At 45.3% G+C, this 72,089-nt stretch overlaps 2 protein-coding genes across 3 annotated transcripts; both read left to right on the top strand.

Moving 5' to 3' along the window:
• Positions 1-3,265: 3,265 nt before the first annotated feature.
• On the top strand, positions 3,266-39,994 carry LOC122945772 (sterol 26-hydroxylase, mitochondrial-like). The gene is made up of 9 exons (XM_044304950.1): positions 3,266-3,562; positions 27,558-27,748; positions 28,318-28,517; positions 29,037-29,234; positions 32,983-33,146; positions 35,148-35,314; positions 38,479-38,560; positions 38,651-38,851; positions 39,368-39,994. Exons 1-9 carry the CDS (start codon positions 3,329-3,331, stop codon positions 39,488-39,490), a joined length of 1,560 nt encoding a protein of 519 aa, XP_044160885.1. The 5' UTR covers positions 3,266-3,328; the 3' UTR covers positions 39,491-39,994.
• Positions 39,995-43,362: 3,368 nt separating this feature from the next.
• LOC122944805 (sterol 26-hydroxylase, mitochondrial-like) lies at positions 43,363-58,196 on the top strand. Of its 2 annotated transcripts, XM_044303460.1 has the most exons (9): positions 43,364-43,970; positions 45,124-45,311; positions 47,153-47,352; positions 48,359-48,556; positions 53,995-54,158; positions 54,723-54,889; positions 56,044-56,125; positions 56,981-57,181; positions 57,968-58,196. In XM_044303460.1, exons 1-9 carry the CDS (start codon positions 43,743-43,745, stop codon positions 58,079-58,081), a joined length of 1,542 nt encoding a protein of 513 aa, XP_044159395.1. In that variant the 5' UTR covers positions 43,364-43,742; the 3' UTR covers positions 58,082-58,196. The 2 variants fall into 2 exon arrangements, with proteins under 2 accessions (XP_044159396.1, XP_044159395.1); XM_044303461.1 differs by lacking the exons at positions 56,981-57,181; positions 57,968-58,196 and adding an exon at positions 56,214-56,971 and having other exon boundaries at positions 43,363-43,970.
• The last annotated feature ends 13,893 nt before the right edge of the window (positions 58,197-72,089 follow it).

A 72,089-nucleotide genomic window follows, 5' to 3' on the forward strand; every position in this document is an offset into this window, starting at 1 on the left:
GGTGGGAGTGGTCTTGTGACGTTTGTCGGCCGCCGCCTGATGATGTATGCTGCCCAGCGTGGACTTTGTGTTTGGATTCATCTGGGTACGTCACACGTGCGCTGCCTAGCAGTCGCGCATGTGATGACGTAAGCGGACATGCGCATTACCGGCCATGGGACGCTAGATGGATGGAGAAATTCTCTGGGTGATGGCCTCAAGTGGGTATGTTCTGTGACAGCTGGTTCATGTGTTTGAGTATGTTGATTACCTATACAGGTGTATTATATATAAATCTTTAATCTTATTGGTTGCTTAGCGGTGTGGGCGGATTTACTATGTGCTATTTATAGGCTGTGGTTTTAACTGATTAATATGCTTGACAAAGGCTATGCTTAGCCGAAACGTTGCTGCAAACTGCTCTGTATGACCTGTTATGAGGAGTGTTCCTAAATAAAGAAGCTTTTTGGTGAGACGCTGCTGTCGCCTTCCATTTCTACAGCACACGGAGTGCTGTCCACATTTTTTGCGGACCCATTGAAATGAATGAGTCTGCATCCTATCCGCAAAAAAAACGGAACAGACACAGAAACAAAGTCATTGGTGCCGGATCTTTCTCGGACACGAAAGAAAACTGATCCAGCGTCCATTGACTTATAATGGTTTGACGCTGGGTTCAGACCTGAGCGTTCGCGATGGAGCGCTCTGTATGCACGATTGTACCGGCGTTTGCAATCGCGCATACAGAGACAAGCGAACGTCTATGTAACGCGCGACAAGATGCCCCAAAGAAACTCATGTACTTCTTGGGGCGTCGGGCGTTTTACAGCGCGATCGTACGCGCTGTAAAACGCCCAGGTGAGAACCATGCCGATAGGGAAGCATTGGTTTCTCCTTGTTGAGCGTTTTACAGCGCGTAGGAACGTGCTGTAAAACGCTCAGGTGTGAACCCAGCGTGAGTGTTGGATCAGTTCAGAACGGAAGCTGCCGGTTGTATTATCCTAACAGAAACGCTTTTGCCGATCCCTGCCGGATCAGTCAAAAACGCAGACGTGAAAGTAGCCTAAGACTGGGAGTTGTAGTCCCACAGCAGCTGGAGAGTGTCATGTTGGAGACCAGGCTCCTGTAATACTTATTGTACCTGCTCTGCAAGAGAAGGCTAAAAGCTCTGCAACTTTCTAATATGATTTCAATTCAGATCTCTGCTTGCTGTCAGGGAATGTGAACATTCTTGCTTACATCTAGAGGCTAAAACCCTTTAAAAACCAAGAGGTGTTGGGTGGACTTGCTGCATGCTTTCCACATGGAAGGTCACAGACTGGCCTCCTGCAGCACAGAGTATTTCAGGAAAGGAGTGTGCTGATGTTGAAGAAGGTCAGGGATAGAGAGTCACCTAGTGGAAGGAACAGAATTCCCAGCAGCACAGTGTATTTCAGGAAAGGAGTGTGCTGATGTTGAAGAAGGTCAGGGATAGAGAGTCACCTAGTGGAAGGAACAGAATTCCCAGCAGCACAGTGTATTTCAGGAAAGGAGTGTGCTGATGTTGAAGAAAGTCAGGGATAGAGAGTGACCTAGTGGAAGAAGCAGAGTTCACAGCAGCACAGAGGATTTCAGGAGAGCAGTGTGCTGATCTTGTGGAAGGTCACACACTAAGGGCTCATTCACACGAACGCGTGCTGCCCGTTGCCGTATTGCGGACCGCATTTGCGGATCCGCAATACACGGGCACCGTTCCATGTGCATTCCGCATCACGGACGCGGACCCATTCACTTCACTGGGTCCGCAAATCTGGAGATACGGAACAGTGCGGAACGGAAGCACGGAACTGGACACTATTGAAGCACTATGGAGTGCTTTCTGGGGTTCCGTTCCGTGGGAGGATCAAGGATCCATTCAAGTGAATGGGTCTGCGATCCCCATGCGCCTGACCCACGGACGGTGCCCGTGCATTGCGGACCGCAATTTGTGGTTCACAGCACGGGCTTCACACGGTCGCGTGAACAAGCCCTAAGAGTAGCAGGGCCTCAAGAGGTGCAGAGTATTTCAGGAGATAAGTGTATCTGATGGTGAGGTTAGCTATTATCCAGTAGGCACTTCTCTGTCCTAAATACTAATGGCGCAGACACATGCCTAGAATGAAATTGCAGTGTCTCACTATGTGCCAAACGTGGGCACTTTACACTTCTGTAGAGGTCACGTCAATGTACGGCTGTGTAAAGTGTAAATTCCTTATAACAGGCTGTTAGTGTCATTACCTATATTCACCCCTAGGTGGAGCTGACACCACATAGACATATCTGAGGGTCTGCCTGTGCAGGTGAGAACAGAAGGGAGGAACCTAATGGAGGTGAACGGGCAAAGTCCAGGATGCAGCTGCCACTTTAGCCCCTCGGCCCTGATCGCCGGCAGATCTCTTCCAGCTACCGAGCACAGACCAGAGAGTCAATGTCTGGATATAGAGTCTAGTGGAGATAGGAGCAGCATTAGCTCATGGACTCCACAGCACCAGTGATCGGGAGAAGCCTAGAAGCGCCAGGACACAGCCGGACGACTAGGCGCCAAGACGTCTATTACCACCTGCCTCTATGGACATTGTGGACCTGAGTTTATGGAAGCGTCCTGCACAAAGAATGGAGCAGAGGAGTTTGCCTGCCGTTAGGGAGACCGCCCCGGGGGTTGCTGATTACAAGCAAGACGTTATTATATCCAGCACCTGAGTGTGGACAAAGTCTAGACAGATATACAGAGAGGAAACTCCTCAAATTACAATTGCCGAGCCTGTTACTAGGATTACAGCTGAGCTAATGTTTGGATTCTTACTTTTGCTATCTACATGAACTGTACTGACTGCCCTGAGACTATTGATCAAGTAAAAGTTCAACCATTGACTCCTCATCCTTTCTACCACCTACTTTTGCACCTAATGGTGCTGGCGTCACAAACACCAGGGGCCCGGCCTCCAAGGCACCTAAAAAACTACCCTTTCCACCAAGGGCACCTCAACCACCATCCGGCGGGAATCCCTGGACAACAGAGTGCGGCCCGAAGGAACTGGTGCCGTCCTTCCCTTCACTGCACGCTGGCCCAGGGAGCGCTGCTAACCGTGAGTAAAACTACTACTACCCCCATCGGTCCACCGTGTTGCCCCTGCGGCCCGGTCGCTGCACAATGCCTTAATAAAATCTGTAAAGTCAGCATATAGAGATCCTGGGAGTGGACTTTGCTGGGCTGATCAGCGGCGCCCCCTCCGGCCTCTTCTCCGCCTGCTGCAGCTGTCTCCTCTTGACTTCACCAGTGGGAGGTCTCTGAGGTTTCTACTCACTGGAGATAGCAGCTCTCACTTCAGACATGATCTCCACTTCTCTGAGACGCTGCCTCCTCCCTGGCAGGATCAGTCCAGCGCTGCAGACATGCAGGGTCAGGACCTCCCCGGCCAGAGCCTTACATGGGGCTGCAGCTGCTGGAACAGCAGAGGGGGACAAGAAAGTGAAGACACTCAATGATTTGCCTGGACCTTCCCTGCTCGCCAACCTCTACTGGTTCTTCATCAGGGGCTACCTGCTCCACACTCATGAGCTGCAGGTTAGACTGAGTCAGTGTCTGTCTGTCTGTCTTCTATTCGTAGCCTTTCTATCTAGCTCATATCACATATACTTTCTCGCTCATTACTCAGTATTTTATGTGTTTTTTTTATAATTAAAACTTAATCTCTGTATTAATTATAGAAAAAAAAAGTTCTACAACTTCTAATACACTTTTTATGCTTTGATTTCTCACCATTTTCGAGATCTCAGTTTTTGGTCAGTGAGGAGCTTCTGGTTCCATTCCCTGGCAGTGACCCTACGCACAGCTTGTCCTGCTCCCAGCTGGGGCTCATGCACACAAACCCCTTTTTTTTTCTCCGTTCTGTTCTTTTTTGCAGCCCGTATGCGGAACCATTCTCTTCAATCGGGCAGCGCAAAAAAAAAATAAAAAAAGAAATGACATGACTGTGTCCGTATGTCCAAATGTCCGTTCTGCAAAAATACTAAAACATGTCCTATTATTGTCTGTATTATGGACAGGGATAGTACTGCTCTATTATGGGCCACAAAATGCGGAAGCACGCGGCCGGTATGCGTGATTTGTGGACCGGAAAACAACGATCCTGTGCAGGAGGCCTTTAGGACTGGAAACACGTTAGTAGCGGCTGAACACATCTTTATGTAATCTGCTACAATGTATCAGATTGGCGCTCGGGCTGCAGGTCACTGATTGGGATACGTAAAGAATGAGAATAGAAAGAATTGCAAAAGTGTGAAAAGGGAATAACTAGATATTTGTATCTACACTGAAGTCAGAAGGGATCACAAGGAGAGGGAGGGAGAGACAGGGAGAGGGAGAGATATTAGATAGATAGATAGATGATAGATAGATGATAGATAGATGATAGATAGATGATAGATAGATGATAGATAGATGATAGATAGATGATAGATAGATGATAGATAGATGATAGATAGATGATAGATAGATAGATTAGATGGATGATAGATAGATAGATAGATAGATAGATAGATAGATAGATAGATAGATAGATGATAGATTAGATAGGTTATATGAAGAAAGGCTTGTTCCCAGTACTTGCCTGTATGAAGGAGCCTCATGTGGAGGGGCTGCACTTATCTGCGGGGTCCTGAGCTCTTATTAGTCCTGTGCACCAGTTTTTACGCCTCTAATTCCTTGGCGGCAACACTGTCCAGTTATTGTGGAGACTGTATAAGGTGCAGTATGGCATCACCAGGGTCAGACAACGCATATAACTAATAACTGGTCCTCCCCGTGCTTTACACTGAAGCTGTTCTTCTCCAGATTGGCCGCTGTAAACAAGTTCATCACAAACTGCATGTCGGTGTGCTGTAAGTCCTAGCAGTTATGCCCCTGGCTCAAGGTATTCATCAGGAGATTGCAGGCGCTGTATTCAGGAACCACAGGGGTTCATTCACACCTAGAGGGGTTTTCCTGTTTTATCTACATACAGCTCAGTCGGCCATCTTCTTTTTCCTTTTCAACATTTTTTATTTTATTTCACTACTTAGAGCAAAGCAAACACACAAGGCAGAATACAATGTGACTCTGGTGTCACACGGATCTCATCAAACAGGGGGACAGAGGTTTACAAAGAAGATCCAGAAGAGATGAGGTTCAGTTGCTCCGGCTCATCCGATCTCTATCATCCAAATGCTCGTTTGGTCACCATCACCAGCTATCTCACCCAACCCTCCATACTTATACACTCTTCTTGACCAAGCATGTATGTGTTCTTAATGGAGAGAGGGGCAGCAGCTTATTTCCCTGAGAACAAAAAGATCGGGCATGTTGCAATCCAACAGACTAACCTATAGGGCTCATGCACACGGCCATTGCCCGGCCGTGCCTGTATTGGGGGTCCGCACCAGCCATGTGCTCACCGCTTCACTTGAATGGGTCTACAATCCGGAAGCAGTGGTGTGGAATGGAGGCACGGAAGCAATACGCAGTGCTTCAGTGGAGATTCTCGCCATGCCTCCGCACCGCAAAAAAATAGCACATGTTCTACAGATCACGGAGTAAGTAACGACAACGGTAATGGCACCGTCTCTACAAGACCCAGCATGACCGCCAGGCGCTGGACCCAGGTCAGCTCTACCAGTGAGTAATATCTCCACTGGCCGCTTGGAGGTTCTTATGGATGCCCCATGAGGTGTTTTACGACCTCCTGGGGGACATTGTATCTTCAAAATAGATATGAAAACAATGGAAAAAAAAAAAAAACTCCCATCTGCCCCGTCACAATGGCTGCCTTGTTCACCCAAGACTGTAAATATTGTGCATAAAAATGAACAAAACAAATTATTTAACCCATTCTACCGTGTGATCACTCAGTGTCAATTTATAAAAATAAAGCTAAAGGAATTTATTTTTCACTTGCTGCAGACAAAAAAAAAAAAAAACATAACTTTTTTTTTTTTCTAGAACAGCTCCATGTGTAATGACAAAATGGCTAGCTGAAGACGGGTCCCTAGTGAGGACAGACAGTGCTCGTCTGAGGGGGTCCTAGACCCCACCAATCACCAATCTTGTATCACTATGGCATGTCAAAAGTTTTTTTATTTATTTATTATTTTTATAAAAGTTACTTTTTAAGCAAAGTTTTGAAATTATAAAACTATTCGACACTGTAGGGGGAGGTAGGCGAGAGAAGGGTAGGAGGGAGGGGTTAAAGTGCTGTAGACTAAAGATGTAAAATTTGCCATTGAAACGTGAGTGACGTATAGCAGTGTGATGGTCATATGCCGTCTGTTAAAGGGGTACTATTAGATTGATGGTAGTCCTACCATTGGGACCACCACCGAGCACAAGAATGGAGACCCTGTACCCTTCTGGCCCCCAAATGAACAGAGCGTCAGGTTCCCGGCAGCAGGACCACCACCGTTCTAAAAGTTATCATCCTGTGGATGGGGCACAACTTGCCACAACCGGAATACCCCTTTAAGTTGGTAATATATATTTGATACATTTCTTTCAAACTTGCCAATTTCAGCAGTAGTGTTGAGCGCGAATATTCGAATATTGCCCCTGCCGCTCATCACTATTCAGCAGGACCAGCTGACCTTCTAATATGTAAGGGGGCCTTCCGACTCTCTCACACTGGCAGATGTCAAGGGAGATAAAGATCGGGCTGTTGGATTTCAACATGCTCGTTCCAGAGGAATCAGGCGGCAGATTTCTTCCCTCCACATTTGTAAAACATGCAAGCTCCGATGACCCTTATGGGGTATCGGGGGAGATAGCTGTTGACCTCAAAGGGCATTTAGCCGACTAACAGCCTACGTGTATGGCCGGCCTTAGGGGTCTGTGAGTAAAGGTCCATTTACCTGCACGGTGGAGCAGGCAATTATAGGGACTGTTCCTTCCCGATTATTGCCTGCTCGACAGTGGAGGAAAAAACTGCATTTACTGTACATGCAGAAATCACCTCTATTGTATGGGGATAAGCGCTTTCTACTGCCATGGCTGGCCTCCATACAGATTCATTGTTTCTAGGTAGCAGATCACTGCACTGTACCATCTGCTGCCCAGAAACGATGAGCATCTGTCAGCATGCTCAACCCTATTAAACCAGGCCTGCTGGCTGCTAGGATTGAACGTGCTGAATAAATGATGCTTTTGGCCTAGATAATCAAGCAGGGATGGGGAGTGCCCAAAGCAGAAATGTGTTACAAAAGCAGTGCTACAAGGGCTCGGACGGATCCTTGGTGCTCAAACCAGCTCATGTGCATATTTCTAAAAAAGCCGATATCCCAGCAACGGTTCTACCTACAGACTTAACAAAGGCATCGTTTTTGTCAGCATGATCAACCCTACCAGGCAGCAGGCCTGGTTTAATAGGGTTGAGCATGCTGACCGATGTTCTTTAATGCATCATAGATCATTTCATGGGCAGATTATAAATAAGCTCTTGTAGTAACGTCCGTTTCGAATAGTTCTGCGGTGTAAATCCGCCTTAAGTAAGTGCGATGTAAGTCTTAGGTCCTAATAGTTATGTACCTGACTCTGATGTCCGATGGTGTCCATATGCACAATGTAACCATTAGGAGATTGAAGTCGCTATATATTCAGTAACCATGGGGGGTTTATTTATACTTAAAGGAGTTTTTATGGTTTTGTATATGTTCAGTGCCCGGGTTTGAGGTGGCTCCAATGCTATGCTGGGTCCCCCGGACATTGTCTAGGTGTCATCAAGTGTTGCTGCACTCTTTCGGGGATAGTAAGGAGTAGAGCATCCTAGTGGGAAATAAGTCCAGAGAGTGCGGGTCTGCAGTAAACCAGTGCGCTTCTTTACTGGAGGAATTCAGGTGCAAAACAATACAGGAAATGCACTAAACTGGATTCTAAAGTCTACCCTCTGGTAGAAGATGTTTACTTGCTGAGGAAAGGCCTCTCTGTCTCTCTCCTCCCCCAAAGTCTGGTGGCCCAGGGTATGTGGCTCAGTCATCTAGCGGGCTCCCTGACCAAAGGACTGGTGACTCAGAGTCTGTGGCTTAGTATTTCTGTCTCGGCTGTGTCTTCTGGTCACTCGTGCAGTCTGGAAGAATCTCTTCTACTAAGCACTGGTCCCTATCTGCAGACAACAAGGGGCTCTGGCTGCTCCCTAGTGGGAGGGGTGGAGTGGAGAATCACAGCCTAACAGAGACAACGTTACAATTTCAGTCTGCCATAGACTTGTGTTGAGCCTCAATACAAGACAATGGGAATGAGTAAGCAGTTTTCAGAAATAAAGAGCTTATTCAGCCAGGCAAAAGTTCACTATGTCCATTTTTTATCTCTCCAAAACTTAGCTCTCTACCCTCTCTTATCGTAGCTGTGGAAAATAACAAGCTTCTCAGTGCATAGGCTATAGAGTCCCAAAGTCTCTCAGTATAAGCTGGCTGTGTATTATGCCTTTCTGCAGTGCTGATATAGTGCCATAACAGGATATATTACAATAAACATGCAAAATGCAGTTCAACAATATAAAAAAGTAGAAGTAGCAGTATAAATCATAGTGCAAGTTAACCCTTCAAAGTGCAGTAAAATTGGGATTTGATGACTTTTTGTAGTAACAATAGAGGATATGTCCACAAACATCCAAGTACCCTTGCTCCAGAGCACCACATATATGTAAAGCTTAGTATATAAATGAAAACTTTTTATTTTTTTTATTTGGACGCTTAGAGCAAAAACAAACACATAAGGCAGAATACAATGTGACTCTGGTGTAAGTCACACGGGATCTCATCAAAGAGGGGGACAGAGAGATTTACTCAGACAAGATAAACACCCTGGAAGGGTTCAGAAGAGACGAGGAGTAATGTGAGCTCTAGTCAGACACTTCAGACATATTTTATTTAACTGACGCGCCTAAGGGATGATTTCAGCCTGGAACAACTGACGATATAACAAGTCTATTGGCGCTAATTTAAAGGACCTTTTGCATGGACAGATATTTGCTGAATGGAAGGGGTGCCCGATAGACCAATCATTCCCGTTACTGTCAGCTGCACACCCCATTTACATCCGGCAATGTGCTGCGGACAAATGATTTATGTGAGAAAAAAAAGTTTGATTTGAAATTCTCCTTTGACATTATATAACTATTTATAAATATAGAGGGAGCTAAAGAGTAGGGGGAGGGGGAGGTAGATCGAAGATGTGCTATAAGTGAAAGTTTAGTGAGATTATTATAAACCGTCTGTTGGGGATTTATACATTTCTCTTTCTTAGGCCTCTTGCACACGAGCGTATTTTCATTCAGTTTCTGTAACTTTTTTTTTTTTTGCGGAACATATCCGGGACCATTCATTTCAATGGGTCCTCCAAAAAAAAAACACTACTCCGTGTGCATTCCGTTTTCTGTATTTCCGTTGCACAAAAAAATAGAACATGTCCTATTATTGTAGGCATTACGGACAAGGATATATATATGTCATCCTCAGATCCCCCCCCCCCCCTTTCACAGCAGTATTCATATGTAATCTGTAATCCTTGTCCCAGTTAGTTAGGCCTATGGCCTCTCTTAGTTGGCTAAATTTAGCTTTTTTGAAGTTTGGCATTTTTGTTCCTCCCTGAAAAAACTCTTTTGAATGATAATTGGAAGGTTATTACCGTATTTTTACCCCATAAGACGCATTCCTCCCCCCCCCCCCAAAAAAAAAAGTGGGGGGAAAATGTTCAGTGGCTGCGCACAGCGAGAGGGCGCTCTGTGACCTCACGCTGTGCGCGCCGGTTCACAGCACAGCCGACGGAGGAGGAAGACAGAGCCCGGGCAGTAAGGAGCGGTAGCGTCCAGGGGCAGGAGAGGTAAGTGGTTTCTTTATTTTATTAAACATGGGGCTGATCTGAGAGAATGGGGGCTAACACGACAGGCAATGGGGGTCAAAATGAGAGGTAATGGGAGCTACAGAGGGAAGATATAAAGCAATGGGGGCTAATTTGAGGTCTGATGTCTGATTGGGGGTCATTCACATTGGGGTCGGAGCTGAGGTCTGGTCTGAGGTCTTGTTGGGGTCTTATTAACATTGGGGGTCTTATTGGGGCTGTTAGCTAAGGTCTGATCTGAGGTCTAATTAAAAATATTTTTTTCTTATTGTCCTCCTCTAAAACCTAGGTGCGTCTCATAGGGTGAAAAATATGGTACTTTATGGTCACTATTTCCCAGGTGTCCCCCCAACCTGCACGTCTGTTGTTCTGTCAGGTCTATTGGTTAATACTAAGTCCAGTATGGCCGTCCCTCTAGTCGGGTCCTGAACCAGTTGGGAAAGGTAATTGTCTTTGGTTATTGCCAAGAACCTGTTTCCTTTATGAGATGTACAGGTCTCAGTTTCCCAGTCTACATCTGCGGAGTTCCCCCATAATAACCACCTTGTTATATTTTGCCACCTCGTGTATCTCGTTTAGTAGCAGATTTTCTGTGGACTCCGGTATATTAGGTGGTTTATAGTAAACTCCTATTAGTAATTTATTATTGTTTTTGCCTCAATGTATCTCTACCCACAGAGACTCCACATGTTCATGTCCCTCACTTATATCTTCTCGGACTGTGGGCTTTAGACAGGACTTTACATAGAGGAGACCCCCCCTCCCCCCTCTTTGGTTTTGGCGATCCTTTCTAAACAGACTGTAACCCTGTACATTAACCGCCCAGTCATAGCTATCATCCAGCCGTGTCTCAGTGATTCCCACTGTCATAGCTATCATCCAGCCGTGTCTCAGTTATTCCCACTGTCATAGCTATCATCCAGCCGTGTCTCAGTTATTTCCACTGTCATAGCTATCATCCAGCCCTGTCTCAGTTATTCCCACTGTCATAGCCATCATCCAGCCCTGTCTGTTATTCCCACTGTCATAGCCATCATCCAGCCCTGTCTCAGTTATTCCCACTGTCATAGCTATCATCCAGCCCTGTCTCAGTTATTCCCACTGTCATAGCCATCATCCAGCCGTGTCTCAGTTATTCCCACTGTCATAGCTATCCTCCAGCCGTGTCTCAGTTATTCCCACTGTCATAGCTATCATCCAGCCGTGTCTCAGTTATTCCCACTGTCATAGCCATCATCCAGCCCTGTCTCAGTTATTTCCACTGTCATAGCTATCATCCAGCCGTGTCTCAGTTATTCCCACTGTCATAGCCATCATCCAGCCCTGTCTCAGTTATTCCCACTGTCATAGCTATCATCCAGCCCTGTCTCAGTTATTCCCACTGTCATAGCCATCATCCAGCCGTGTCTCAGTTATTCCCACTGTCATAGCTATCATCCAGCCATGTCTCAGTTATTCCCACTGTCATAGCTATCATCCAGCCGTGTCTCAGTTATTCCCACTGTCATAGCCATCATCCAGCCCTGTCTCAGTTATTCCACTGTCATAGCTATCATCCAGCCCTGTCTCAGTTATTCCCACTGTCATAGCCATCATCCAGCCGTGTCTCAGTTATTCCCACTGTCATAGCTATCATCCAGCCTGTCTCAGTATTCCCACTGTCATAGCTATCATCCAGCCGTGTCTCAGTTATTCCCACTGTCATAGCTATCATCCAGCCGTGTCTCAGTTATTCCCACTGTCATAGCTATCATCCAGCCCTGTCTCAGTTATTCCCACTGTCATAGCTATCATCCAGCCCTGTCTCAGTTATTCCCACTGTCATAGCTATCATCCAGCCGTGTCTCAGTTATTCCCACTGTCATAGCTATCATCCAGCCGTGTCTCAGTTATTCCCACTGTCATAGCTATCATCCAGCCGTGTCTCAGTTATTCCCACTGTCATAGCCTATCATCCAGCCCTGTCTCAGTTATTCCCACTGTCATAGCTATCATCCAGCCGTGTCTCAGTTATTCCCACTGTCATAGCTATCATCCAGCCGTGTCTCAGTTATTCCCACTGTCATAGCTATCATCCAGCCGTGTCTCAGTTATTCCCACTGTCATAGCTATCATCCAGCCGTGTCTCAGTTATTCCCACTGTCATAGCCATCATCCAGCCATGTCTCAGTTATTCCCACTGTCATAGCTATCATCCAGCCATGTCTCAGTTATTCCCACTGTCATAGCTATCATCCAGCCAGTGTCTCAGTTATTCCCACTGTCATAGCCATCATCCAGCCGTGTCTCAGTTATTCCCACTGTCATAGCTATCATCCAGCCGTGTCTCAGTTATTCCCACTGTCATAGCTATCATCCAGCCGTGTCTCAGTTATTCCCACTGTCATAGCTATCATCCAGCCGTGTCTCAGTTATTCCCACTGTCATAGCTATCATCCAGCCATGTCTCAGTTATTCCTACTGTCATAGCTATCATCCAGCCATGTCTCAGTTATTCCCACTGTCATAGCTATCATCCAGCCGTGTCTCAGTTATTCCCACTGTCATAGCTATCATCCAGCCGTGTCTCAGTTATTCCCACTGTCATAGCTATCATCCAGCCGGGTCTCAGTTATTCCCACTATGTCATAGTCCTCCTCACACATCACTAATTCCAGTTCCCGGTTTATTAGTCAGGCTTCTGGCATTAGTATACATACATTTGAGAGGTTTATGTATATTTTTACCCTACACCTTTCCTTCTGAACTGTTCTAGTCCCTCCTTCCATTCCTCCCCCAGTCCCACTACCTCGGTCCCGGTCTCTATCTTCCCCTCCTATATAGTAATTCCCCCCCCCCCCCCAGTCCCTAGTGTACTCCTCCGACCTTCTAGTCATCTTCTCCCCTAACACAGCTGCCCACAACTTTGTCATTGGTTCCGATATGGACCATGACCGCTGGATCTTCTCCAGCCCCTCCCAGTAATCTGTCAACCTGATCCGCGATGTGTCGAACTCGAGCGCCAGGAAGACAACACAGCGTTCGACGATCCCGGTCTTTGTGACAGATCGCCCTATCTGTTCCCCTAATAATGGAGTCTCCCACTACCAGCACCCGTCTGCCCGGCTCTCCTGGTCCCCTGCCAACTGGAGCTGACATCCCCCTGACTGGCCGAGGAAGGGCCCGGCTGCAGCAGTGCTGTCCCTGGACTGACATCCCCCTCATCTGCCAACCCCGTGTCAGATCATCCCTGGCACTCTTCCCTCTACCCCACTAGCTACCTCTCCTGAGCCTCCTCGCTACCACCCTCCCCACATCTACCCCATAGAGCGCCTGCTCAGTGAGCAGCAAACTCTTTTCCAAATTGTCAAAGCTTCTCAGTGTGCAATTCCAAAATGGCAATTTGCTTACATTTTGAACAAAGTTATGCCCCTCAAACGGCTGTTCCAGGACTGCAGACATCAGACAAGATGCGCACCGGACGGCGCTGTCAATAATGGAACACATACTACATGGGGATTACGCAAGAAAAGAGAAAAAAATACAATATAGTGCAGTGATAAGAATCTAACTTACTGTCGTCCCCTCCTAAAGTCCCTGAATCTAAAGTCACGCACTTAATACAAACACACACTGGACATCAAACACGTGAACGCTCACAAACTCGCGTTATTTGCCTGCTCATATAAATGCAGATCTCAAACCTGCCTGATTTTATTAATTTTTTTCCTCTGGATTTATTCTCATCCATATTTTTTGCGGACTGCAAAATACATACGGTCGTGTGCAATAGGCTTTAATCATATGTGATATGTCTATAGGCGGCTTTCTAGGGACATGTTAAAATTAAAAAAACTGTACTCACCGCCACCAATCCCTCACTCTGGTCCCTGCTGCTCTGCACTTCTTCTCCTGGCTTAAAATGCCAGAGAAATTAGTAAAAGCCCACCAGGGTTCTTAAAAGGGTTTCCCAAGACTAAGATATTGATGCCCTATCCATAGGGTAAGGGTACTTTCACACCAGCGTTTTTCTTTTCCGGTATTGAGTTCCGTCCTAGGGGCTCTATACCGGAAAAGAACTGATCAGTTTTATCCCCGTGCATTCTGAATGGAGAGCAATCCGTTTAGGATGCATCAGGATGTCTTCAGTTCAGTCACTGAACGGCGTTTTGGACAGAGGAAATACCACAGCATGCTGCGGTATTATCTCTGGCCAAAATTACGGATCAGTTGGCGTTTACACTGAAATGTATTAGTGCCAGATTCGGCATTAAAAATGCTGGATCTGTCAAATATGAAAAAAAACATAACGGATCTGTTTCTCCAGATGACATCCGGAGAGACAGATCCGTTCTTGCAATCCGCATCCGGATCTGTCTACAAATGCTGTCCGTTTGCATGCAGATTGCTAGATCCGGCAGGCAGTTCCGGCGACGGAACTGCTTGCCGGATCACTCTGCCGCAAGTGTGAAAGTAGCCTAAGGCCTCTTTCACATGGGCGAGATTTCCGCGCGGGTGCAATGCGTGACTGCACCTGCACTGAATCCGGACCCATTCATTTCTATGGGGCTGTGCACATGAGCGGTGATTTTTCACGCATCACTTGTGCTTTGCGTGAAAATCGCAGCATGCTCTATTTTGTGCGTTTTTCAGGCAAAGCAGGCGCCAATAGAAGTGAATGGGGCTGCGTGAAAATCGCAAGCAAGTGCGGATGCGGTGCGATTTTCACGCATGGTTGCTAGGAGACTATCAGGATGGAGAGCCGATCATTATTATTTTCCCTTATAACATGGTTATAAGGGAAAATAATAGCATTCTGAATACAGAATGCATAGTACAATAGGGCTGGAGGGGTTAAAAATAATAATAATAATTTAACTCGCCTCATCCACTTGTTCGCGAAGCCGGCATCTCTTCTTTCTTCTTCTTCTTTGAGGAATAGGACCTGTGGTGACGTCACTGCGCTCATCACATGGTCCGTCACATGATCCATCACCATGGTGATGGACCATTTGATGAGCGCAGTGATGCCATCAAAGGTCTTTTTCCTCAAAGAAGAAAAAAAGAGATGCCGGCTTCGCGAACAAGTGGATGAGGTGAGTTAAATTATTATTATTATTTTTAACCCCTCCAGCCCTACTGTACTATGCATTCTGTATTAAGAATGCTATTATTTTCCCTTTATAACAATGTTATAAGGGAAAATAATACAATCTACACAACACCGATCCCAAACCTGAACTTCAGTGAAGAAGTTTGGGTCTGGGTACCACATTCAGCTTTTTATCACGTGCGTGCAAAACGCATTGCACCCACGCGATAAAAACTGAACAACGGATCGCAGTCAAAACTGACTGAAATTGCGTATCTACTCACGCGGGTTTGCCGCAATGCACCCGGGATGCATCCTGAGCCAAAACGTGACGCCCGTATGAAAGAGACCTAAGTCATTGGCAGTGATGGCCAGTTCGCCGTGTTCGCCCGCGAACACATGCTGGCTGCCATGTTAAATCACAAGTCCAGCGAGGCACAGGTAAGTCCTTACCTGTGCTTGCGCCGCGAGAAGGGTCTGAAACAAATGCGGTCACCGGGAGCAGGCAGTTCCGAGAACAGCCCGATAAAGGCCCCCGGCGGCTGTTCTCAGAACTGCCTGCTCCCGGTGACCGCATTTGTTACATTGTAGCAAACTAGCAGCTGCTGCTGATGAGTTTGGCTCCTGTCTAGACTCAGATACAATTGTACAGTGTCATCTGAGAGCTGGAGGAGCTGTGTACAGGGGTAAACAAATGCCTTAAATTGAGTCACATGATTCACATGTGGTCGTAAACTGATGTACGGGCACACGGCAGGAAAAGGAAAGGAACGCCATATGGGTTTTGGAAGGCAGATTTTGCTGGACTGGTTTTTAGATGCCATGTACCATTTTAAGCCCCCCTGATGCACCCTTACAGTAGAAACTCCCTAAAAGTGACCCCATTTTGGAAACTACTGGATAAGGTGCCAGTTTTATTGGTACTATTTTGGGGTACATATGATTTTTTATTGCTCTATATTACATTTTTGTGAGGCAAGGTAACCCAAAAAAATGGCTGTTTTGGCACTGTTTTTATTTTTTATTTTTTACAACAGTCATCTGACAGGGTAAATCATGCGCTATTTTTATAGAGCAGGTTGTTACGGTCGCAATGATATCAAATATGTCTACTTTCTTTGTTTCAGTTTTACATACCCTTTTTGAAAAAAAAAAAGTATGTTTTGTGTCTCCATTTTCTAAATGCCATATTTTTTTTATTTTACTGCCGATCGTCTCGTGCTGGGGCTCATTTTTTGCAAGAAGAGTTGACGTTTTTAATGGTACCATTTTTGGGTACATATGATTTTATTTTTTTTTGATCATTCATTATTACACTTTTTTGGGCAAGGTGACCAAAAAATTTGTAATTTTGGCAGTTTTTATTTATTTATTTTTCCAGAGTTCACCTGAGGGGTGAGGTCATGTGATATTTTTATAGAGCAGATAGTTATGGACGTGGCAATTCCTAATATGTATACTTTTTTTATTTATTTCACTTTAGCACAATAATAGTTTTGAAGCAAAATAAGGCCTCTTTCACACTACAGTATGTTGAATTCAGTGTTTTGCGTTCCGTTTTTCCGTTGTTCCGTTTTTTGCTTCCGTTCTGGTTCCGTTTCCGTTCCGTTGTTCCGTTCAGTTTTTCCGTATGGCATATACAGTATACAGTAATTACATAGAAAAAATTGGGCTGGGCATAACATTTTCAATAGATGGTTCCGCAAAAAACGGAACGGATACGGAAGACATACGGATGCATTTCCGTATGAGTTCCTTTTTTTTGCGGACCCATTGACTTGAATGGAGCCACGGACCGTGATTTGCGGCCAAATATAGGACATGTTCTATCTTTTCAACAGGACGGAAAAACGGAAATACGGAAACGAAATGCATACGGAACACATTCCTTTTTTTGCGGAACCATTGAAATGAATGGTTCCGTAAACGGACCGTATACGGAACACAAAAAACGGACCGCAAAACGGAAAAAAAAAAACGGTAGTGTGAAAGAGGCCTAAATCATATTTTAGTGTCTCCATTGTCTGAGAGTGATGGCTTATTTTTTTTTTTGACTGATTGTCTTATTTATTTAAGTTTTACACAAGAATAGCATTTTTAACCCCCAAAAAAATGATGTTTTAGTGTATCCATAGTCTGAGAGCAATAGTTTTTTTTATTTTTCTGACCAATTATCTTAGGTAGGGTCTCCTTTTTTGCGGGTTTAGGTGACGGTATGATTGGTACTATTTTGGGGGGCATACGCCTTTTTGATCGCTTGGTGTTGCAATTTTTGTGATGTAAGGTAACAAAAAATGCCATTTTAGGCACAGTATTTTTTTACTGTGTTCACCTGAGGGGTTAGGTCATGTGATATTTTTATAGAGCCAATTGTTACAGACGCGGAAATACCTAATATGTCTACTTTTTTTTATTTATTTCACTTTAGCACAATAATAGTTTTGAAGCAAAATAAATCATATTTTAGTGTCTCCATTGTCTGAGTGATAACTTTATTTTTTGACTGATTGTCTTAGGTAGGGTCTCGTTTTTTGCGGGATGCGGGGCACACGCCTTTTTTTTATACCGTTTTTTTTTTTTTTTACAGTGTTCACCTAAGGCCTATTGCGCACGGCCGTTTTTTTTTTTCCGTTTACTGGCCGTTTTTTGCGTTCCGTATACGGAACCATTCATTTCAATGGTTCCGCAAAAAAAACGGAATGTACTCCATATGCATTCCGTTTCCGTATTTCCGTTTTTCCGTTCCGTTTTAACATAGAACATGTCCTATTATTGCCCGCAAATCACAGTCCGTGGCTCCATTCAAGTCAATGGATCCGCAAAAAAAACGGAACACATACGGAAATGCATCCGTATGTCTTCCGTTTCCGTTCCGTTTTTTCCTGAACCATCTATTGAAAATGTTATGCCCAGCCCAATTTTATCTATGTAATTACTGTATACTGTATATGCCATACGGAAAAACGGAACGGAAAAACGGAACAGAAATGGAAACACAACGGAAACAAAAAACGGAACAACGGATCCATGAAAAACGGACTGCAAAACACTGAAAAAGCCATACGGTCGTGTGCAATAGGCCTAAGGGGTTAGGTTAAGTAATATTTTTATAAAGCTGGTTGTTACCGACGCGGCGATACCTAATATGTATACTTTAACACAATAATAGCATATTTGAAACAAAAAAAATGTTTTTAGTGTCTCATGTTCTGAGAGCTATCTTTTTTTTTTTTTTTGTTTGTTTTTTTTGTTTTTTGAGCGATTTTCTCATGTATAGGCTCATTGTTTGCAGGATGAGGTGACTGTTTTATTGGTATCGTTTTGTGGGACATAACCCTATTTGATAGCTTGGTGTTGCACTTTTTGTGATGTAAGGTGACAAAAATGGCATTTTTTGACACTGTTTTTATTTTAATTTTTTTATGGTGTTTATCGGACTGGATGGATCATGTGATATATTTAAAGAGACGGTTGTTACGAACGCGGCGATACCTAATATGTGTTATTTTTTTTTTCGTTTTGTGGGTCGGATACCCTCTGCAATGCATTGCCTGTTAGTGTATGACACTGAGTGTCATACACATACACTAGCTGAGAGCGGGGAACCTGTTACATTACAGTGATAACCCGAAGCCTCAAGCAGGCTTCAGTAGCGTTTACTATAATATACCAAAACAGGCCAGCAGGTGGCAGCACTGCATGTGTGTGTGTGTGTGTGTGTGTGTGTGTATAATAAATATATATATATACCCACAGTACATACATAAACACATATATATATATATATATATATACACACACTGAACAAAAATATAAACATAACACTTTTGGTTTTGCTCCCATTTTGCATGAGCTGAATTCAAAGATCTGAAACATTTTCTACAGACACAAAAGACCCATTACTGTCAAACATTGTTCACAAATCTGTCTAAATCTGTGTTAGTGAGTAGTGATGAGCGGCAGCGACAATATTCTAATTCACAATATTTCGCGAATATTGTGTAGAATATTCGCGAATTCGAGATCGCGAAAAATCGGCAATGTAGTATTCGAGTAATGCACGCGAAATACAGGCGTGGGCCACTATAGCTACGTTTTTCAAGCTGTTAGAAGTTTCCTGAGACTGGAGAAAATGGTCGGCACGGCAGAACATTACTATAGCTTTATATGCAGATAGAGTCAAGTGCTCCAATATATTCGTGATTGCGAAATCGGCACTAATGATGCAAATATTTTGGCGCAATACGTGCAACTTCATATTTTAACAGGTCTGACTACTTATTGGTGCACTAAGTATTGTTGTGAACTTGTGACATCACAGCACTGTCTGTCTGTATGTATGATAAAATGAAGAATCCCAGCAGACGTGACTTGAATGCTCATAGGGATTTTATTGCAAGATAACAATATGTCCCATATTCTAGGACGCCTTTCGGCTAGACAGCCTTTATCAACAGGTAAAGGCCTGTTGATAAAGGCTGTCTAGCCAAAACGCGTCCAGAATATGGGACATATTGTTATCTTGCAATAAAATCCCTATGAGCATTCAAGTCACGTCTGCTGGGATTCTTCATTTTATTGCACGTGGTCCTGTCCCGTGCGGCGTGCATCAAGCGAGTGCTGACCGACTCATCCCCATACCTGTATGTATGTATGTATGTATGGACAGCAGAACCTATCAGCTACACTATATCACTATCTAACCTACACTGACTATCTCCCACTAACTCTCTGTGTAATATATATATATATATATATATATATATATAAGCTAACTATCTAATGTAATGACACAGGAAAGCACAGAGCACAGCAATGTCACTGCTCTCTCTCTTAGATCTGCAAAATACTGCGTACAAGGGCTGCTGGGGAGGTTCTTATATAGTAAGAGGTCGGCAGCTTTCCTATTGGTTGCTAGGGATGTTGCTAATCTCAGACAAAGACATTGCAGCCTTCTCATTGGCCCAGAAGCAAGAAGGGAGGTTACTGATGAAAATAAAATCTAGAATATTAAAAATTTCAAATATATGTCACTATATTTTAAGTATTCGCACCCAACACTATCAGTGAGCGCTTCTCCTTTGCCGAGATAATCCATCCCATCTCACAGGTGTGGCATATCAAGGTGCTGATTAGACAGTCCAAATTCTCTGAAACGCCTTTGGAGACGGCTTATGGTAGAGAAATGAACATTCACTGCACGGGCAACAGGTCTGGTAGACATTCCTGCAGTCAGCATGCCAATTGCACGCTCCCTCAAACCTTGCGACATCTGGGGCATTGTGCTGTGTGATCAAACTGCACATTTCAGAGTGGCCTTTTATTGTGGGCAGTCTAAGGCACACCTGTGCAATATTCATGCTGTCTAATCAGCACCTTGATAGGCCACACCTGTGAGGTGGGATGGATTATCTCGGCAAAGGAGAAGCGCTCACTAACACAGATTCAGACAGATTTGTGAACAATATTTGAGAGTAATGGGTCTTTTGTGTCTGTAGAAAATGTTTCAGATTGAGTTCAGCTCATGCAACATGGGAGCAAAACCGAAAGTGTTGCATTTATATTTTTGTTCAGTGTATGTACAGTGCTGCCCATAATTATTCATACCCCTGGCAAATTTTGACTTAGTTACTTTTATTCAACCAGCAAGTAATTTTTTGACAGGAAATGACATCGGTGTCTCCCAAAAGATAATAAGATGATGTACAAGAGGCATTATTGTGGGGAAAAAACATTTCTCAGCTTTGAGCAAAAAGTGTCCAGTTGGCATAAAGGGGAGAATTCTTTAACCCAAAGAACACCATCCCCACTGTCACACATGGTGGAGGGAACCTAATGCTTTGGGGGTGTTTTTCAGCCAATGGACCAGGGAACCTAATCACAGTAAACGGCACCATGAAAAAAGAGCAACACATGAGGATTCTCACCGACAACATCAGGCCGTCTGCAGAGGAACGTGGCCTTGGGCACCGGTGGACATTTCAGCATCACAATGACCCAAAACACAGTAACATCGGTAAATAAATGGTTGGCAGACAACAACATGAACGTCTTGGAGAGGCCCAGCCAGAGTCCAGACTGGAATCCAATGGAGAATCTGTGGAGGGAGCTAAAGATCAGGGTGATGGCAAGAAGACCCTCCAACCTGAAAGACTTGGAGCTCATTGCTGAAGATGAATGGGCAAAAATACCTGTGGAGACCTGCAAAAAGCTGGTCTGCAATTATAGGAAGCGTCTGATCGCTGTAATAGCCAATAAAGGCTTTTCTATTGATTATTGAGAAGGGTAGGAATAATTTTGGACTGGACACTTTTTGCTCAAATGTAAATAAAAGCTGAGAAATGTTTCCCCCACAATAACGCCTCTTGTGCATCGTCTTATTATCTTTTGGGAGACACCGATGTCATTTCACAACAAAAATTACTTACTGGTTGAATAAATAACTTTAAGTCAAAATTTGCCAGGAGTATGGATAATTATGGGCAGCACTGTATATAGTGCCCTCACAGAACACATTGAGCAATGCCCAGTTATAGTCACCCAGTGTGATTTAAAAAAGTAAAAAAAAAGTTTTAAAGTATATAAAAAAAATAGTTCAAATCACCTCTTTCCCCAAAATCAAAATATATAACCAATAAAAAATATACATCATGGGCATTGCCGCGTGCAAAAACGCCCATACTATTAAAATATAACAATATTCATCATATACAGTGAATGGTGTACAGAGAAAAAAAATATTCAAAATGGCCAATTTGCCATTTTTGTCACTTCACCTCCCCCCAAAAATTTTTATAAAAAGTGATCAAAAAGTCACACACTTTAAAATGGTATCACTGAAAAGTACGTCGTAAAAAAGCAACATAAAACTGTGGCACAATTGTGTTTTTTGTTCCCAATGCCACTCCATTTGGATTTTTTTTTTCAGCTCCCCACTATATAATGGGCAATATTAATAGTATCATTAGAAGGTACAACTTGTCCTGCAAAAAATAAGTCCTTACAAGGCTGTCAACAGAAAAATAAAAAAGTTATGGCTCTGGGAAGGTGGGAGTGAAAAACAAAAATGGAAAATTGTGAGGTCCTATAAAATAAGGATTAAGCAAATCTGTTCTCCACGCCAAAGCAATGATCTTGCTACTGAGGCTCTTCAGTATATTTTCAGCGGATCCCTGTTAATGGCTTCTCCTACTGGTGGTTCAGTTCTTGTTTATAATCCCTGTGCTGATTCACGTCAGTCTAATCTGAACAATCAGAGCTGCAATGTAAAGCATGGGAGAAACTAGGTATTTAAAGGTGTTGTCTGAGATTTTGATAGTGAGGGCCTATCCCCGGTGATCTGATATTGATGACCTACCCTAAGGATAGGCCATAAATGGTAAACACCCAAAAAACCATAGCTAGTGGGTGCCTGCTGTCTCATACAGCAGACACTCACAGCTAACGTCCACGATTGGCGGTAATGACGACATTTAACCTCTCATATGTCGTCAAATGTGACCACGGCATCTGAGAAGCCGGAAACCTAGAATCGCACACTTCAGGAGCAGAAACTCCTTCCCTTGGCAGAGATCGGGGAAGGCGTTCCACTGCAGTAATGGGCCTAAGTCGGTACTAGGCTTCCAGGCTTATTACTTGTATATTACCATTCAGGCCAGTAGGTGGCAGCACTGAATTGTAATATAGCTATTTCTGTATAGGATGATGAAGAAAATTCCATTACCCTATACAAATTGCAATCTGATGACTAAGTCAAAATACTTAAACAATAAAAATAAAAAAATCAACATCGGCTCATGTGAAAACACCTGTACTATTAAAAAAGATTTTTTATGGTAAATGATGTAGCCACTTTGCTGTTTTTTCATGACTTTACCTCCTGAAAAGAAATTGAATATAAAGTGATCAAAAAGTCATACATACCCCAAAATGGTATAATCAAAAACTACAGATCGTCCTGTAAAAAATGAGCCCCCACACAGCTCCATAGACATAACTATAAAAAAGTAATGGGGGTCAGAACATGGCTATGAAAAGAATAAGTTTTTTTTTTTCAGTATTAAAATGCAATAAAAACTATACATATGTGGCATCACCGTAATCTGGAGAATGAAGGGAACAAGTCAGTTTAACCACACAGTGAATGCTGTAAAAACAAAACCCCAAAAACTGTGGCAGAATTTTTTTTCTAATTCTATCCCACCATTTGGAATTTTTTTCCAGCTTCCCACTACATCAGGGATCAGCAACCTTCAACATTCCAGCTGCTGTGAAACTACAATTCCCAGTATGCAAAGTTAGGCCTCATGCACATGACCGTGGTGTGTTTTGCAGTCCGCAAATCGCAGATCCGCTAAACACGGATGGCATCTGTGTGCGTTCCACAATTTGCGGAACGGCACGGACAGGCTTCAATATAAATGCCTATTCTTGTCTGCAAAGCGCGGACAAGAATAGGACATGTTATATTTTTTTTAGCGGGGCCGCGGAATGGAGGAACGGATGCGGACAGCAGGAAGGACATTTACCGTATTTTTTTGTTCTATAAGATGCAAAGCGGGGGGAAATGTCAGTGCGTCTTATGGGGCGAATACTAATGAGCGATTCCATTATGGAAACGCTCATTAGTACAAGAGGACTGGGAAGCGGTGACTGCAGCGCTCCCCGGGCTCTGTACTCACCGCTTCCTGGTCTTCCTCTGCCACTGGCTGTGCTGTGATTGCACACAGCATGAGGATGTTGTTGCACATGGGATGTTATGAGCGGCGGCGTCTGGACCAGCAGAGGATAGCTTATTCTTTTTCTCTGATCTGAGGTCTGCTTCAAATGGGGGCTTGTTTACATAAAGGTCTGATGTCTGATTGGGCATCTGATCTACGGTTTAGTTGGGGGTCTGATCGGAGGTTTGAATAGGGCCCTTATTACCATTGGGTGCTTAATCTAAGTTCTGATTGGGGTCTTATTAAAATGGAGGTCTGATTAAAAAAAAAAAAATTCTCCTCTAAGCCTAGGTGCTCTTTATAGGGCGAAAAATATGGCAATTGCATCTCTGTCTTCAAGTTACAGAAAACGCACTTGCAACTTTGCTATAACCGGTCTATAATTTGTGTGACTGTGTACCAAACCTGGGACTTGTCACTTAGGAAAATTGTTTACATTAGGTCTCATAATAAAATGTCTGGAATAAGGAAAGGTTCAAAACAAAAGAGTAGTAGTAGCAGCAGCAGCAGTAGTAGTAGCAGCAGCAGCAGCAGCAGCAGCAGTAGTAGCAGTAGTAGCAGCAGCAGCAGCAGCAGCAGCAGTAGTAGCAGCAGCAGCAGTAGTAGTAGCAGTAGTAGCAGCAGCAGCAGCAGCAGTAGTTAGTTGTCGTTAGTTGTCAGTTGTCTCTGCTGACCTCGGAAAGGTGCAACATTATCATTGAGGAGAAAGGTTGGGATTGTAGATGGGACGGCTCACTCCTCCTCTCAGTCGCAGCAGGATGAAGTGGTGGAGACTTCTGAGTCTGACACTGTGCCGTGGAGCCGAGGGGTCACATTACCACTTGGAACCAAACCAGAGTTCGGCAAATGTTTTTTTACAGTACAAATTAATTTATGAAGTTATTATGCGGTCTCGCGAGACTTCGCGAAGCAATAACTTCAGCTAATCGGAGACAGTACATTCTAATACTGTACAGAGCCCCTGCTCCGTACAGTATTAGAACGAAGTTTTATGCGAATCGACTTCGGATGTTTCATCCGAAGTCGATTCGCTCATCCCTAGTCACAGCGTTCTTCCTGCTCCTCCTTCTTGCAGCCCCAGAGAAGGCTTTCAGTGGAGCACTCTGTCTTCACTGCCCCTTCCTAGCGGGAAGCCTTCTTTTTTCCTAAGAAGAAGCAACCAAACCCCACCACACGCTAAGGCAGAGAGTCAAGTGGGTCTCGCTGATAATGACTTGTGTCAGAGCAGTCACCATTTGTACTGCGGTGAGGAGGAGGTTCAGGAGGACACTGAAGACCCCCATGCATACCTGTGGTAGTGGTGGCCTCCGTAACCACAGTATTGGCTTTGGGGGCATTCGGGGAAAATGCGGCGCAGGGAAGGGGGGCCTAAGACCCACCATGATATCTCAGTCTGATAAAAGTGTCAGGGATGGTGAGGACTATGATGATGATGACTGACGGGACCTGAATCTGGGTGCTGTGGAGGAGAATGGTGGCCGCAACTAAAAGAACTGGTAGGGCCAGATCTGCTTCTATTGTGGTCAGCTCGGGAACTGGTGCTCGGCTGCCTCGCTTCCCGTATGGTGTTTTGTTTTTTTTCTCCAGAGGACCAGCACACAAATCCTCAGCCATATGCAAGATCTGTAGAATTAAAATAAGCCGTGGGTCTTCAAACGCACTCAGGTTCTACCGCGATCTGCGACTTTTCCCTGCTCACGCCAGATCTCAAAAAGTGGGCGTGCATGGGCGGTAAGGGGGTGAGCCGGCATCGTGCACACCTATAGTGCTACACTTTTGAAGTGCTATTGCTCATGCTGGGATGTCTGCACGTACACAAACTCGCACATCTGCAATGTCTGTGCTATGTGGAGTTCGAGCCCACGTTTATGGGTGCTATTGCTCATGCTGGGGTATCTACACACAAGTCATCCACAAACCTCCCTAAATTGCTGGCTAAACTGGGTAAATTGTCAGGCTGACTGGCTAAATGACAGAGCGCAACCCTCCCGACATATTTCGCCGCGTGGCTTCGTCAGGGAATGGTGGACAAGAACTCCATATAGCTTTACGAGTCCACTGACTACCATGTTCGCGAGCTATCATGCTACTTTTTTTAGACTCTTAGAAAACCGGATCTGTCACCATTGACTTTCATTGACTGGCTAAACTGGCTGACTTGCAGCGGTTTTGTGTCAAGTCACAAAACGGAATACTGCCAGAACGGAAGACATCCTGATGGATCCTGAACGGGTCTCTTTCCATTCAGAATGCAGGAGGACTAAACGAAAACTTTTTTTTCATCAAGCACCAGCACAGGGGTATTAAGACTGGCGTCTAAAGCGCCAGTCTTTATAAATGACCCCATTTGTTTCTTTTGCGATACCTGGCACACAAAAAACCTCCCAAGAATGTGTTGGAAACCGCAGGCTGACGGATAATTCTAATTTCACACTGTGGGTAATTTTTGGGATATATATTTTACTGTAATTATAAATAGCTATGTTGTAAAGCATCTATAGAGGGGGTCCCTGGTGGGATTTATTGGGCCCTATGACCCTTTTTTTCTTGCTTTGAACTCAGTAACCAGGCAACAGTTTACCATAAAATCAGTACGGTGGTTAGCGGTGGCTCAGCGGTTAGCGGTGGCTCAGCGGTTAGCGGTGGCTCAGCGGTTAGCGGTGGCTCACTGGGGTCCTAGGCTCAAATCCCACCAAGGAGAACATCTGCATGGAGTTTGTACGTTCTCCCCTTGTTGGCGTGGGTTTCCTCCCACACTCCAAAGACAGACTGATAAGGACCTTAGATTGTGAGCCCCTTTGGGGACAGCTTGATGCGAATGTCTGTAAAGCTCTGCAGAATATGGTAGCGCTATATAAGTGCATAAAATAACAATACAATGCAAGCAGACGTCCGTCAGCGGTGGTGTCCTGATTACTACGGGTTTCGCAAATGCTTTGTCCAAGGATAAAGAGATAAGGGAAGGTTAATAAACTGAGAAGGACAACCTCAAAGAGTTTTGCTTTGACCTTTGAGACAACATGATCTGCTGCTTACCTGTCATTTAACCCAGTGACTGAGTGTTTCCTCGTGCATCGGACGATACATCGAGATACGATATAACAATAATGAAAGGGTTTCACATATATGTTACATTATAACTTTCCAAATAAAAATAAAAAAGTCAAATGTAATCGCCATAGAACACCAATATAATACAACCACAATAATAGTGCCATACTGTACTCACAAACACTGCCCTAGAGTGCACATGTAATCCCGCCATACAACAGCTCCAGCATTCATAAGATACAACAATAAAAGGGCGTCACATCTGATATATTCCTATATCATTGTCCAAATCAATGTGCCATGCAGTCGCCTAATAACAGTGCCCTAAGCTATCCATAAATACTAGCATGTATTAGTTAAATGCGCTATAGAGGACCAAAATAATAGTGCCATACAGTGCTCACACACCGCAATTCTGTTATGCAATCACCCAATAATAGTGTCCTACAATGCCAATATAATACTGCCATACATTAACTAACTAAAAATCAGTGACATCAAGCACCAACCTAACCCTCCCCCAATAATAGCCCCATACAGTGCACTATAATTCTGTAATACCCCAATAACAGTGCCGTATAATGCCCACCTAATACAGCCATACATTAAATATCAATGACACACAGCACATAACCGCCTCACTAATACTGCCATACATAAGGCAATGCCCACATAATGCTGCCATACAAAGCATCAATAGCAGTGCTCACAAAATGCTAACAAGCGTGCTATGCAGAGCCGACAGTCGTGCATAGTATAGTATAGTATAATACTGCCATATACTGCACCAATAATAATGTCTAGATTGCTCCTGCAGTATAAAGTATTTATTTTCCCTCTCTCCATATTACATCAGCTGATATACAAGAAGCGCTATGGATCATGGTGGAAGTCAGAGATCGGCAAGTACCGGATGGTTAACATCGCAGATCCAGTCATTTTGGAGGTTGTTCTGCGACAGGAGGGGAAATACCCCCTGAGGAACGAGATCGACCTCTGGAGGTTACATCGGGAACTGCGGAATGTGTCTTATGGGCCTTTCACAGAGTGAGTTCATTCCAGACTGATACATTGTAACAAACTGTCAGAACAGAAAGACGTGTTTATGTCACAGAGAATTGTCTAGACTCGATACAATTGCAACAAACCTTCATCTGTGAAAAGAATCTGGTATGTAGTGGTTTTTAACTTCTGAATGTAAGCTTGGCTATTCACTGACAGCAAGGAGATATCTTGAGAATGGCAAGGAATTAAAACAGAATATATTAGTAACATGAAAGCAACAATCCCCTTTGAAGTGTAGGCTTACCCTTGATATAGGAGAATTGCATGACTAGTAATCCCCAAATGTATTCTCCCTCCCCTCAAAACCAGAAGCATTCTGATCATGGAGAATGGATGGGGGGGCGCACCTTGTGCGGGTCTTCCCTCCCAGGATGTTATGGCAGTCTGTATCTGCTAATCTGCACATCCTTTTACCCAGGGAGCATTGCGTCACCTGTAAAACTCCCTACACTAGGAAAATAGTGCTCCTTCTATACTTGGGTTTATTACAGAAGTTTATGCGATTGCTTTTTATGCAGTTTCCTGCTAATTTGAATCTTCTGCTATTCCAGGCGTGGAGAGAAGTGGCATTCCCTCAGGACCGTCTTAAACCAGAAGATGTTGAAGCCTAAAGAAGCAAAGAGCTATGCCAGGAGCATTAACGAGGTCGTCTCAGACTTCATGGTCAGGCTGCAGGACTTGCGCAAGCAGAGCCCGTCCGGGGAAACCGTCAACGACATGGCCAACGAGATGTACAGATTCGCTTTTGAAGGTGATCATATATGATCAGCTAGACCCCCCACTAGATCCTCCCTGTATTTGGAGCACACACAAAAGCTGTGCTCTCGTGAAGGTCCATCCTTGAATACCCTTTTGTTTTTAATTCAATTAAGTTAAAATTTCTGCAGTGATTAAATGAATAGTTCTCCCAGCTGTTTGCCTGAGACAGACCTCGGAATCCCCAGCATAGCCATGGAGGTAAATGATAGCACTCGCTCTGCCTGCTCCCACTACTAGGGGGAGCACTGGAGCTCACTCAATAATTACACACTATGCAGCTCCCCCTAGTGGTGGCTGCAGGAGGACAGAGGTTTATACTTCGGCGATGCATTTGGATCTCTGTGTCAGAAAAATGGAGCTTGATGGCCGTAGAGATATAATGAGGAATGAATTAGCATAGAATTTTGGACCTAAAAATGACAGGATGATGACAGGTGGGGACCAGGGCATTGTCTCATCAGGTGATCTAGGAGAACATGTCTTCACCCTTATGTGATCATGTTTCCCCCAGGGGTGTCCTGCATCGTGTTTGAGACCAGGATGGGCTGTTTGGAGAAAAATATTCCCCCCGAAACACAGAGGTTTATAGACTCCATTAACCAAATGTTCAGGAATACGGTATTTGTGACCTTCCTGCCTGAGTGGACACGACGAGTCCTGCCATACTGGGACCGCTACATGGAAAACTGGGACAATGTCTTTGATTATGGTTAGTTCCCAAGAACTGAGTAGTAGTAGTAGTAGTAAGAAGTGTTATTAAATAGTGGTGGGAAGTTGCACTAAGTAGTACTAGTGATAGGTAGTAGTAGTAACTGATAACAGTAAGTAGTAGTAGTATTAGTAGTGGTAGTAGGTAGTGGTACTATTAAGTAGTGGTAGGTAGTAGTATTAGTAGTGTTAGTAGAAATAGTAAGAAATGGTAGTAGTAATAGTAGGTAGTAGTAATAGTAAGTAGTAGTAATAGTACGTAGAGGTAGTAGGAATAGTAAGTACAGGTAGTAGTAATAGTAAGTAGAGGTAAAAGAAATAGTAAGCAGTGGCAGTGGTAATAGTAAGTAGTGGTAATAGTAAATAGTAGTAATAGTAAGTAGAGGTAGTAGTAATAGTAAGTATAGGTAAATGTAATAATAAGTAGTGGTAGTGGTAATAGTAAGTAGTGGTAATGGTAAGAAGTGATAATGGTAGATAGTAGTAATAGTAAGTATTGTTAGTAGCGGCAGTGGTAATAGTAAGTAGAGGTAATAGTAATAGTAAGTATAGGTAATACTAATAATATGTAGTAGTAATAGTAATTAGTGATGATAATAGTAATAGTAAGTATTGTTAGTAGCGGTAGTGGTAATAGTAAGTAGTGGTACTAGTTTAATAGTAACTAGTGGAAATAGTAAGTAGTAGTAATAGTAAGTAAAGGTAGTGGTAATAGTAAGTAGTGGTAGTAGTAATAGTAAGTAGTGGTAAAAGTAGTGGTGGTAGCAGGGCCGGTGCAAGGATTTTTGCCAACACAAGCGAAGCTACATTTTGTCGCCCCCCCTCGCAGCTCACCTGGCCCTGGTCCCGTCTGCAGCAGCTGGCTTCTCCTCTGTGTGGTCCTGGTATCTTCTCTCTGCTTCAGACAATCGCTGGTTTGAGGACCGTATTTTTCGCCCTCTAAGACGCACCTAGGTTTTAGAGGAGGATAATAAGAAAAAAATATTTTCCATTACACCTCAGGTCAGACCAGCAATCAGACCCCCAATGTTAATCAGACCTCAGATCAGACCCCCATGTCAGACATCAGCCTCGATCCATCAGTCATTAGCCCCCCATGTCACATTTCTCCCCCTCCTTTTTACATAATCCCCTCTGTCACATCACTCCCATGTCACATTTCTCCCCCTCCACAACTCACAAGTAAGGCTACTTTCACACATGCGTTCAGAGCGGATCCGTCTGCATTATATTGTTAAAAAATTTCTAAGTGTGAAAGTAGCCTCAGACGGATCCGTCCAGACTTTACATTGAAAGTCAATGGGGGACGGATCCGTTTGAAAATTGAGCCATATTGTGTCATATTCAAACGGATCCGTCCCCATTGACTTACATTGTAAGTCTGGACGGATCCGCTTGCCTCCGCACCGCCAGGCGAACACCCGAACGCTGCGAGCAGCGTTCAGGTGTCCGCCTGCTGAGCGGAGCGGAGGCTGAACGCTGCCAGACTGATGCATTCTGAGCGGATCCGCGTCCACTCAGAATGCATTAGGGCCAGGCGGCTGCGTTCAGGGCCGCTTGTGAGCCCCTTCAAACGGAGCTCACAAGCGGACACCCGAACGCTAGTGTGAAAGTAGCCTAAGTGATTTAAAATAAAAAAAAGGTTCATTTTTCCGCCCTCCCCCAGGGTGCGCCCTAAGGCAGCCGCTTGGTCTGCCTTATGGTAGCACCGGCCCTGGGTGGTAGTAATAATAAGTAGAGGTAGTAGTAATAGTAAGTAGTGGTAGTAGTAGTAAGTAGAGGTAGTAGTAATAGTAAGTGGGGATGGTAGTAGTAGATAGTAGTAATAGTAGGTATTGTTAGTAGCGGCAGTAGTAATAGTAAGTAGCGGTAATAGTAAGTAATGGTACTATTACTAGTACCACTACTTACTATTACTACTACTTTTGCTTACTATTACTACTACCTTACTATTACTACTGCCACTAATAGTAAGTAGTAGTAGTAGTAATAATAGTAAGTAGAGGTAGTGGTAATAGTAAGTAGTGGTAATAGTAAGTATTGGTACTAGTAATACTTACTATTACTACTGCCTTTACATACTATTACTACTTAGTGGTAAAAATATGTAGTGGTAGTAGTAATAGTAAGTAGTGGTAGTAGTAATAGTAAGTAGGTAGTAGTAATAGTAAGTAGTGGTAGTAGTAAGTAGTTTTAGTAGAAGTAGTAGTAATGGTAAGTAGAGGTAGTAGTAATAAGTGGTGGTAGTAGTAATAGTAAGTAGTGGTAGTAGTAATAGTAAGTAGTGGTAGTAGTAGTAATAGTAAGTAGTAGTAGTAAGTAGAGATAGTAATAATAGTAAGTGGTGGTAATAGTAAGTAGTAATAAGTATTGATAATAGTAATAGTAAGCAGTGTTAGTAGTAGTAAGTAGAGGTAGTAATAGTAAGTAGTGGTAATAGTAAGTAGTAGTAATAGTAAGTAGAGGTAGTAGTAGTAGTAGTAGTAAGTAGAGGTAGTAGTAGTAGTAGTAGTAAGTAGAGGTAGTGGTAATAGTAAGTAGTGGTAATAGTAAGTAGTGGTAGTAGTAGTACTATAATAACATTGCATAAGGAGGATGTCATACTACCTTGCTGTGTGAGATAATATCGCACATGATAGGCATAGATGCCCTGTTCCAGCAGATTGTATCACACGTGATAGGCTTAGATACTTTGGCTCAGCAGACGGCATTGCATGTGATAGGCTTAGATACTTTTGACAAATTATCTGACCCAAGAGAGAGTCAAAAAGAGCCACCCCATAAATGCACATCCAACCATAAAGGGATACAAAAATATATATAAAGTTTATTTGGACACAACAACACACACGCATTAAAAAATTGTATACAATATGGAACAAAGTGCGGTATGCAATAAAATATATGTAACCGACACATACAGGTCCACTGAGTTTATCACATCTGAATATATGTGTAATCAACCAGCATATAAAACAATACAATAAATCACATGTAGCAAATGTAAGGAGGGGTAAGACCACTAGAATTGAAAATGCAGGCAGACCAACATAGGGTCCAATATCAAGAGCCAAACCTACATAGCCAGCTGGTGCAGTGGACCTGGAAACATAACATGGGCGCTTGTTATGTTTCCAGGTCCACTGCACCAGCTGGCTATGTAGGTTTGGCTCTTGATATTGGACCCTATGTTGGTCTGCCTGCATTTTCAATTCTAGTGGTCTTACCCTTACCTTACATTTGCTACATGTGATTTATTGTATTGTTTTATATGCTGGTTGATTACACATATATTCAGATGTGATAAACTCAGTGGACCTGTATGTGTCGGTTACATATATTTTATTGCATACCGCACTTTGTTCCATATTGTATACAATTTTTTAATGCGTGTGTGTTGTTGTGTCCAAATAAACTTTATATATATTTTTGTATCCCTTTATGGTTGGATGTGCATTTATGGGGTGGCTCTTTTTGACTCTCTCTTGGGTCAGATAATTTGTCATATTTAATTATTCCACCCTTTGCACTCCTGTCAGTATTTGGTGTGCCCCCTGTCTCTTTAAACTCAGGCTTAGATACTTTGGCTCAGCAGACGGCATTGCATGTGATAGGCTTAGATACATTGGCTCAGCAGACTGTATCACACATGATAGGCTTAGATACATTGGCTCAGCAGACTGTATCACACATGATAGGCTTAGATACATTGGCTCAGCAGACTGTATCACACATTTGATCTGCTCCAGGTAAGAAGCTGGTGGATAAGAAGATGAGTGAGATCCAGGCGCGGCTCGAGAGCGGGGAGGAGGTGCAGGGCGAATACCTGACCCACCTGTTATCCAATGGTAAACTCAGTCTCCCGGAGGTGTACGGCAGCGTGTGCGAGCTGCTGATGGCCGGCGTGGACACCGTGCGTAACCCTTCACCTTCTTATTTACCTACAATGTGACGTGATAATCCTGGGATATAAGATATCTACCCTTAGGCTTGTTTTAGGGGGTCAGAGGCCATATGCTAGAAGAATACCACCAGTATGTACCTCAGAGCACTTCTTGCTAACATGTAAAGACACTACACAATAGGGGGCGCTGTTTCTTAGATTCCCATGAAAGACTTTGCTGCCTGCTTTGGTGAAGCGTTAATTTTTTACGTAAATTTGTTTTCCCTTAGTCCTAACAGCAGCACAAGTGGGGATTCCTCCCCTGTGAAGCCGGTCAGGACAGGCAGAACTTTTGTTGAAAAAAGAAAACTACTGTCAAGTTTAATTAATTAATTAAACCCACCCCAATATAGGACTCCCCACCCTGGCAGGAGGTGCTTTTTAGCAAGTAGAAATAATAACCCAGATAGGGTGGGAAATTTGTGTGCTGCTGTTAGGACTAAGGGAAAACAAATTTACGTTAAAAATTAACACTTCCCTGTCATCCTAACCAGCAGCATAAGTGGGGACTTAGCAAGGAGTACAGCACACAAATTGGGAGGGCCCCCATTTTTTAAGAGAGAGCGGCACTTAGAATAGACTGTCCAAAGGCCACTCCCTCAGACCGTCTAGAAGAGTCCAGACGATAATGTCTAATAAAGGTGCTTTGGGAGCTCCAGGAAGCAGCAGAACAGATCTGGTCTAGCGGAATCAGCTTCTTTTCGGCATGGGAAGTTGAGACTGCCCTGGTGGAATAGGCAGTCATAAAGGATGGAGGAGCCAAATCCTGAGATAGGAAAGCTACCAGGATAGCCACCTTTACCCACCTGCTCAAAGAAGGTTTAGAGGCTCTAAGACCCTTGTTTTTACCGGCATATGATAAAAGGAGATTTTCAGATCTTCTGAAGCCCACAGTTCTGTCCAGATAAATTCTTAGGATTCTAGGAATGTCCAAAGTATGCAACATTTCTTCTTCTGGAGATGATGGGGAAGGACAGAAGACTGGTAGAGATATTGTCTGGTTGGTATTCCTTAAAGACGGAACTTTTGGTACATAGGTCGGAAGGAATCTTAGCAGGAGCTTGTCCTGAAGAAATAATATTTGTGGCTCAGAGGCCCCCAGGGCTTGAGGTTCTCTAATCCTTTTGGCCGAGGTAATGGCCAACAAAAAGGTGACCCTTTAGGGAAAAAAACCTAAGGTCAACACTTTCCAAAGGTTTAAATGGGGAAGAACATAACCCCTTTAGAACAATAGATAAATCCCACTCAGGGCAGAAAGATCTGCCAAGACCGGCAGATAAAGCAGAGATATGGACTCTGAGTGTAGATGGGCTTAGACCCTTGTCCAGACCATCTTAAAGAAACTGTAAAATAGATGAAAGAGGAGGATCTGAGGCTACTACCTCTTTATCAGCACACCATTGAAGGAAGATCTTGTTTATCCTGGAATACTTCTTATTTGTAGACTACGCCCTGGAGTGTGAAATTGTTCTCAAGACCTCGGCTGAAAGCCCTCTAGGATATAAACAGACTCCAGCTTGGGAGTCTGGCCTGTCCTAGGTTCACAGGACAGAAAAAAAGCACCTCCTGCCAGGGCGGGGAGTCCTATATAGGGGTGCGTTTAATTAATTAATTATACTTGGCAGTAATTTTCTTTTTTCAACAAAAATTCCTACTGTCCTTACCAGCTTCACAGGGGAGTAATCCCCACTTGTGCTGCTGTTAGGACGACAGGGAATTGTAGTACTACAGGTATACAGAGGCGGAACTGGAAGCTCCTGGGTCCTAATGCAAAATATGTAGCAGGGCCTACATACCTACCATGTGCATTTGTACCCCCCCCTCCCCCCCCTGCTACCTCTGCAGCCCTGCATGTGTATAGAGATATGCTGCAGGGAATCTTCATGGTAGCTTGGTGGTCAAACATAGAAGACAAGGTCGAGGGGGGTGTATATTTTTGCAATATATATTGTGTTTTTGCTCCATTTCCAGACATCAAACACACTCTGCTGGTCTCTCTATCACTTGGCACGAGAGCCGGAGCTCCAGAAAACCTTGTATGAAGAGATCACAAAGGCCGTCCCGATGGATTGCATACCTGAAGCCGATGATATCACCCACATGCCTTTACTGAGGGCCGTGATCAAGGAGACCCTGAGGTGGGATCATCTACTTTTACAGATGTTAAAGGGAACCTGTCACCGGGATTTTGTGTATAGAGCTGAGGACATGGGTTGCTAGATGGCCGCCAGCACATCCGCAATACCCAGTCCCCATAGCTCTGTGTGCTTTTATTGTGGAAAAAAAACTATTTGATACATATGCAAATTAACCTGAGATGAGTCCTGTCCCTGACTCTTCTCACATACAGGACTCATCTCAGGGTAATTAGCATATGTATCAAATAGTCATTTTTTCCACAATAAAAGCACACAGAGCTATGGGGACTGGGTATTGCGGATGTGCTATCAGCCATCTAGCAACCCATGTCCTCAGCTCTATGCACAAAATCCCGGGGACAGGTTCCCCTTTAATACCTACACAGGTAGCACATAGTAGCTGACTACCACTCATGGACACCATCTCGGGTTGTCAACCAGTCTCTGGTATTTTCCCATCAGGACAGTTACTAATAAGCTCTTCCACTGTGTAGCGCTCATTAGTACCGCCTGCACGCGGTAAAGGCTGAATGTTCACCGCAGCACCATCAAATGGAGGTGTTCATTTATTTTTAATTTTTTAATTTTGCAGAAGCAGACAAGTTGGCATTACTCTTACTGAGGAGTATTAATGGGGGCATTACTCTTACTGAGGAGCATTAATGGGGGCATTACTCTTACTGAGGAGCATTAATGGGAGCATTACTCTTACTGAGGAGCATTAATGGGAGCATTACTCTTACTGAGGAGCATTAATGGGAGCATTACTCTTACTGAGGAGCATTAATGGGGGCATTACTCTTACTGAGGAGTATTAATGGGAGCATTACTCCCCTCCTGAGGAGCATTACTCTTAGGCCTCATGCACACGGACGTTTTTTTTCACGGTCCGCAAAACGGGGTTCCGTTGGTCCGTGATCCGTGACCGTTTTTCCGTCCGTGGGTCTTCCTTGATTTTTGGAGGATCCACGGACATGAAAAAAAAGTCATTTTGGTGTCCGCCTGGCCGTGCGGAGCCAAACGGATCCGTCCTGAATTACAATGCAAGTCAATGGGGACGGATCCGTTTGATGTTGACACAATATGGTGCCATTTCAAACGGATCCGTCCCCATTGACTTTCAATGTAAAGTCTGGAGTTCTGTTATACCATCGGATTGGAGTTTTCTCCAATCCGATGGTATATTTTAACTTGTAGCGTCCCCATCACCATGGGAACGCCTCTATGTTAGAATATACTGTCGGATATGAGCTACATCGTGAAACTCATTTCCGACAGTATATTCTAACACAGAGGCGTTCCCATGGTGATGGAGACGCTTCAGGTTAGAATATACAAAAAAACTGTGTACATGACTGTCCCCTGCTGCCTGGCAGGTGCTGCCAGGCAGCAGGGGGCAGACCCCCCCCCCCTGTTTTTAACTCATTGGTGGCCAGTGGGCCCCCCCTCCCCTGTTGTTAACTCGTTGGTGGCCAGTGTGCGCACCCCCCTCCCTCCCTCCCTCTATTGTAATAATAGCATTGGGGCCAGTGTGCGCGCCCCCCCCAACCCCCCCCCCTCCCTCCCTCTATTGTAATAATAGCATTGGGGCCAGTGTGCGCGCCCCCCCAACCCCCCCCTCCCTCCCTCTATTGTAATAATAGCATTGGGGCCAGTGTGCCCCCCCCCCCCCCCCCCGATCATCGGTGGCAGCGGAGTAGAAGATTCATACTTACCTGGCTGCTGGCTGCTGCGATCTCTGTGTCCGGCCGGGAGCTCCTCCTACTGGTAAGTGACAGGTCTGTGCGGCGCATTGCTGTCACTTACCAGTAGGAGGAGCTCCCGGCCGGACGCAGACATCGCAGCAGCCAGCAGCCAGGTAAGTATGAAAATCTTCTACTCCGCTGCCACCGATGATCGGGGGCCGCACCTGATGGGGTTAATTGTACTATCATATCCCCCTGTAAGAGATCGGGTGCTGCCAGGCAGCAGGGGGCAGTCTTGTACACAGTTTGTAGTGTATTCTAACTAGAAGCGTCCCATCACCATGGGAACGCCTCTGTGTTAGAATATACTGTCGGATCTGAGTTTTCACGAAGTGAAAACTCAGCTCTGAAAAAGCTTTTATGCAGACGGATCTTCGGATCCGTCTGTATGAAACTAAAACCTACGGCCACGGATCACGGACACGGATGCCAATCTTGTGTGCATCCGTGTTCTTTCACGGACCCATTGACTTGAATGGGCCCGTGAACCGTTGGCCGTGAAAAAAATAGGACAGGTCATATTTTTTTCACGGCCAGGAAACACGGCTCACGGATGCGGCTGCCAAACGGTGCATTTTCCGATTTTTCCACGGACCCATTGAAAGTCAATGGGTCCGTGAAAAAAAACGGAAAACGGCACAACGGCCACGGATGCACACAACGGTCGTGTGCATGAGGCCTTACTGAGGAGTATTAATGGGAGCATTACTCTTACTGAGGAGCATTAATGGGGGCATTACTCTTACTGAGGAGCATTAATGGGGGTATTACTCTTACTAGGGGGAACTCATGGGGGCATTACTATTACTGGGGGGCACTAATGGGGGCATTAATATTACTAGGGGCATTAATATTACTGGGAGCCACAATATGACAGCACCTTAACACCCAGTGTTAAGCCACCGCCCCACAACCACACACCCTCTTTGGGGTATAGCTTAACTTGGTCGGTATTTTTTATTGAGAAAGGTGGCAACAAGAGATGAGCGAATTTCCACTTATGAAATTCGTTCACACTCTGGTGGTAAAAGCAAAATTGGATTCTGTTACCACGGACCATAACGCAATTCTACGACGGAATGCTTTAGAGACATTCCGTTATTCATTCTGTCAAAATAGAAGTCTATGGGCTGTAGAGCGGATCCGTCCCGTTTCCGTTATGCAGGAGAGGACTCTAAAGGCATTCCGTTATGTATTGCGTCATAGAATTGCGTTATGGTCCGTGGTAACAGAATCCATAACACAATTCGCCTTTTACCAACAAACGAAGTGTGAATGAATTTCAAATTCGCACATCTCTAGTGGCAACCCTAACTCCTCCTGTATTATTACAGTCGGTCTTCACTGTTGCTCCAGAATTCTGTTCATGAACCAGGAGGATTAGGACTAACAAATGTTGTCTGTCACTCCTCTCTGCAGACTTTATCCAGTCATTCCAACCAATGCAAGAATTATCAGTGAGCACGAGGTGGTAATCGGAGACTACAAGTTCCCCAAAAATGTAAGTTTTATGGCTTAAGATGTGACTCCCCTTTAAGCCACCTTTGCCCTCCACTCTGATCACGTACTGTGTGTTCCTTCCTCCTTGCAGACCCTCTTCGCAATAAACCATTACGCCATCTCCAGGGATGAAGCCAATTTCAAGGACTCAGAAAAGTTTTATCCACAGCGGTGGCTTCGAGATGGGGGCATGACACACCACCCATTCAGCTCCATACCCTTCGGCTACGGGCTGCGCGCCTGCGTGGGGAAGCGGATCGCAGAGCTGGAGATGCACTTGGCACTGTCTCGGGTAAGGCTGTTCATGTTTTTTAAATATAGACTTTGAGATATTTACTCCATTCACATCCAGAGCTGCATTCACAATTCTGCTGGTTAACAATGGAAACCCCTAATATATTAATATCTAAAGGGAGCAGTACTCTATAGCGCCGATGTGGCGGTGCTCTATAGCGCCGATGTGGCGGTGCTCTATAGCGCCGATGTGGCGGTGCTCTATAGCGCCGATGTGGCGGTGCTCTATAGCGCCGATGTGGCGGTGCTCTATAGCGCCGATGTGGCGGTGCTCTATAGCGCCGATGTGGCGGTGCTCTATAGCGCCGATGTGGCTGTGCTCTATAGCGCCGATGTGGCTGTGCTCTATAGCGCCGATGTGGCAGTGCTCTATAGCGCCGATGTGGCAGTGCTCTATAGCGCCGATGTAGCGGTGCTTATATAACAGCTCCACGTAGTACAGATGTAGTAGTTCTAATTAACCAGATTCTTATCTGATGCAGGATCCGTAACCCTTTGTTTTTCTCTCCTGCAGATTATTAAGATGTTCGAGGTTAAACCAGATGCCAAAATGGAAAACGTAAAACCGATGGCACGTATCGTCCTATCACCGAGCGAGAAAATCAACCTGCGGTTTATAGAGAGGCGATCCGCCTGAGGTCGGACACTTTATAACTCTCCTCGGCAGCGGCCACCTCTCATCAGATACAGAATCCTATCCTGTATTTCATGCTGCAGGGGCGGGTATTCTGCCTGGGGACCTGCTCAGAACAGGGGCCAGCCTCCTCCCGTAAAGCCTGATTGTCAGGTGCGCTTATTAAGGCTTCTTTTGGAGATTTTTCTGGCTTTTGCACATTTCATTGTCCTTCCACCTGCAGCAACATCTAAACCACTTGTCAAGCAGGAACTGCAACCCCCTGAGGGCCCAAGAGGCCAAATCTGGGGCTCATATAGTCCATAAGTGCCAACGTAGAAGTGGGTTTGCCTTAAATTTTCTTTGATTTTCTGGATAAATTCAGGTGTTCTTAGACTTTTCTATTGACTTTGAGAATATATTTTATTAAATCCTAGCGAGCATTAGGAGATTCACGTCAGAAATTCATGATGATTATTCTGTTCAGATCGGTTTCAATAAAGTAAATTGGTCAACTTTTTATATAAATATAGCTGTTTGGTATTCAACAAAAAAAAGTTACTTTGTATTATGAGCCATATTTTTTATTTTGCACCATGTTCCATTTTGTAATATTCAACCTTCAGCGCAAAGAATGGAGGTTCACGTCCAGTCACATTTATGTTTCTTTCCTTTTATTTTTATTTTTGTTTTGCAATTACATAGTACATAACATAGTTTATAAGGCCGAAAAAGACATTTCTCCATCTAGTTCGGCCTGTCATCCTGCAAGTTGATCCAGAGGAAGGCAAAAAAAACCTGTGAGGTAGAAGCCAATTTTCTTCACTTATGGGGGGAAAAATTCCTTCCGGACTCCAATCAGGCATCAGAATAACTCCCTGGATCAGCGACCCCTCTCTAGTAGCTATAGCCTGTAATATTATTACACTCCAGAAATACATCCAGGCCCCTCCTGAATTCCTTTAGTGACTCCACCATCACCACCTCCTCAGGCAGAGAGCTCCATAGTCTCACTGCTCTTACCGTAAAGAATCCTCTTCTATGTTTGTGTAAAAACCTTCTTTCCTCCAGACGCAGACGCATTTTATATACTAACCTTTTATGTGGTACAGTGTCAAATGCTTTGGCGAAGTCCAGATATACGACATCCATTGATTCGCCGCTGTCAAGGGTACTGTAGTCCCCCCATTCCAGTTATTACTTTAGTTGCCCTCCTCTGGACCCTCTCCAGCTCTGCTATGTCTGCCTTGTTCACAGAAGCCCAGAACTGTACACAGTACTCCATGTGTGGTCTGACTAGTGATGTGTAAATTGGTAGGACTATGTTCTCATCACGGGCATCTATGCCCCTTTTGATGCAACCCATTATCTTATTGGCCTTGGCAGCAGCTGCCTGACGCTGGTTTTTGCAGCTTAGTTTGCAGTTTATTAAAATTCCTAGGTCTTTTTCCATGTCAGTGTTACCGAGTGTTTTACCATTTAGTATGTACGGGTGACTTGCATTATTCCTTCCTATGTGCATAACCTTACATTTGTCAGTGTTAAACCTCATCTGCCACTTATCTGCCCAAGCCTCCAATCTATCCAGATCCCTCTGTAGTAGTATACTGTCCTCTGTAGTGTATATATACAGTATACTGTCCTCTGTAGTGTATATATACAGTATACTGTCCTCTGTAGTATATATATACAGTATACTGTCCTCTGTAGTGTATATACAGTATACTGTCCTCTGTAGTATATATACAGTATACTGTCCTCTTCAGTGTTAATTACTTTACACAGTTTAGTGTCACCTGCAAAAAATTATATTTTACTATGCAAGCCTTCTACAAGATCATTAATAATATATTGAAGAGAATAGGGCCCAATACTGACCCCTGAGGTACCCCGCTAGTGACAGTGACCCAATCTGAGTGAGTACCGTTAATAACCACCCTCTGTTTTCTATCACTGAGCCAGTTACTTACCCACTTACAGACGTTTTCTCCCAGTCCGAGCATTCTCATTTTATATACTAACCTTTTATGTGGTACAGTGTCAAATGCTTTGGCGAAGTCCAGATATACGACATCCATTGATTCGCCGCTGTCAAGTCTAGAACTTACCTCCTCATAGAAACTGATTAAATTAGTTTGGCATGACCGATCCCTCATGAAGCCATGCTGATATGGCGTTATTTGCTTATCTCCGTTGAGGTACTCCAAGATAGCATCTCTTAGAAAACCTTTAAACAGTTTACCCACGACAGATGTAAAACTCACCGGCCTATAGTTTCCGGGTTCTGTTTTTGGACCCTTTTTTAATATTGGCACCACAGTTGCTATGAGCCAATCCTGTGGAACACTCCCTGTCAGTATAGAGTCCTTAAATATCAGAAATAAGGGCCTGGCTATGACATTACTTAAGTCTCTTAGGCTACGGGGATGTATGCCATCTGGTCCTGGCGATTTGTCTATTTTAATCTTTTTAAGTCGCTGTTGTACTTCTTCCTGTGTCAGAGAGGGCACTCTTAACGGGGACTCCCCTGTATAACGGAAACGGGACAGATACATTTTGCAGCCCATAGTTTTCTATTGTGACGGAATGAATAACGGAATGCCTCTAAAAGCATTCCGTTATGCATTCAGTCATAGAATTGCATTATGGTCCGTTGTAACGGAATCCATAACGTAATTCTGCTTATACCAGTAAACGAATCGCAAACAAATTTCAAAATATGAAATTCGCTCATCTCTAGATAGACACATGGTTTCATTACATCACTTGTGCTCTTATTTTCATATCTAAACGTTAAAGTCCCCTTAAAGGGGAAGCGCACCATAACTGGTGTCAATGTCTAGCTTTCTTGCACAAACAGCAGAAAATATCCCACGTTCAACCGGATTTTCCTGATTTGTTGCTTCCTTCTGTCGCTGTCCGGGTCATATTTACAGCGCAGGCGCTTTCTAAGCTTCATTTACAGAAAACAAAGTGACCTCTTTATACATAAGTTTGGTTTGGCTTTTTTTAGTGTAAAAAAAAAAAATGCCTGAAAAACGCATGCCTTATGGTTTTATATCTGCATTTATGTGTCATTTTTTTGAAAACTGTGCATTTTTAAAAGGAAAGTATGAACCTCTTCTCTGATGTCACTTCCTGCGTAGCTTTCTGTAAAATTAAAGCCATTGGTGAAAATTACATATTGTAAAAAGCGACACAAATTGATGCTGTTATATAGACAGCTTCCTAGCCTGTGACATAGATCGACCCCTCGCAGTCAATCTCCACTCACTCAGTCTTGCACGCACCTTCCACTTCTAGCTGCAAATTAATCATAAGGCGCACCCCAAACACAGTCCAGGCACCCCGAATACAGGCTGCCCCCACCGGTCCTCACAGCCGATGAGATGCTGATCCGGTAACGCACAAGTACGCACCGCCTTCAGGCATCAATCTTCAAAGACATATAGGTTATTAGAGGTACGAAGAATGAACAGAACTTTATTTTTTATTTTTTCAAATGTGTTTTATACCTTTTATTCCTTGTTTAGATCAGGTTTAAGAAACTCCCAGTAATTTATTATTCAAAAGCATTGGTTATTATTACTGGACAATGGAGGAGGGGGGAGACCTGGAGTATTAAAGTGGACCTGTCACCTCTCCTGACATATCTGTTTTGGTGACTCCTTGCATGTAACAACAATCCAGGAGCATCTATTCCTATGACTCTTTTATTATTCCTGCTAGACGTTATAAATGAATTGCTAGTAGTTTGCAGTGAAGGTCGAGGTGGGTGTTACCAGTTGGGGTGTGTCCCTGCACAGTGACCACTGTCCAATCGCTGCTGCCAAGTCTTTCATAACTTCTAGCAGGAATAAAAGAGGAATGACAGAACATAGGGTCATAAGAATAGATGCTCCAGAATTGTTATTACACAGGGGATGCAAGCAGTTGCTAAAACAGACTTGTCAGGAGAGGGGAGAGTTCCTCTTTAAATAGCCGATTGTCTCGTAACTTCCCTAGGCAAAAGGTCAGATAAAATCTAAATATGTGAATCCTGCCTTAAGACATGAACATGACAAAGGGCCCTGGAGAGCGCAGCTCTGGGCTCAGCTGGGCTGTCACCAGGAAGCCACCTAGCAGCCAGCACCTGGTACATGACATTCCTGAATGGAAACAGCTTGTCTTATGTGAAGATTCGTTTCCAGCAGCCAAGCGGTTAATAAGGGTGTAACAAAGATCTTGCCTTTAACTAAAAGATTAACAAAAGTTGCCAGGATCATCGAGAGAAGACATGATCCTCTCTTCACCCCAAATCTTCAAGGGCAGGATCAGTCTAGCGCTGCAGGCATGCAGGGTAAGGATCCCGCAGGACAGAGGCTTACATGGGGCTGCAGCAGCTGGAACAGCAGAGGGGGACAAGAAGATGAAGACCTTTGATGATTTGCCTGGACCTTCCCTGCTCACCAACCTCTACTGGTTCTTCATCAGGGGCTACCTGCTCCACACTCATGATCTACAGGTCAGTTCATGCACAATCAGGGCAATATAATGGGGGATCTGTGGATGACACTGTTATGGGGGGGGGATCTGTGGATGACACTGTTATGGGGGATCTGTGGATGACACTGTTATGGGGGGGATCTGTGGATGACACTGTTATGGGGGGATCTGTGGATGACACTGTTATGGGGGGATCTGTGGATGACACTGTTATGGGGGGGATCTGTGGATGACACTGTTATGGGGGGGATCTGTGGATGACACTGTTATGGGGGATCTGTGGATGACGCACCGTTATGGGGGATCTGTGGATGACACTGTTATGGGGGGATCTGTGGATGACACTGTTATGGGGGGATCTGTGGATGACGCACTGTTATGGGGGATCTGTGGATGACGCACTGTTATGGGGGATCTGTGGATGACGCACTGTTATGGGGGATCTGTGGATGACGCACTGTTATGGGGGATCTGTGGATGACGCACTGTTATGGGGGATCTGTGGATGACACTGTTATGGGGGGATCTGTGGATGACGCACTGTTATGGGGGATCTGTGGATGACGCACTGTTATGGGGGATCTGTGGATGACGCACTGTTATGGGGGATCTCTGGATGACACACTGTTATGGGGGATCTGTGGATGACGCACTGTTATGGGGGATCTGTGGATGACCACTGTTATGGGGGGATCTGTGGATGACACTGTTATGGGGGATCTCTGGATGACACTGTTATGGGGGATCTGTGGATGACGCACTGTTATGGGGGATCTGTGGATGACGCACTGTTATGGGGGATCTGTGGATGACACTGTTATGGGGGGATCTGTGGATGACACTGTTATGGGGGGATCTGTGGATGACACACTGTTATGGGGATCTCTGGATGACACTGTTATGGGGGGATCTGTGGATGACACTGTTATGGGGGATCTGTGGATTACACTGTTATGGGGGATCTGTGGATGACACTGTTATGGGGGATCTGTGGATGACACTGTTATGGGGATCTCTGGATGACACACTTAAAATATGCTGCAACAGTTGTACTTGTCAATAAACTTGCTGACTGTTTCCAATAACAACAAGCAAAACAGCAGACCCAGCTCTGGAGTGTAATATTGGACATATATTATTTTAGGTGATGCTTTGATTGTATCTCATGACAGATAAAGTACAAACACTATGGACCAATGTTCAGATCTGTCATCGGCCGTTATAAGATGGTGACTATAACGGACCCAGAGATTTTGGAGGTTCTGCTGAGACAAGAGGGGAAATATCCCATGAGGAGCGAGATGGACGTTTGGAAGGATCATCGTAACCTGAGGAGTTTGTCCTATGGCCCCTTAACAGAGTAAGAGCCTCATATAAGGGACTAATATCTTAGGTGACTACTGTGCCTCATGTGTCCTCCCGGCCTAATACAGAGGCCCCTGAGCCCCTCACCATACATTCATAATTCCCATAATGATTGGGCAGAGCGCTCCCGAATCGCTCTGCTGATCATAGAGAGCACTGTGGTGTGGTCCAGTTACAGCCAGGACAACTCGGGACCCTCGACGGGGGGGGGGGGGGGGTAACCGCAGGTGTGCAGCATTAACACCCCAGGGTTGCTGTCTACTATGGATATTAATATTAACCCTCCAACCGCCCTGGACCACCAGTAAAATGACCCCTTCATTGTCCTGGATGACCAGATGTACTGACATTAGCATCTTTACTGACCTGGTCCGCCAGGATAGCCCCTTCCCTGCCCGAGAGCACCAGTGATATAGTTATACAAACAATGATCCCTTCGCTGCCCTAGATGACCAAGTGTACTGACCTTAAGGCCCCTTTCACACTGGCGAGTTTTCCGCGCGGGTGCAATGCGTGACGTGCATGCGTAGCACCCGCACTGAATCCGGACCCATTAATTTCAATGGGGCTGTGCACATGAGCGGTGATTTTCACGCATCACTTGTGCGTTGTATGAAAATCGCAGCATGCTCTATATTCTGCATTTTTCATGATAGAAGTGAATGGGGCTGCGCGAAAATCGCAAGCAAGTGCGGATGCCATGCGATTTTCACGGATGGTTGCTAAGGAGATGATGAGATGAGCCCCGGGACCCTATTAAAGTCCGTTATCTTTATTATTTTCCATTAGAACATGGTTATAATGGAAAATAATAGCATTCTTTAATACAGAATGCAACGTAAAATGTCCATGAAGGGTTAAAAAATAATCAAAAAATTACTCCCCTCATCCACTTGATCGCGCAGTCGTTATCCTCTTCTTTCTTCTTCTTTGATGACCTGGGAGGAAAAGGACCTTTGGTGACGTCACTGCGCTCATCACATTGTCCGTCACATGGTCCATCACCATGGTGATGGACCATGTGATGAGCGCAGTGACATCACCGAAGGTCCTTTTCCTCCCAGGTCATCAAAGAAGAAGAAAGAAGTGGATGAGGGGAGTTAAATTATAATATTTTTTTTTAACCCCTTCATCCCTAATTTACTTAGCATTCTGTATTAAGAATGCTATTATTTTCCCTTATAACCATGTTATAAGGGAAAATAATAATGATCGGGTCCCCATCCCGATCGTCACCTAGCAACCATGCGTGAAAATTGCACCGCATCCGCACTTGCTTGCGGATGCTTCAGAGTTTCACGCAGCCCCATTCACTTCTATGGGGCCTGCGTTGCGTGAAAAACGCACAATATAGAGCATGCTGTTATTTTCACGCAACGCACAAGTGATGCGTGAAAATCACCGCTCATGTGCACAGCCCCATAGAAATGAATGGGTCCGGATTCAGTGCGGGTGCAATGCGTTCACCTCACCCAGTGTGAAAGAGGCCTAAGGGTTACATAGCATCATAAATCAATATCATGCGTCCGTGCTAGGGAGGTCCGAACGGGTGCTGTGCTCCGGAGTGTGACACTCGCTCGTGTGAAACCAGCCTTGCTGCTCTTGAACACCAGGAATGCAGACACTACATTAGACCTGGATACAACATAATACTATTTGCCTAGTTGTTTTATAGCTAATTATTAGGGAACCTTGCCTTAATATTTATTTTATGCATAGGGCTTCCCTACAGCCACCACTAGGGGGAGCTTACTGTGAAATATATACTGTGTAGCAGTGAGCTCCCCCTAGTGGTGGTTGCAGGAAGTGAGAATCATGAAGTCTAACTCTCTACAGGGAAGGACACAGGTGGCACAACCTTCGGACAGCCCTCAATAAAAAGATGTTAAAGCCATCAGAAGCCAAAATGTATGCCGGGAGTATCAACGAAGTGGTGTCTGACCTGATAGAGAGAATTAGGGATCTGCGCAGAGAGAGCCCATCTGGAAACACAGTCAATGACATTGCAAATGTTTTCTACAGATTTGCTTTTGAAGGTGAGAATCCCAAAAAAGGTGAGAATGCTGAGGGTGATTGTTCTTTATGTGCACACTGAAGATACAGTGTATGCAGTCACGCCCCGGCAGGGACCCCTACTACATACAGGAGAGGGGTTGTCACCTTGTCACCTTGTAAATACGCCAGCCATTTCTCCCTCTTTGACATCCATATGCCCAAGCAAGGCATATAGAATGGGGGATTTCTAGATCTCTGCTTGCTCTCAGTGAATGAAAACATTCTTTTTTCATATCTAAAGGCTGAAAATCTGTACAAACCTAACACATCTCACAGCTGGGGGTTTGTTACAATGGCATGTAGTCTAGACAATCCTTTTATATTTTGTACACTGGATACAATTGTACCATAACCTCAGCTGCAAGCAAGTAGTATTATATATATGGTATCTGGATATAAAGCGGGATGTTGCTATTCACTGACAGCAGGAAGCAATCTAGAAAATAGGAATTGAAATATAAAGTTGCAGAAATTTTCATTGCGCAACGGTCAACGGGTTTTTCCAATTTTATGTAAAAAATAATAATTTTTGAATCGTATAAAGTTTTGCAACTTTCTACTCTAATCTCTCACCATTTTCAAGATCTCTGCTTTCTTATTTCTAGAAGCTGAAAACTCTGTACAGACCTAATACCTCTCACAGCTGAGGGTTTACTAGTTGTATCCAGTCTAGACAATCCTCTGTGAGCCCATCAGCAGCACAAATCTCTCTCCTGTGCTGATAGTTTGTTACAATGTATCAGGGTAGTTAATATGCATCAGTCTGGAGTCCACACAGTTTACCTCCAATAGCAATACCTAGACTGGATACAATGGTAACAGTGAGAAGCATTAGGTCTATACAGGTTTATTAGCTGCTGCGTCAAAATAAGAATATTGCCCTTTACTGACAGCAAGCAGAGCTCCTGAAAATTGCAAAGAACTGGAGCACACAATATATTAGAAAGTTGCAGAACCTTGATGACAGACATGTCTACTCTCTCCCAGGGGTGTCTTATATTGTGTTTGAGACTCGGATTGGCTGCATGAGCAAACGGATTCCTCTCGAGACCCAGAAATTTATCGACTCCATTGGCTTTATGCTCAAGAATTCGGTATATGTCACCTACCTGCCGCCATGGACAAGGAAGGTTCTGCCATACTGGAAGCGCTACATAGAGGGCTGGGACAATATCTTTGATTTTGGTATGTACGAGGCTGAGGAAATGTGTTGATAATCGTTCCCTTTAAAATGTAGAATTAGACACTATATCTACATACACATTGCAGTAGATAGCTGGTAGGGTTCATGCACACAAGTGTATTTTCTTTCAGCGTCCGTTCCGTTTTTTTTGTGGACCGTATGCGGAGCCATTCATTCCAGTGGGTCCGCAAAAAAAAATATGGAAGTTCCTCTGGGTGCTTTCAGTTTCCGTATCATGCACACGACCATATGTATTTTGCGGTCCAAAAAAAAAGGATCCACAAAAAATACACATGACATCCGTGTGCATTCCGTATTTTGTGGAACGGAACAGCCGGCCCCTAAAAGAACAGTACTATCCATGTCCGTAATGCAGACAATAATAGGACATGTTCTATTTTTTTGCGGAACGGAAATACGGCCATATGGAAATAGAATGTACACGGAGTACCTTCCGTTTTTTTTGGACCCATTGAAATGAATGGTTCTGTATACGGTCCGAAAAAAATAAAAACAGAACATCTCCTATTATTGTCTGCATTACGGACAAGGATAGGACTGTTCTATTAGGGGCCAGCTGTTCCTTTCCGCAAAATACCAAACGCACATGGACGTCATCTGTATTTTTTTGTGGATACGTTTTTTTGCGGACAGCAAAATACATACAGTCGTGTGCATGAGCCCTAAACCACACTTTTTTTTGGTAGGTAAGTGTCTCTCCTGCCCCTTCTGCATACACATGCACACTGGGCTCATCCATGCATGTCTTCTCACTAAAGGGGTTGTCCGAGTTATATTTTTGTTCTTTGTATGTTTCTAAATAGGCAAATGAAAGCACTTTACAATTCACTTACTTTATCTTCAGTTGCTGGTTTCTCAGATTTCACTGAGGGTCACATGACCTGTGATGTCAGCTTCTCTCCCTGCTCTGATGATGATTGGTGCACAAGCCTCAGAGCAGGCCACGCCCCCCTTCACTGCCTGTCTGCTCTCTCCCTGGATTCTTAACCCCTTCAGCTGCACAGACTCAGGGCTGAAGGCTTTACTGAGTAGCTGCAGGCAGTGAGGAGACAAATGCTGGGCACAGGAGCTCACAGACTAGAGGAGTTCTGCACAAGGTAGGGGGAAGATCCTGTATCAGCAGTGTCACTGTACAGCTGGGACTTGTAGTCCTACACATAAAACATGCTGCTGAGTCTCCCAGCAGGCAGACATGTCACTCAGGGCAGCTCTTGTATTCACTCCCTTTGCAGAGCAGGGGGAGGGGCAGAGATTGTTATTGCAGGTAAACAAAGAGACAGAAGAGAACCAGGGAAATTAGGAAATATAATATAATTTTTTTTACCTAAAACTTGCTTAGCTCAGTTATATATTGCTGCCCATCAGATTTACAGTGCTATTTTTTATTTTTATTTTTTCATAACTCGGACAACCCCTTCAAGGAGAGTGGAGTGCGATTGCCAGACTCCTCTGGTGTCAGTTTATCTCCCAGGAACAAAAGTTAAAATCCAACTGCTCAATCCTCATCTCTTCTTACATGTGGCATTGGGGGAGACTCAAGAGGCTCCTATACAGGTTATATGCTTGCTCCTGCTGCCATAGTATGATGAAAAGTTGTATAACTTGTTACATATTGTTTACATTTCAATTCCTCTCAGTATTCAAGATCTCTGCTTGCTGTTAACGAATGACAGCATTCTTGCTTATATTCAGAGACTGAAAACCCCATTTAAGCTTAAGGCTACTTGCACACAGTTGCAGGCTGCCCTGCAGAAATTCTGCATGGATTTCTGTATACTCTTATACTTCTCAGGGCTGAGGATTTATTACCTTTGTATCCAATTGGAAGATTTTCAAATCTGTGAGCTAAAAACACCAGCAGCACAAATCTCTCTCCTGTCCTGATAGTTACAATGTATCAGTGCAGGTAAACTATCTTCCCGGCTTGCACAGGGCAAGGGCTTTTTTTGCTGATATTTTTACACTGCTAGGTGGACGCTTCTGCCTAGCTGTGCTGCTGGTGATGTCACCCGCACTAATGGGTGGGCTTTAGCTCCGCCCTAGCCGTTTTGCAGGCTAAGGCAGTGCTGAAGCCCCACCCATTAGAGCGGGTGACATCACTGGGCCAACTGCTAGGCAGAAGCCTCCACCTAGATTTCCCCATGGAGAGCCCGGTACATCACCGGATCTCCACAAAAAGCCTGGATTGCGCAGGGCAAAAGAGAGCATTGGAGAATGAAATGCTCCGATGCTGATATCAGAGGGGCTGCCTGGGTGAAAATGGGGATATATCCGGGTTCAGACCTTTACGTTGTGTAGAAGGTTCGATCAATTTAGATTTAATAAAACCAAATGTTGATCAGGGCTGGACATGGGCGACAAGCCTGGATGCACTATAATCAGTTCCTCCACCCACACAGGGCTAATACCCACAACCCAGCACATCGCAGTCTGTATAGGTTCTCATTGTGCTGCTGAAACATAATACATGAAGAAAATGCTGAATCACAATGATTGATTCTGCACAGAAGTGTCCGGTGTCATAGGAGCAAGCTTTCTCCAGCGTTCTCCAGCTTTCCTCAGTCAGTCAGCCATTAGCAGGTGTGCAGAGGTGGCAGCTGTACCTGGGCTCTCGTTCCTGAGGGGCCCGAAGGCTTCTCAACCACATAAGTCACCAGTATTATGGCACGTAGTACTGTAAGTGGGGGGGCTCGGCTATTTTCGGCAGCCCCATAGAAATGAATGGAGGGCGGCTGCGCACTGCTCTACGTTCATTTCCCAGCTCCGTTCTCTTTGTAGGTGCGGTTCCCAGCGGTGCGACCCGCACCTATCAGACAATGGGGACATATCTGAGCAATATGCCCCCATTGTCTGAGATAGGAAAACCCCTTTAAGAGTTATCCTGTGACAAACCTATTCACATGAGAGGAAATAAATGTATGACTGTCGGGGGTCTGACCTCAGGGTTGAAGGTTTGCTACAACTGTATCCGGTGTGAACAATCTGAAGAAATCTCTCCCCGTCCTGATAGTTTGTTACAACGTACCAGTGCAGTCCACGTTGTTTAACTCGCAGAGGATTTTCTAGACAGGATACAATTGTAACAAACCCTCAGCGGTAAATACATTGAAAGTCAATGAATAACGGATCCGTTTTTTAGGCTCCGGCGGATCCGTTGTTATTACCAGACACAAAACGGAATGCTGACGGAACGGATCTCTTTCCATTCAGATTGCATAAGGACTAAATGGAAACATGTTTTTTAAGTATTGAAATAGCAGCGGACGCCTCCCCCTAGGGTCCTTTAGGAGGAGAAAGTACTTTGTGACGCCAGTTGCAGTGAAGCAACAAGGGCACAGGGCACATTTTAGTGATACTGTGGATGGTACCCAGGTGTAGGGTAGCCTATAATGTCCCTTAATCGTTATGTGCACGTGTCACGGTGCTCCTACCTGGATACGCTGGACCCCAGGCGTTGGCTCTGAAGCAATGAAAAGGAGGTTGTTGATGATAGGGATGGAGAGTCCAGATCTTGGGATGAAGTTGATAACAGCTTTACTTTGCATAAATGTTTATCCAAACAGTTTTAGGCTTTGTCTTGGCTCCCAGCGGGCTTTAGCATGTAAACTGTGGCAGACAAACTCCTCTCTGCTACATCTGTTGCTCTCTGGCTCAGCTGTGCTGATGGCATAGCTGTATAATTTAGCTTTCTCTGGGTGCTGCAACTTCTCTCTGTAGTCTGACTCTAGGTTTGTTCAGGAAAAAGCTGTGGCCTCCACTTCCAGCAGAGCTGAAGGTGCTCTAGCTGGGTTGGGCAAGGCTTGGTGTGGGCACATCAAACGACGACGTGCCCAGCCCTTGCTTCCTTCCCCTAGCAGGGGGTAAGCTAGACCTTCCCCTAGAAGGGGGTCAGCTAAAACTAAACTCTAACTAGAACTCCACCCTCCCTGCAGCAAGTGGGAACAGCCCACCACACCAAAGAGGGGGGTGTTGGAATGGAAAGCTACATTCTCTTTACCTGTAGCTTTGCTATTTATGCTGCCACCTCCTCCGTTCAGGATGCATCAGCAGCATTTCATTTTGTGACCGGACACAAAACCTCATATCAGATATTCTCAATAACCAAACTTTACATAAACATCAATAAAACCGATAATGTCCATTATAAAATATTCTCACAGATTAAAACAAATATAAACTATGAAGCAAAAAAATGGTTTGTTTTAATCAGACAAGTCTTAAAACCTCTCCAATAGACCAATGTATGAGATCCGCTCCCCTGATGATGGCGGATCTATGATAAGACATTGATAGATGATACATTTCATTTATGAGTTCTAGTAAGGGAATGTGAGAAGCAGTAATATCATGCAGTCATATACACTGGGACTGTCCATGCAGGTTTATAAGCCAGCGACCACCAGAGGGCGCCATATTCACACTAATCTATCCTCCAGTACTGGGTAAAAGACTCCCATCAGTCTACAATGGAGATCACAGAAGTTCAACTGCAGGCGCCCTGAGGGGGGTAGTAGTGACACCTCATTATAGTCTGCTGATCCTCTGAACTGTTGTAAGGGAAACCTGTCACCACGAAATGCACTGCAATCTGCGGACAGAAGATTATAGAGCAGGAGGAGCTGAGCAGATTGATATATGGTTCTGCAAAAAAAATAAAAAATCTGTAAAACTTGTACCGGTTAGTTATATATTTACGCCTCTGCTCTTTCTTAGCCTAGTTGTACATGGGGAGGTGTTGTCAGTGCCTGACAGCTATGTGTACGCACTATACGGTGATTCTGAGCCAAAACCAGGGAGAGACAAAGAGAGAGCAATTTGCGGACCACAAAAATCAGAACGGCCGTGTGCATGAGGCCTTAAAGGGGTTCTGCAGTTTGTTTAAACTGATGATCTATCCTCTGGATAGATCATCATCATCTGATCGGCGGGGGTCCGACACCCGGGACCCCTGCCAATCAGCTGTTTGAGAAGGCAGCGGCGCTGGCAGTAACGCCGCGGCCTTCCCGCTGTTTACCGCCGGCCCACTGAGATCACTAGTATCAGTGGCCTGAGTGTGGCTAAGCTCTGTTCACTTGAATGGAGCTTAGCCGCGCCCAGGCCATTGATACTACGTGATGTCACTGGGCCGGCAGTAAACAGCGAGAAGGCCGCGGCGTTACTGCCAGCGCCGCTGCCTTCTCAAACAGCTGATTGGCAGGGGTCCCGGGTGTCGGACCCCCACTGATCAGATGCTGATGATCTATCCAGAGCCTCACTGTCCCATCGGGTGTGCGCTGCTTTATAGGGGGGTAATTAGCCTGATTTACTAATGATTTATCTTCCGCCCCAGACGGGAGGAGCAAGACATTAACCCTTTGTGTTGTGCTGCCTGTAGGACGATAAGGAAAGATAGGTTTATATTATCTGTGATGTGTTTCAGGTAAGAAGCTGGTGGATAAGAAGATGAGTGAGATCCAGGCGCGGCTGGAGAGCGGGGCGCAGGTGCAGGGCGAATACCTGACCCACCTGTTATCTAGCGGTAACCTCAGTCTCCCGGAGGTGTACGGCAGCGTGTGCGAGCTGCTGCTGGCCGGCGTCGACACCGTACGTATTCACTGCATCATTTTTTGGGTTTCTTATTTTATTGAATGGGAGATATGTGACTATTTACCAAGCTCTTCTGCCCGTCCTCCATGTTTGACTGTGGTTTATAGGGAACCTGGTGGCGTTGAGCATGGCGTTCAGGCTGCTAGTAGCACATATGTTATAGAGCAGGAGGAGCGGAGCAGATGGATATGTAGTTTTATGGGAAACTTGTATTTTATTTATTTCAATTCCTGCTCATTCTGGGCCTTGTAGTCCAGGAGGCGGTCCTATCAGTGATTGACAGCCTGCCCTCTATGGATGTGCATGCAGAGAGAGCTGTCAATCATGGATAGCCCCGCCTCCTGGACTACAACACAAGTTATACAGGATCTGCTCAGCTCCTCCTGCTCTGTAACACGCTGCTGCCGCACTACTTTGCGTTTTCATTCATGGTGACGGGTTCCCTTCAATTGGCTGACTACAGGGTGCCATTCTGTAGTCAGTGGGGGATGGGCAGTTGTGCCATTCCACCTCACTTTCTAAAATTTACCAGAATCTCTGTACATTTCTGACTCCTTACAGACGTCCAACACTTTATCCTGGTCTCTGTATCACCTGGCACAAGACCCAGAGCTCCAACAGTTCCTGCACGAGGAGGTAGCGCAGGCGGTTCCAGGGGGTCGTATCCCCACAGCAGACGATATCCCCCAGATGCCCTTACTGAGGGCTGTGATCAAAGAGACCCTGAGGTACCTCCAGCGAGTAGACACGGCCTTCCGCTTCCAAGCTTGAGAAGCATGAGAGCTGCTAAACCTAAATTGGACCATGTGGTGGTCACCCAGACAGGACGCCACGTGACCGCTGGACAACTTCAGGCACAGAACCTGCAAAGGAGAGCTTAGATTTACCAGGACTTTCATATTGACGGCCATATTGATGGGAAAGGTCCATCTCCAGCACCCCGCTGACCAGCTGGTTGAAGGAGCCATGACCTTAGTTAACCAGGTATAGCTCTATAGCATTCCCTAGTGGTTGTGGCTGGTACTGCAACTTACTGCAAGTGAATGGGACTGAGCTACAGAACCAGGCACAGCCTGACAACGTGGCCCTTTCTAGAGTGCTATGGCCGCTTCAATCAGCTGATTGGTGAGCATGCCAGGAGACAGACCCCCAGGATCTGACTGAAGACCAATACTAAGGATCATCATCATCCTGAAAGTTATAGATGTTTATATCATATCCACAGGATCCTCTGGGATCCGCACTGATCTCCCCAACCCACATGCATGGCCAACTATCTATTTATAGCACCTGCAGGAGATGTAATTCATACACATTTCTAATATACTTTGTTTTTCAATTCATCAATATTTTTAAGATCTCTGTTTCCTGTCACTTAATTGAAACCTAATAGTAACTTGTAGAGAGCCATTTTGCAACAATTCCAAACAGTTTGGACTCCAAACTGATACATTTCACCTGCACTGATACATTCTAGCAAACTACCCGGGCAGGGGAGACATTTGTGCCATTGAGATGTTGGCTCATAGAAAACTGTTTACACTGGATACAATTGTAACACCTTCTCAGCTGTGAGAAATAATAGGTTTCAGCAGGTTTTCAGCCCATGAAATCACCTCCTTCATTGACAGCAAGCAGAGATCTTGACAATGGAGAGGAATTCCAACACAATTATAAAGTTGCAGAACTTTTCATTTCACAGTGATTCATCTTCACATATAGAAAGCAGGAATGTGAGAACAGAAAGTAAGAAATGTGTTTCCATTTTCTGCTCATTACATTTTATACTCCAGTCACACCCAGAGCTGCATTTGCAGTTCTGGATACAATTCTAGTAAACCTTTAGCTGTGAGACGTAAACTAACTGTCATCCCTTCTGCAGGCTGTACCCGGTCGTGCCAGTCAATGGCAGGATTATAACTGAGAAGGAAGTAACAATTGGAGATTATCAATTTCCCAAAAATGTAAGTCATGTTGCAGCAAATCTCTTAAAGGAATTGTTTGAAATTTGCTCTTAAGGCCACTAACATCTCTATTTGCATCTAATCACAGAGGTGCCTGGCAGCGGGACCCCCAGAAATCGGTTGAGGGTCTAATGAGGAAATGTCTGCCCATAAACTGCGCCTGCTACTCGTGTGAATGCAATACCAGACACAGCCTCTAGGCAGGGGTGGCACTGTTTTGACCCCTTAAATGCATAAGATTCATGGTCGACTTCCTAGTCTCAGCTCAACTAAAGAAGGCATAACTGCTAGGTCGGTGTGGATCCGACCACTGGTACTCCCACAATCATGAAAATGGGGGGGTCTTGTGTTCCCCAGTATGAATGTACATTAATCTCTAGGGGCTGCCAAAATTAGCACTCGCTATCTCCAGCCTATGCTCAACCACTGCGCCATTCAAACAAAAGACATGGAAACCTCATTCTCATGAGTGGGGGTCCCAGCAGTCAGACTCTCACAGATCTAACATTTATCTCCTGTCCAATCCATTACATAAATACCCAATTAAATGTTAAAATTGTGCTTCCATGCATTTGCCACTAGGGGGAGCTCATTGCATATGGATTAATACAGTCAGTATTGGTAAAATATGTAAGTCTTGAGCCCCCTCTAGTGGTGGCTGCAGGTAAATGCTATGACTGTGTGACAGTTCAGTACCAGGTCCACTATAGTAGTTGTGTGGTCTCTCTCTGCGGTAGGTACACCACTGTGGAGTACCAGCCTTTTCATTATCTGCAGTTTCTGGAAAAATGCAGCAAAAAAAAATAAAAAATGGTCATATCCAGCCACTGACTTGTGTAATTTCTAATCCTGTAGACTCTCTTTGTTCTGAACCACTATGCCATGTCCCGGGATGAGAAGAACTTTGAGCAGCCAGAGAGGTTCCTACCCCAACGATGGTGGCGCGGTGGAAGTATGAAGCACCACCCGTTCAGCTCCATTCCATTTGGCTTTGGGATCCGAGCCTGCGTTGGCAGGAGGATTGCTGAGCTGGAGATGCACTTGGCCTTAGCGCGGGTAAATAAATCAAAGAAAATTATCCACAGATCAGTGCCAGCTCAGGGTCAAACCAATGGTGGCAAAAGATCCTCTCTGCAATACACGTACTGAATCATCCAGCATGCAAACAGTTACACATTATCTATTAGCAAAGCAAAACCTGAGTAAAACTAGGTTAAAAGTCTGTGTGAGAAAGGTCCTGGGAGGGCAGTAGTACCTGGATATATTATGACAAGGCGGACATGTAACTAGGACAAACTGGCAGATTACTGGACTGCTAATGTAGAGAAATGCATGTGTCACTTTGTGGAGAACGGGTGCCTACCACTGTCCCTGGATAATGGAAGGGCAGGGGCAGACTGGGAACTTGGAAAAAAAAACTAAAAGTGTCCCCATGTTGTAGGCGAGTCCAAACTGACAGAAGGCAGGGACACAAAAGTAGTCAGGGCAGAAGTGGACGTGGCCAGCAATACCATAGTTCAGATTGCTATGTACCCGACCAGCGGCCATGGGGAGAGCTCGGGTCGCACACTGGGCATCGGCCCACTGGAAAAATGTCCCTGTTGGGTCTACGGCCAATCCGCCCCTGTGGAAAGGGCAGAGAAGGTAACAGGTAAGAGGGGCAAGTGCACATGCTGATATACAGGATGAGAAGGTGACCGGAGACCAGAATGCACGTGTCCTGGGTTTGTGCACATTCCCAGGTATATATTTATATATTCATATTATCAGAGAAACTGTATAGCTGTGTTCTCATGTTTAGCAGTAGTAACAGTATTACTTTGTTATATCTTATATTTACAGATAATTAAGATGTTTGAGGTTCACTACAACTCCCAAGGGGAGGAAATAAAACCAATGGCAAGAATTGTTCTTGTGCCCAGCAAACCCATTAATCTGGAGTTCGTGGAGAGATGACATGGACTGGTGTGGAGGTTCCTACTCCGGATCTGAGAGGTCCCCGATCAGGACTGAACCTGAAAAATGTGAAATTACAATAAAAGTGAAATACAAAAAAGTCAGAAATGTAAAATTGGTTCAATATATTTGGGTACAGGATAATGACGCTGACACTTGGGGTACAGGATAATGACACTGACACTTGGGGTACAGGATAATGACACTTGGGGTACAGGATAATGACACTTGGGGTACAGGATAATGACATGCTGACACTTGGCGTACAGTATAATGACGCTGACACTTGGGGTACAGGATAATGACATGCTGACACTTGGGGTACAGGATAATGACGCTGACACTTGGGGTACAGGATAATGACATGCTGACACTCGGGGTACAGGATAATGACACTGACACTCGGGGTACAGGATAATGACACTTGGGGTACAGGATAATGACATGCTGACACTTGGGGTACAGGATAATGACACTTGGGGTACAGGATAATGACACGCTGACACTTGGGGTACAGGATAATGACACTTGGGGTACAGGATAATGACACTGACACTCGGGGTACAGGATAATGACACTGACACTCGGGGTACAGGATAATGACACTGACACTCAGGGTACAGGATAATGACACTGACACTTGGGGTACAGGATAATGACACTGACACTCGGGATACAGGATAATGACACTGACACTGGGGGTACAGGATAATGACACTGACACTCGGGGTACAGGATAATGACACTGACACTTGGGGTACAGGACAAAGACACTGACACTTGGGGTACAGGATAATGACACTTGGGGTACAGGATAATGACATGCTGACACTTGGGGTACAGGATAATGACACTTGGGGTACAGGATAATGACACTGACACTCGGGGTACAGGATAATGACACTGACACTGGGGGTACAGGATAATGACACTGACACTCGGGGTACAGGATAATGACACTGACACTTGGGGTACAGGATAATGACGCTGACTCTTGGGGTGCAGGATAATGAGACTGACACTTGGGGTGCAGGATAATGACACTGACACTGGGGGTACAGGATAATGACACTGACACTTGGGGTACAGGATAATGACGCTGACACTTGGGGTACAGGATAATGACACTGACACTTGGGGTACAGGATAATGACACACTGACACTTGGGGTACAGGATAATGACACTGACACTCGGGGTACAGGATAATGACACTGACACTTGGGGTACAGGATAATGACGCTGACTCTTGGGGTGCAGGATAATGACACTGACACTGGGGGTACAGGATAATGACACTGACACTTGGGGTGCAGGATAATGACACTGACACTGGGGGTACAGGATAATGACACGCTGACATTTGGGGTACAGGATAATGACACACTGACATTTGGGGTACAGGATAATGACACTGACACTCGGGGTACAGGATAATGACACTGACACTTGGGGTGCAGGATAATGACACTGACACTTGGGGTACAGGATAATGACACTGACACTTGGGGTACAGGATAATGACACTGACACTTGGGGTACAGGATAATGACACTGACACTTGGGGTACAGGATAATGACACTGACACTTGGGGTGCAGGATAATAACACTGACACTTGGGGTACAGGATAATGACACTGACACTTGGGGTACAGGATAATGACACTGACACTGGGGGTACAGGATAATGACGCTGACACTTGGGGTACAGGATAATGACGCTGACATTTGGGGTACAGGATAATGACACTGACACTGGGGGTACAGGATAATGACGCTGACACTTGGGGTACAGGATGATGATGCTGACACTTGGGGTACAGGATGATAACACTGACACTTGGGGTGCAGGATGATGACACTGACACTTGGGGTGCAGGATAATGACACTGACACTTGGGGTGCAGGATAATGACACTGACACTTGGGGTACAGGATAATGACACTGGGGGTACAGGATAATGACACTGACACTTGGGGTACAGGATAATGACGCTGACACTCGGGATACAGGATAATGACACTGACACTTGGGGTACAGGATAATGACACTGACACTTGGGGTGCAGGATAATGACGCTGACACTTGGGGTACAGGATAATGACACTGACACTGGGGGTACCGGATAATGACACTGACACTTGGGGTGCAGGATAATGACGCTGACACTCGGGGTACAGGATAATGACACTGACACTGGGGGTACCGGATAATGACACTGACAGTGACAAATTTGGGGTGACAGAATGACACACTTGGATGTGATGTTGTTTCGGGGTCTGTTATGTTGGATTTGTCATTATTTTGGGGTGGCCGAGTTTACAGTAGAACAGATCATCCAGTAACACAAAGAAGATCAATAAAATATAATCTTATCTCTGTGATTTTAACACTTGACCGTGGAATTCCAGACGAAGTCCATGGTCACAGCAGCTTCTGTGATAACTGAAGCTGGTGCAGCAGACTCATCACGAGAGGCGAATGAGCTGCACTAGTGACAACTGCAACTGAGCAAGAAAAGAGCTGCAATTGTCAATCTTTTATTTAAAAAACACCAACACACTATTTACAGAAAATGTACATAGTTACAAATGACAAAACAACAACAAAAAAAACATTCTTGTCTTATCACAAGAGAAAAGCAGAGGTTTGAACATTTCGCCAGAACACATTCCTTTGTCTTAGGCCCCTTTCACACGGGTGAGATTTCCGCGCGGATGCGGTGCGTGAGTTGAACGCATTGCACCCGCACTGTATCCTGACCCATTCATTTCTATGGGGCTGTGCACATGAGCGGTGATTTTCACGCATCACTTGTGCTTTGCTTGAAAATCGCAGCATGCTCTATATTCTGCGTTTTTCACGTAACGCAGGCCCCATAGAAATGAATGGGGTTGCGTGAAAATCGCAAGCACCCTGAAGCAAGTGCGGATGCGGTGCGATTTTCACGCACGGTTGCTAGGAGACGATCGGGATGGAGACCCAATCATTATTATTTTCCCTTATAACATGGTTATAAGGGAAAATAATAGCATTCTGAATACAGAATGCATAGTACAATAGTGCTGGAGGGGTTAAAAATAATAATAATTAAACTCACCTTAATCCACTTGATCGCGCAGCCGGCATCTCTTCTGTCTTCTTTTTTGCTATGTGCAGGAAAAGGACCTGTGGTGACGTCACTCCGGTCATCACATGGTCCGTCACATGATCTTTTATCATGGTGATAGATTATGTGATGGCCCATTTGATGACCGGAGTGACGTCACCACAGGTTCTTTTCCTGCACACAGCAAAAAAGAAGAAGACAGAAGAGATGCCGGCTGCGCGATCAAGTAGATTAAGGTGAGTTTTTTGTGAATTTTTAATTTCTTTTTTTAACCCCTCCAGCACTATTGTACTATGCATTCTGTATTCAGAATGCTATTATTTTCCCTTATAACCATGTTATAAGGGAAAATAATACAATCTACAGAACACCGATCCCAAACCCGAACTTTTGTGAAGAAGTTCAGGTTTGGGTACCAAACATGTTGATTTTTCTCACACGCGTGCAAAATGCATTACAATGTTTTGCACTCGTGCGGAAAAATCGTGCATGTTCCTGCAACGCACTCGCACCTTTTCCCACAACGCCCGTGTGAAAGAGGCCTTATACGTACAGAGGTCATGATGTTCCCGCACGCCATCCTCCATGACTTTTTTTCATGTTGTAATGGCCATGAACAAGGTCCGGGAGGGACCGAAACCTCGGCCACAACATAACATGTGTATCTAAAAGGATAGTATAAAATATGTATATTATATAAATATTACTTGCACAACTTTTTCTTGAGTGCCTTGATTCAAATCTAAAAAATAAAAAAATTTCCCGTTCACTGCACTTACAGACAATTTGTGTCTATTCACTGCCAGGCAGCGTCTTGCACCCCAGAGCTGGTATACACACACGCTGAATTGATGGTGTACAGGGTACCTTTATCATTCAGGAACCTGGCCGTACGTCACCTGTCCACGTCTATGTGGGATAATGTCTAGCTCCATCCTCTGGCCACAATGTATCAGAAGTATTTTTAACCTTAACAATGGACTTCATCTCAGCCCAGCTCTCCTCACCTCCACCTGGATCTGAAGAAAAGTCGAGGGGAGCTCTGGAGAACGCAACCTCTCTTCCTGAAAAATTCACACCTGACTGATCAGAGCAGTTGTCGCTTCCCTTCCTCCACTCCTCTCAGAACCTCATGAAAAAAGTAGTATTCAGCAGGGGGCGACACTGAGCACAGGGAAAGTTTCTTGATATAACTTCTACGCACCCTGAGGCAGGATGGGAGGGGAAATTATTTTATGACCTGCCTGGCCCTCTATGGACGTATAGTAGATAGGTCTGTTCTGTTCAATATATATATATACGGAGCCTGAGAAAGAACAACTAAAATAAAACTCTACCACACCAAAACCAATGCACAGCAACAATTTGTATAAAATATATATTTTATTGATCACATCTTAAATAAAATAAATACGTAAAAAATTCGCGCTATATATATATATATATATATATACATATATATATATATATATTTGTGTAAGGGGCTTACGGTAGTACAGTGAAGAGCCCTGGGAAAGCAGGGAATGAGTGCAGTCGGTTGGGGTGTGCCGAAACCGAGGATGAGGTAGGCCTGAGAAAGAAGAGGGCCTACCCAAGGAAAAGATATGGAAGAAATGAGTTGTGAATGAGTGGAGTGGTGGGAGGGTCAAAAGCTCAGACCTCAATGATGCAGGAGCCAGGTATGGGGAGTGCCCTAAATAGGCTGGAGGCGGACCTCAGCCCCTCCCACAAATCCAGGCAATCTGCCTTAATACTTGTGTAAGGGGCTTACGGTAGTACAGTGAAGAGCCCTGGGAAAGCAGGGAATGAGTGCAGTCGGTTGTGGTGTGCCGAAACCGAGGATGAGGTAGGCCTGAGAAAGAAGAGGGCAAAAATGGAAATAACCAGTTTATTGTAACCAATTGATGTATCAATGGCTTAACCCGACATGTTTTGGAAAGCCACTCTTGACTCTTGTGTTGGATTGGGAATGTATTGCGCGTAAGCGGATGACTCCCAGCGCCCCAATCCCCTGATGACATGAGTGAGGATGTTGGCACTGGAGGCCGTGGACGTGGCTCCAATGCGACAGGAGTGCCCTGAGTAGTTGGCTGCGTTGAGGCCTAGTTGTGTGAGGGATGACCCGGCATGGGTCATGAAGGTGGTGGTGGTGAGTACCGAACCATGTAGTTGAAGTAGCGGTTGAGAGGGTAGAACTTGTGACGCTGATTGTGAGCATCCAGGACCCTGACTGGATCTGTAGTGCGTGGGGTAATGAAATGTTGACGGGTAAGTGCTGACTATTCTTGGAGTGAGGTAAGGACAGGATGTAGGGAACCATGTGTTTTGACAAGTGGGAGACAAGAAGACAAGGTGAGGTTCGGGTCGTGGAGGCTGTAGTGAATTTCCAGGACCTCAGGAATCCGTAGATGGCCAAGTAAATTGCCGTTTTGATGATGGAGTTGGTATCTGTTTCAAGAGGCGTGGCGTCCAGTAAGTCGGATAATGCTTTGAAGATATGATTGACTATGGGTAGCCTCTGGGCTGGACGTGCGGGTTCCGTTTCCTGAATACCTCTGTGTATGGATTTGATCTGGTGCGAGGACATGAAGCTGATGTTATTGGGGTGTGTGATTAGCATATGATGTTGAAATGCCAGTGAGATATAGTTTGATGGTGTTGTATGACATGATTTTGAGGTGGCAAAAAGAAGCCAACCCCGGAAGAGACGTCATGACAAAAGGGTGCGTGATGTTGTGTTCCAACAGGACCTGTTGAATAGTGTGAACGCTCTGTCGTGTGTTCTATGTGTATCGTCTGATAGTGCTGAGCGGGACAAAGACTGGCTATGCCGCATGATGCCTTCTAATCCAGAATGAGCTGTTGAATGATGGAGTGATGGAGGCCGTGGGTGACGCTGATGGGAGAGCTTGATGAAATGCCTGAAATTTGACGCGAGACAGACTGACAGCTGCCGTATTGCCCACCCCCGGGACATGGAAACAATGTGAGAAGAAATTATTGCAAGCGGCCAACCAAGGAAGTCTCCACAGAAACCTCACGATTGTGAGAGATTTGGACGATCCTGTTGATGAACTGGCAGGTCGTATGGTTGTCTGACTAGCACCGGACCGACATGTTTGCCCCTGAATGACCCCACGCTACGGCAGCCGCCCCGATGGGGTAGAACTTGAAAAGCGCTGAGGCAGCGGAGAATCCCTCCAAACCCCGGACCGCAGGAGGCCAGCTGCCCCACAGCCAATCGTTCCCAAAAATGGCCGCGAAGCCTGTGGTAGATGCCGCATCTGACCAGATAGAGGGGGAAGAGTCCGACGGCTGAGGGAGAAACAAGCCCCCGCCACTCCAGGTGGACAGAAATCTCCCCCACATGCCCAGAGCTGCCTGCAGCGTGGGCATCCAGGGACACCCCGTGCGAGTCGTGTAGGAGAAAGGGGAGAGGTGCAGGAGCCGTGATATAAATGAGCGACCCTGAGGTGGATGCGCATGGCAAAGATCAGGGAGCCCAACAGGGACTGCAGTTCTTTGCGGTTGCCGGTGCTGAGTTGAAGGTAGTTGACTATGTGGGCGAGAATGTCCTGGATCTTCCCGGATGGCAAACTGGTTTGCATTGAGGCTGAATCCAACTAGGTACCCAGGAAAAGTGATGACCGTGTCTGGCCCTTCTGTCTTCTTGGTGGCGATGGGTACCCCAGGTTCCTCCTCCGGTATTATGTGCGCCGGGCTGACTTCTTGGTCCTCCAGGCTAACGGTCGACGTGATCACTGGCAATCCGGCCGGCGCCGGTGATGCTGCCGGTGGTGGCCCTGCCAAGGAGAGGGTCGCGGTGACTGATTCCAGCCTCTCCAACCTGGCATTGACTTTAGACATGGATGACATTTAGGGAGGACAGCATGGTATGTATATCCCCTGTGCTGGACTGGCTAGGTCCTTCCCCTGCCTCCCTGTTATCGATTGGCGTGCGCAGCAGCCGGAAAAGCTCTGCTTCCCTCGCCGTGGCGGGGAAGGGAACATGCAGTCACCTTAACTCTGTCGTTATGCGCGGGATTGTCCAGGATCTGATGGGTGCTGGACTGGCTAGACCGTCTCCCTGGGTAGCAGTGACGGATCTAGCAGGGGTGCCAGGTAGGGAGAAGTTCTCTATCCCTTCCAGAGACATGGTAAAACAAAACAGTTGATTAGCTTGGGGAAACACAGGATCGTGCTGGCAAGCTAGCTAGGCCGGATGGCGAAAAATTATTACTTGCATGGTGACAGATGAGGCCCTGCTAGTTGCCAAGCGGCTTTGAGAGGCTCTACCTATGATTTGGCGCGAGGGGATAATGAGGCCACTCGAGGTAGTGGCAGGATCGTTGGCCTCTCGGTGACTGTAAGACAGGACTAGGGGAAGGGAGTGACAGGTGAGGCCCTCTCTATGCAACATGCGAGGCGGCTTACTAACGAGATGGCGCGTTGGGCAGGTGCCTCCGTACATTTGAGGCGGGGTGTCGGCCTCGCGGGACCACTAACTACTGGCGAAGCCAAAGAAGGGGGGGGGGTACCTAGTGGGCTGATGGTGGCCCTAAAGCCAGCACGCTGACCCTAACGGGACCGTCCGAAATGTGAGGAAGATTTAGGTAAATGAGCAGGTGAACGTACCTGGTACCAAGAAAAAATTCTCCGGCTACACGGTAGTGTAAACAGTATAGGTTAACCGCCTAAAACACAAGGGGGGGGGGGGGTAGACATGACAAAGTGTGAGAAAAATGTGTAAAGCATGTGGTACATGTGCATGACCAGGAGGATCATGGCGGTTGTCCGTGAAATGACAGCTTGCGCCTGGTATGAAAGGGGGGGGCGGTGCGTGCCGTGTGGCCATGCCCAGGTGAAAGTGCGTGTCTGCAATTGGATGGCGCATAGGGACCGTGCCCCAGCCATTCCACCTGTCCATTTGTGTGTGAAGCAGCGACGTGAGTTTTTTTTTTTTTTTTTTTTTTCCCGTCCCCTGATGATCTGATTATCAAAAGGGGAATGAAACATGCATCACACTGCCGGTCCAACTGATGAGATTCACATTTGGCACTGAAATCCATTGCAATCCGTGGGACATGCTGAATCCCTGGTGAACACCGGTAAGAAGGATGATTGTGAATATGCAAATTGCTGCTGCATGATGATGGTAGTGCCCATGATGGAGAACAGGGGGGGGCTGCTGGGGAGTATGATGATGGGGCGTGCTGGGAGGTTCTCTCGTCGTCCGCCGGCGTGCCCCCCGCACCAGATGCGGCTCGCACGGCCGCCGGGACACCGCGCACGCGGTGACGGAATCGCCGCGTATGCGCCGAATCCCGGCCGCGCATGCGCAGACCAGGCACCAGGACGCGGGCGGGCGCCACCGGCCGCGCGGCGGGAGGAGTGGTGATCCAGCAGGAGGTAGCGGGGAGGGGACGACAGGGCCGCGGTGAGCCCTGTGAAGGTGAAATGAGCCGCCCGTAATGACCGGGGGGGGGGGGATGAGTGTGTGCGGGTGTGGTGTGCGCAGGAGGCGGCGGGGAGCGCCAGCCTGATGATGACATGAACGGGGGAGGAAGGGGGGGCCTGACTGATGGTGGCCGCATGGAGCGACATCGGTGACTACCCCCTGGCGGCGAACCCATGCGCCCGGAGTCCGCCCGCGGGCGCCGGGATACCGCGCACGCGCCGAGAAAATCGCCGCGCATGCGCAGAAAAATCTGCCTGGATATCTGCCACATTGTGATACTGTGGAGCAACGCCATACGCCTCGCTGCAGTAGTAGTCTAGACTTGCCTTTATTCTTCGGAGATATGCCATATGCCCCCTTTAGCAGTTAGGTAGCCAGGATTTAGTTAATTACCAAGCCCCGTGTCACCTGACGATTCATGGGGTTTTCTTAGTATATACAGTAGGTTTTTTAATATGTTCATTTGATCAAACGCGTTGGGAAACACAAATATATCATGGCCTATTTATTACATGTCCATTACCCTGATCAGTCATCTAGTGTAGCCTTTTGACACTTTGTGTAGGGCCTTATAGGGATCCTTGATCAGGGTGAGGTTCCAGACGGGGCCACCCCTTGCTCGGCACCCCCGGCCCCCCCCCCCCCCGTGTTAGGTCACTAGGGCTCAATAGGTCAAGTAGGGTGCAACAGGCACATATCTTTTCCCGAGGCTTCCTTACTGACAAGACTGATGACCTAAGAACCTGATGCCTGTATCACTAGTCGGACATCCGCAAGCCCAGAGTGACCATCTCCTCTACCGACATTCCACACTTTGGGGATAGTGAGGTTTTTCTACCAAACCGGTAAGACCATTCCGTGTTTTGATATAGCGTCCTGCTCGTCCCAGCATCTGTTTACAGGACCCTATGCCGTGTGCTGTATGTGACCCTGGTTCATCACTGTGGTTCATACCTTGAGTATTGTTTCTTGTCAGATCCAGTATTTCGGTTTTGGTCCCTTTACCAGGTTAGAACCTAACTTGATGTGTCGCTGACCTTTTTTCCGTGTGGCCCATTTGTTTAGGTCTTGCACTTGTTTGTCTGTTTATGTTTAATCTCCCGGTTATGGGAGTTCTTATCTAAGACAATAAAAGTGAAGTTTTATTACGTTACTGCTCCCCTTTTTCAGATTTTTGTAGATCATACCTTGAGCAGTACCCAGGGAGAGGTGTGTACAAGACAGTTCTTTATCTTAAATATGAAAGTGCCTAGTGCCAAACAACCTATGTCAAGACCATAAGAGAGTCCATAGTAGAATAAATAATACCAACCAGTATGGTTCAGACCCCGACCCGCGTTTCACGTTTCGCTTCCTCAAGGGATGAATACATACTGCGCTCCTGATCTTATATAGCGTGACAATCAATGTAAATAAACCAAACTGTGTGTGAATACCTTTGCATGTGTGGCCACACATGTGAATCAGGATGTTCATGGCGTGCGTTCCCACTGGAACGCACAACATCACATCCTGGGACATAACAGGGACCTCCCCAAGTTCATCAATTAAAAAGAAGGGGAAAAAGAAGGAGAAGATAAACTTATATAACCAGATAAAGGGAGAAGGGACATGCAAGCGTTGAGTATAGTAAAGACGTGGCAATGGATAAGAGCGGTCACAATGAGGGCGCCCACTGCTAGACCGGATATCCGGTTGCGTTCCATGCTGGAAAGCAAGTAAAAATCACATGGTGCCAGTGTAACGCAACCCGGAACATCTGGAAAGCCAGGGAGCGCCACCCATGCAAGCGCCCATCCACCGTTGCGCCCACAAGATATCCAATGTACCTATAGTCAATCCATATAGTGTTTATGGTATCTAATTAGATGTATAAGAAATATATAAAAAAAAAGATATGCATAAAAATGAATATGAATAATACGAGAAGTGTATGTGACATGATACAAAACATGAAAAATATTCAACCATGTCAAGCATTAAATCATGGAAACATGGTTTTATTCCGTGTCCGTTGTGCCGTTTTTCGTGATTTTCTGCGGACCCATTGATTTTAAATGGGTCCGTTGACAACTCGGCTAATGCACCGTTTGCCATCTGCGTCCGTGATCCGTGGTTCCAGTCCGTCCCAAAAATATAACCTGTCCTATTATTTTCACGGAAAACGGTTTGCGGACCCATTCAAGTAAAAAAGGGACCGCTAAAAAACGCAGAGGCACACAAGATTGTCTTCCGCGTCCATTTTTTTCCTATCATTTGCATGGCAAACCTGTCTTAGACTTTTTTTTTTACTTTCCTTTATGTCTGGTGGTCCTCCAAAAATAAAGGAAGACACTTGCAGGATAACAGGCCGAACTGGATGGACAAATGTCTTTTTTCGGCCTTATGTACTATGTTACTATGTTACAAGGAAACAAAAACGGAAATGGATCACTGAACAACGGAACCCCATTTTGCGGAACGGAACACAACAACAGTCGTGTGCATGAGGCCTAATGGTTATAGAAATGTGCAATAATCAGTGACGAATGAAAAAATTACAATTCAAAAATCATCAGTGTGTAATAGAAATAAAAATATAAAAAAATAAAAATAATGCACAACCTACAAATTACTCAACCATGTGAATCATATAGTTATGTTTTCATCATAGGCATAAAATTACAGAAGTGTGCAATAATCAATCAACAATAATTAAAGTATGATAAAAAATGTATCAACATACTGTATGCCACATACAAAAAAAGTAATCAAATAAATATATAGTGTTCAAGTGACATGATTGTAATAATGAACAGACCAATAAATAATTAATAAATAAAATAAAAAAATTCATACAATAGTGATCGTCGTCAGAATAAACATAAAAGTGTGAAAACCAAAGTGCAACACACGTGAGGTGCACCGTGAACATGCAGTGAAAAGAAAACATTAAATATTTTAAAAATAATAATAAATAAATAGGGAAAATTAATAAAAATTAGTAATGAAGAATAACGGGGAATGCAGTTACTTAAAATAATAACAATTAGGAATGCTTATAGAAAAAAAAACAATATTTTTTTTTCTAAAGTAAGTATATTATACATCAATTATCATGTTAATACTAGCATTCTACCCTATAAAGATTAAAATAAAAAAATACAAATAAATAAAAAAATATAATGTCATACATGCAGGCACCTTTTTAAACCAATTACAATACATACCTCTTACATCCAGGGACATCTCCTGTCATGTAGACCTTCTCTTTCCTCTTCTCCTCCTTTTGACCCAGACCACAATGACAAATTCTTTCATCCCCATCTCGTCTCTACAGTTTGTAACACAGACACGTCAGATTTCTAAATTTTTCCATCAACCTCCCCACCCTGGTGTCCCCACAGTGTCATCCTGCTGCCACCCCCAATACTGTGCCCGTTGTGCCCCCAATGCCCCAGGTACTATACTGCTGAAAAAATAGTGACCCCAGTAGACATACAGTAATTGGGGTCATTTATCAAACTGGTGTAAAGTAGAACTGGATTTCCAAAAGAGCTGTCAAAAATGAAAGGTGGAATCTGATTGGCTGCTATGGGCAACTAAGCCAGTTCTGCTTTACACCAGCAGTTTGATAAATTTCCCCAAATGTCCCTATAGTGTCCACAGCAGCTATAATGTCCCCTAGAGACCCCCAGTAGCGTCTTGTTGCCGTCTGCCTCTGTGTGAGCAGGTAATATTTGCATGTTGCTGTACACTGGGCCCCAGAATGAGTTTTATTGGTGGGCCCCAGGTATCCCAGTCCGACACTGTCTCTAGGGCCGGCCTTTGGGGTGTGCGGGCTGTGCGGCCGCACAGGGCGCCATAGCAACAGGGGCGCCGGGCGGCCGACACAGCCCGCCGAACTCTAAGTGAAGACTGTCTACTATACTACTATTATATTTTGTTGCTTTGCTTGCCGCGGCCCGCTGGCTATCTATTCTACAGGAACAGGCGCATGATGAAAACATGATGAAGTCAGACTCACACCGTGACACTCACGCCACGGTCCGGACTAAGAGACTGAGTGAGGAGGGGGCGGGGCCCGCGGCTGCTCTGCGCTCCACTTTGCTGCCTGTCTCTTAACAGAGCAGACCAGACTGGCTGCTGGAGTGTGACGCAGGCCGCAGCTGCCGCAAAGGCAGAGAGAAGAAGGAGGCGGAGCGAGCGCCAGCCAGCAGCAGCCACAACAGAGAGGGAGACTCCTCAGTGTCCAGTCCACAGACAGCACAGCAGATGTATGTAGTTGTATTGTTTTAAAACTTTTATGATTGCCAAGCCTCTAAGAAAAGGGGAGGGGGCTATTACTTAATATTTTATGGGAATTGGGAATTTAAATGACGTCTCCTTTGCTAGCAGGTGGAAATTTGCCACTTGCCAGACGTCCAGGTGAGCCCAGAGCGGACATGTATCTGCAGCACCGCATGCACGGCTCATCCTCTCACCTGAGGGGGTAGGATACCATCTTGCTTCCTCCAGGAGATTGTTGGAGTGGGGCTGCCTAGTGCTCTACAGTACAGCCGGCGGGGTCCCCTTCTCTGACCTCTGTCACAGAGGCCCTCACCTCTGCTCAGGCCCTCACCTCTCTTGGTTTCCTTCATTTTCGAAGCAGCAGCCTGGAAGCTATCCAGAGGCGGATTCAGGAGCTGCAGGTATCTGCTATAACCCGCAGAAGCCATTGACATAGATACTGCCCTGGCTAATGCCTCAGACCTTCCATACAATGGTATAATGATGAGCGATCGGTCACTCCATCATAGGCTGCCCATGGTGACACATACTGTAGTGACCAGTGGCTCTAGCAGGAGTTAGAACGGCCATGATGTAAAACTACCCCTCACGTATTGTCTGACACTGCACTGACCTGTTTTCTTCTCCTCTACCTAACATCTCACCAAATCTACCTTTACCTGTCCCCTTCTACCACTACCCTATCTCCATTGTCAGCAGAATTGGTAAGGTGCTGCACTGCAGAACATCCTGTCCAAACCATTGCCCATTTCCTCCTGGACGCTGCACAATTCTTATAAATCACGTATACGCAGAGTCTGTGAGGACTACTATGGTGCTCAACTTGGGTTCCTGTGTATTTTCCAGGCTCATACAGTCGAGAGGACAGACATCGCCACCCTCCTGATTCCATCAATAACTGTAGCAGACGCCGGAACGTATTTGTGCGTTGGCACCAACTCTGCAGGCTCCTCTCAGCGTCAGATAGAAGTGATTGTGGTAAAAGGTGAGTCCACCTACAACAGAGTATCTGCAGTGAGGAATATCCAGCGGCCACACCGGATGCAAATGAATCAAGGGCGTCTGAATCTGAAGCCGATATTGGAGAAATGGGTGTGACCACTGAAAGGGTGTGGTTTGTTCTGTCCCCACATGAAGGCGAATGAAGGTGTAACTGATAATGACCTTGTGA

Source organism: Bufo gargarizans, chromosome 8 (assembly GCF_014858855.1).
Source record: "Bufo gargarizans isolate SCDJY-AF-19 chromosome 8, ASM1485885v1, whole genome shotgun sequence".
Classification (NCBI taxonomy): domain Eukaryota; kingdom Metazoa; phylum Chordata; class Amphibia; order Anura; family Bufonidae; genus Bufo; species Bufo gargarizans.

Bases quoted from the DNA above. Each gene is read 5' to 3' on its own strand.
- LOC122945772 (XM_044304950.1), top strand. From the start codon at position 3,329: ATGATCTCCACTTCTCTGAGACGCTGCCTCCTCCCTGGCAGGATCAGT. The intron at 27,749-28,317 runs GTGAGTTCATTC...CTGCTATTCCAG, and splicing joins TCTTATGGGCCTTTCACAGA to GCGTGGAGAGAAGTGGCATT. The intron at 29,235-32,982 runs GTTAGTTCCCAA...GATCTGCTCCAG, and splicing joins GGACAATGTCTTTGATTATG to GTAAGAAGCTGGTGGATAAG.
- LOC122944805 (XM_044303460.1), top strand. From the start codon at position 43,743: ATGATCCTCTCTTCACCCCAAATCTTCAAGGGCAGGATCAGTCTAGCG. The intron at 54,890-56,043 runs GTACCTCCAGCG...TCCCTTCTGCAG, and splicing joins GTGATCAAAGAGACCCTGAG to GCTGTACCCGGTCGTGCCAG. The intron at 57,182-57,967 runs GTAAATAAATCA...TTATATTTACAG, and splicing joins TGCACTTGGCCTTAGCGCGG to ATAATTAAGATGTTTGAGGT.